Source organism: Mytilus edulis, chromosome 2 (genome assembly GCF_963676685.1).
Source record: "Mytilus edulis chromosome 2, xbMytEdul2.2, whole genome shotgun sequence".
NCBI lineage: Eukaryota > Metazoa > Mollusca > Bivalvia > Mytilida > Mytilidae > Mytilus > Mytilus edulis.
In genome coordinates this window covers 12,827,316-12,884,837 of record NC_092345.1, presented here as the reverse complement: position 1 = coordinate 12,884,837, position 57,522 = coordinate 12,827,316, and the positions used below count along the sequence as shown (strand labels likewise).

Genomic DNA, 57,522 nt, shown 5'->3' with positions numbered 1-57,522 from the left:
TGGTGTAGACTTATAAACAAGGTGGGGTTCGTGTTGCTAAGGCCATGTTTACATTTGGTCTAATGTTATAGTTTCACATTAAATTTGTTCACATCTATACACCTTGTTTAGCTACCTGTACATAAGATATGTTCACACTTGTAAACTATATGTCATTTAAATGTTTATTACGTAGAACCGAATTCAAATTTTCGAACAACTTTTCTAGCAGTATGGAACGACCATTTGACTTTATAAAAAAGGGGGATGGATTTTTCCATAATTTGATTTTTAAAAATCGGGTCATTCAGTTGATTAGAATGAATAAATATTCTGAATCTAAAGTTTCCCCATTCATTATAGTGTTAAAAATTAAATTGGTACCATCGAACAAAAAACCTAATTATAAACTTTCCCCGTTTTTTAAGTAAAGTGGTTGCTCCTTTAAGAAAATCATTTTGGATGATTTGCAGTAGTAATTGTATTTTAACGGATCAGAGATACTACACAAACATACAATCAACCTCACCCTTTGCATTTATGAGTGAATCGTTGTTTGAGTATAAAGGCCAGTGGCAAATATTTCTGTCAGTGTGTACGTCCAATCGATCCGGGAAGACCTTTTCAAATGAATTATATGTTCGGTAATGATGATGGATGAGTCTTGATTAGAGGGATGAGTATTGATTAGGGGTAAATAAAGCTACGTACAGTGTTTTATAACAAATAAATATATCAAGTTTAGACAAATATTTTTGTAAAGAACTTTATTAATAAGTGTTATAATTATCAATTTTATATAAAAATTGTTTCTTTTTTTAAATATACATGGGAAAATTAAAGTTCTGAATGCCTTTATAAAAAAGAAGATGTGGTATGATTGCCAATGAGACAACTATCCACAAAAGACCAAAATGACACAGACATTAACAACTATAGGTCACCGTACGGCCTTCAACAATGAGCATAGCCCATACCGCATAGTCAGCTATAAAAGGCCCCGATAAGACAATGTAAAGCAATTCAAACGAGAAAATTAACGGCCTTTACCTACACAAGGCCTACATCGACTGTTGACTGCATGTAGACAAAACATGATTTAAACTAATGTAAACATTGAGTGTTATCAATGGGAACGTAATTATGTTTAGTTTATGTGTGAGTAACACTAACACAACACCGAGTTTAGGTCAATGTATACACGGCCTTAGTCTTTAGTTTTCTATGTTGTGCGTTGTGTACTATTGTTTTTCTATTTTACTATTTTTGACTTTTTGATCTTGGGTTGAACCTGATGATAATAACGTTTCATGTGTTATGTAAGACCGTGTTCACGTTTACCTAAACTCGGTGCTGCGTTAGTGTAATTCACACGTAAGCTAAACAAAATTACTTTCCCATTGATAAACTCAATATGTTCATGTAGTTTAAATCATGTTTTGTCAACATGAAGTCGATAGTCAATGTAGGCCTTATGTGGGTTAAATGTACACAAATCAAGGTATTTAAAACATGAAATTTAGCATATATTTAATAAAGCAATTGTCTTTTGAATGAAAATAATATTTATCAAAATTATCGAATTATTGGTTCCAACTATATATATATCTGTGTTGAAAAAAACAATTTTAGGTAGCTTGATAAACATAGGAAAGAAAACTTTGGGTACTACATTCAAATTATTATACATTACATTATATAGTTTAATTTAAATGTTTTTTTTTGTCTAAAAAATGAAAGAGATGAATAACCCCGACAAATTTTAGCCTCCATCGGACAACCTTGGCATTCCCCGGTTGATAACCCTTGTCGTACTTCAATGATCACAAGTTAACTCCCTTTACAGTATGAATTCACTTAACCATAAACAAAAACAAATATGGCTACGACCAAGTAAAAGTCTATCAAGTGACGCAGATACCAGACCAAACAAAACTTGGAAAGTCATCTATTGTCAACGATATCTCTTGTAAAAGGCCCCTTTCAAGGCAATTTATATTTTAAAGAAAGCGTCTACCTTTGTTATACATACGTGAAAAGTCAATAGACACAAAATGGTTTTCTAACGTAAGTGTTTAGACAATCTATTACAATATTTTACTTTTCTTCGTAATTTATATGTTCGGTATTTTAAAACAATTATGGCCCATTAAGTCGGTGAATATCCAAAATTGTCAACCCGATTAGGGGTTATAACCCTCGGACTAAAGCCCTAATGGAATAATCTTTACTTGGGTTGCCAATTTTTTGGATCCTCAATGCTCTTCAACTTTGTACTTGTTTGGCTTTATAAATATTTTGAATTGAGCGTCACTGATGAGTCTTATATAGACGAGAAGCGCGACTGGCGTACTAAATTATAATCCTGGTACCTTTGATAACTATTGGATAAACACCTCCTCAGCAGGTCATAAATGTATAATACTACCTTTTACATATATTATAAGAACATCGTTTGCAATATGCATAATCTATTTGTCACCGGTCTTTACTCAATCAACGATTCCCTCATAAATGCATTTCTTGAAAGATTGTGCTGTTTTTTTTAGGTTTTTTTTTGCCTTTTATCTCGGATCCGGTAAAGTGCACTTATAAATGCTAAAAAAGCGTTATATAACTAATGTAAGAACTGTTATTTTCAGGCCGAAGTCGTACGTAGATGGTAAGAGGCAAATGAATGCGACTGATGGGAAATTTGATTATATATTTGTATGCTGTGCATATGGTATAATCCAATGTTTCCCTTTTCATTCTTAAGTACTGCAAATCATCAAAAATGGCTTTCATAACTGTTGGCAGAGAAATTTTAATTCGATTCTTTGAAATGAGCATTTAAATTACATATGGTTTACAAATGTGAACAAATCTCATGTACAGGCAGTTACACATGGTGTATAGATGTGAACAAATTTAATATGAAACCAGTGTACATTACATTAAACTTATTGTAAAAATATGTACTATGAATGACGTTTGGTGTGAACACGGCCTTATACTTGAATGTAATGCTATATAGTTTATCATGAATATCTTCGATTATCCTTCAAGAAATTCCGAACGCGAAACTTATACCATAGTTCAACGTCTAAATTACGGTTTTGAAAGACATAGCAATGTAGCAATACACTGTTAGGAAAAGAAAAGAAAAAATGACACTCATAATTTTTAACCAACTTCTTTCCCTTCCATTCTGACAAGAAATGCTTTACATTTGGGTTTTTCATGTAAACATCTTCCATAGATTTGATTTCCAATAGTGATAATGATGAAAAATATTCTCTTTTTGGTGTAACCATGTCAGCAATCTGCCTTTATTTGATACAAAATACTGAAATTGTCACAAAAGTCCCCAAAACTTGGTCCAAAGGAAAATTCAAATCCATCAGAGTGATACCTTTCCTTAAACCATAGACATTGATCTATCAAGTGGTCCAAACAAATCATATATATATCAGAAGAAGTGATATGAGTGCAAATGAGACAACTCTTCAATCAAGTTACAATTTGTAAAATTAAACCATTACAGATTGCGTTCTACAACACGGAGCCTTAGCTACCACCGAACACCAAATGTACATTTCTGCTTATTTTTCTGTAAAATTGAAAAGATCGAGCATCAAACCTTGTTGAAAACTACTTCAATAATTTCAGGAATTATGGGCGGTATGGATGTGACAAAACAGATTGTCAAACAAAAAATGGCCGTAAACACATGCTAAAAACAATCGTGATGTTCATATACACCAACTTGGAAGGCTACACGTATATTATTCTTCATCTATCTAAGAATCAATTTTATTGTTCAATAATTTTCATATTTAACAAATTCACATGGCCAAAATGCAAAAATAAACTTCTAACTGTCTTTTGTTATCATTTGAAAAAACCATGTATTAAATGTTATATTGACGTAAAAAATTCAACGTTCTATAACTTACCTTGCTAATACTGGAATTTTACGTTAATTAAGACTAAAACAATGCATAGTACAAGGAGTATAAAATTGACAACTTTTTGTTTATATCTAAACCACTCTTGATTTTCAAAAACAAAAATAAAATTATAAGTAATGAAGCTAATTCATTCTTTTTTTTTGGTACAAAATCATACGACATGTATTAACATTGCTTCAAAAACGTCAATGCATAACTGCATTACACGATGAAAGGCCATGTTCTTTTAAACATACGGCCGTGTCGGTTTTATCTGACACAAAACAGTTTTGCGCGTAAAATCATACTTTTACCACTCTTGGGCTATACCGTTCCTCAAGAGGATCACATAATACATTAGAAAAAAACGTTTTACGTTCAGGTATTTCACATCCAATTTTTTATGGAAATATTCTTTATAAAGCACAAAAGTGTCAGTATTCACCTCAGAAACTTACAAAACCTTTGAATAGACTTATTAAGAAGGGATATAATTACGATACTGTTGTCAAGTCATTAAAGATTGCATATTTTGGCGTTAATATTGAGTCACTGATAAGGTCTTTGCATCGGAGCTAAACACGTTTATTCTAAAAACAGTTATTGGCATGACACGGGTTATGTTTTTCTCATATATGTTATGATGGTATGATACTAAACCCCTAACGGGAAGGATTGTGCCTGATGTTCATATGATGAAATCATAATCTTTCAGTCAGTTTAATTGAAGTCTGGAGCTGGCATGTCAGTTAACTGCTAGTAGTGTGTTGTTATTTATGTATTATTGTCATTTTGTTTATTTTCTTTGGTTACATCTTCTAACATCAGACTCGGACTTCTCTTGAACTGAATTTTAATGTGCGTATTGTTATGCGTTTACTTTTCTACATTGGTTAGAGGTATAAGGGGAGGGTTGAGATCTCACAAACATGTTTAACCCCGCCGCATTTTTGCGCCTGTTCCAAGTCAGGAGCCTCTGGCCTTTGTTAGTCTTGTATTATTTTAATTTTAGTTTCTTGTGTACAATTTGGAAATTAGTATGACGTTCATTATCACTGGACTAGTATATATTTGTTTAGAGGCCAGCTGAGGGACGCCCCCGGGTGCGGGAATTGCTCGCTACATTGAAGACATGTTGGTGACCCTCTGCTGTTGTTTTTTTTTTGGTCGGGTTGTTGTCTCTTTGGCACATTCCCCTTTTCCATTCTCAATTTTATTATGTTATAATGTTTTAAAAAAAGTAGCTTTTCCTATTATGTCTCATTTGCAATGTTAAACTTACGTGACTGTTGAAAACCTTATATATTTTTCATGCAGTTAATGTTAAAAAAATAGATGTTGTTTGTGTTTTATCTACGGGGAAGGACAGCTATTTTGGAAAAATTTGATCTCTAAAGATTGATGTACCATCATATCTTAATATCAAAATCCTGTTACATTGCAATTGGTTTAATATATGTATAAGAACTGATTGGTACCTTTGTACCAACTGATCTTTAAAATACTAAGGTATGTTTGATTAATTGATTTATAATGACGGTTACTGCACACAAGTGTATGGCGTCGATACCTTTGGTGGTAAGCACATGTTTTCCTTTTCATCTTTTCCAAATCAATCTTGGTTTTTCAAGTCCAATCGAGATAATAGCTGTAGTTGTATTGAATGATGGCTTGTAAATAAAGGCAACAGTAGTATACCGCTGTTCGAAAGTCCTAAATCGACTGAGAGAATACAAATCCGGGCCACAAACCAAAACCGAGGGAAACACATCAAACATAAGAGGAAAACAACGAAACAACAGAAAAACTAAAGTGCAACAAAAATTCAAACGACAATGCAACACAGTTGTTATAATAGTGGTTCCCTAACATAAGGTATTGAGAGAATGAAGTTTTGAAAGGGGCAATGATTAAATCTTCGTGCGAATATGATGAATAATGAATTGATTTTGTACAGATGGCAGTAAGTCATTTAAAAATATGACATATACAAAAGGTGATGTATAATGACGATTATCGCTATTTTGTGCATTTTTCTTTTGATCTTTTTTGTGATAATTTTCATATCATGCTTCTCGCTTGAGATGAAAAAATTATCGCTAGAAACTAAGAAGGCCACGTGGCGTTGCTAACGAAATTGACGTGAAATTGACAACGTCGTCATAGGTAAAATAGCGATAAACAGATTATCATTGGTCATCTCAACTCGATTGCTTTTCTCACTTTCGCTGTACCAGCTCAAGCAAGAAAATCAATCTCGTTGAGATGATCAACGATAATCTATAATTATCATGATTGCGTCTACGTCGAGGAGTTGAAAATGTTCATCGCTTACAACGAGCTACAGAAAGGACTACTTGTATATGCACGTATAACAAAAATATACTTTTCCTCAACTTTACTAATTATCATGATTGTTACGTAAAAGTGAACGACTAAATAATATTTTTTTCAAATGCAGAATGTGTATATACATTTGTTTAACGTTAAAAACATATTAATTTTACCTGTATAAGAAATAAAAATTAAACATGATGTAACATACTAAAATGCCTGTACCAAGTCCGGAATATGACAGTTGTTATCCGTATGTTTCATGTATTAAAGCTTTTTCATTCGCTATTTAACTATGGACTTTCAGTTTTGACCAATCCTCAGAGTATGGATTTTTTTTTAACTTTGTTTTAAAAATGCTATATAATAAAGGAAACAGTTCAACATTCATAAATCGATAGAGAAAACAAAAATCCGGGTAACAAACTTAAACTGAGGGAAACGTATCAAATATAAGAGAACTACGACACAACAGAAACACAACACAGACATGTAACACACACAGAAACGAACTATAATATTCAATATTTAAAGATCCCTCATACCATGTTTATCGACTTTTATGCATCATAATTCAGATTTCAAATTATAAAAAGAAGTGCTTTTGGTATAGCAGTTTCTTACAATTCCTTGATATTTTCATGGAATTACTTGTTATTTGTACAATAGTTGGCAAATATAGGGTATATTATGACACAAGTCATTAATGAAAAATGTTCCGGACATTATACCATGAGAATGAGTTGCTTAGAGTTTTATCGATTATAATAGTTAAAATAAATATTGCACATTTTACTCATTTGAACATTATATCTTCACATAAAGAGAATGAATATAAATATAAATTCGTTACTCTAGGGTATTCAAGTACAATATTGATTGAAATTTGCTAGATATTTTAAATTTTCAATCAATCTGCATATGTCAATTTTAGTTGAAGGACATTTTAAAATATAATTCATTCAAAATTATGTTGAATTGTACCTATATGTACAAAATGTGAATATCATTAATTTGATGCCATGTATTTGAAAATGTGTGCGAAGTGAAGCCATGTGACCATCACATTTAAAAAGTTAAATCACAAAAATACTGAACTCAGAGGAAAGTCAATAATCACAGGGCAAAATCAAATAACAAAACACATAAAAAACAAATGGACAAGAACTGTCATATTCCTGACTTGGTACAGGCATTTTCAAATGTAAAAAATGGTAGATTAAATATAAAAAAGAAGATGTGGTATGATTGCCAATGAGACAACCTGGTTTTGTAGCAGATGCACTTCATGCAACATATGATAGTCTACATGGATATCCATCTTTCGTATAAAAGAAATAGACTTGAATTGTATATATGTTGAGAGCAACTCTGTAACATTTTATTTTACCAATGGTACAAATTCCATTACAATGTATGCACATAACAAACATAACTTCTCGTATGTACTGATCGTGGCAATGAAAATACAAAAACAAACGTGATAAGCCGATAAAACAAATAAAATTTACACAACTAATATTTTACTTGGACAAGATATTAGAGTGACACAAATAAAATACATTTTTTGTTCAAAATTATTTTAAGCAATTTTCAATAAAACACTATTAACATCAAGTTATTTTTGTATTGCCTTAACGTATCTTCCTATGTATTGAAATGAAAATTGTGAATTTTAAACTTAAACCACTATTTAATAAAAAAAAAAAAAAAAACCATTGTAACGAAAAAAACCAACATCTTGTCAAATACAACGGTATTCATTTATTCAAACATTATATTAAGGTGACAATTGGGAGGAATGTTTAAAAAGCTTATTCCTTCACCGTCCTCCACTGACGTTTCAATTGTGAATGCATCATATATCTGTTCTTCAACTTCCTTTTTTGTTATTCTTCCCTGTAAAATAATAATACACTTTTTTTTTAAGATTTATTGTGTCTTACAATTGTCTGAGCAGACAATTTACGAAACTGGGATATGTCAAAGTGCATCTCGTCCTTTTTTTAAATTTCATCGGAAGATACCAGGACATTGTTATTGAATATTCCGGTTAAACATTACAAATAAAAACTGATGGTCTTGAAGTATATATTATATGTGGTGATGTTGTTTATCATCTATATAACGTGTTATAGTTTCCCTTTTTGTGTCTTTGAAAATCATTACTTTTAATGTTTAGCTTAATTTTGGCAGTATTCATTTGACGTGGCTCGGTACCTGTAAATTCCGTCACTATGTTGTGCTTTGGTAACTTTTAATATTCTTGTCTTCCGTTTTTTGTTAATGTGTTTTTTCTACATGCCTTAATTGAAGGTATACCCCATACTCCACTGTTGGTGGTTGTATATATATATATCTATATCAATCATATTTAAAGCTATGACCAAACAGAGGATTGTACTGGTTTATTATTAAAATTGAGAATGGAAATGGGGAATGTGTCAAAGAGACAACAACCTGACTATAGAGAAGACAACAGCAGAAGGGCACCAACATGTCTTCAATGCAGCGAGAAATTTCCGCACCCGGAGCGTCCTTCAGCTGGCCCCTAAACAAATATACATACTAGTTCAGTGATAATGAACGCCATACTAAACTCCAAATTGTACACAAGAAACTAAAATTAAAAATAATACAAGACTAACAAAGGCCAGAGGCTCCCGACTTGGGACAGGCGAAAAATGCGGCGGGGTTAAACATGTTTATGAGATCTCAACCCTCCCCCAATACCTTTAGCCAATGCAGAAAAGTAAACGCATAACAATACGCACATTAAAATTCAGTTAAGTCCGAGTCTGATGTCAGAAGATGTAACCAAATAGAATAAACAAAATGACAATAATACATAAATAACACCAGACTACTAGCAGTTAACTAACATGCCAGCTCCAGACTTCAATTAAACTGATTGAAAGAGTATGTCTTCATCATATGAATATCAGGCACAATCCTTCACGTGAGGGGTTTAGTATCATACCATGATAACATATATGAGAAGAACATTACCTGTGTCATGCCAACAACTGGTTTTTGAATAAATGTGTTTAGGTCCGATGCAAAGACCTTATAAGTGAATCAATATTAACGCCAAAATATGCAATCTTTAATGACCTGACAACAGTATAGTTACTATATCCCTTCTTAATAAGTCTATGTAAAGGTTTTGTTAGCTTCTGAGGTGAATACTGACATTTTTGTGCTTTATAAAGAATATTATCATAAAATATCGGATGTGAAATACCTGAACGTATCAGAAGTCTGCATTTTGTAGTGCGGTGACAGAAGTGTAAAAAGTCGTCTAGATCGCGAGTTTAATCTCCCCAAATAACACACGGCTAAAAATGATCTTAACTTAAAGACAAATATGTCTTCTTTAGTTTTTGCCCTGTCGTCAGAATTTCGTACGGTCACTTTTTTCTAAAAAGTCGTTTTAATGACTGATAGTATATTGGAGAGTTTCAACCCCCCTTTTCAAAATGAAAAAAATGGGTATGTTTGCTTACATTTAATTAAAATAGTTTTTCCTGAAGCTATTTTTACATGTCAAAATATGCTATTCAGTATTTTATTTTCTTCTAATCTATAAAATTTGTGAAGTTCACACTATTTAAAATTGAGGTAATTTTAATTGCAAATTCAAACTCAAACTTTAGTTTCTTCTTCATAGTAGTAATAAAAATTATCCCATAATATTTTAAGCATATAGTATTTAATAAAACTAATAAGTGATAAAAATTTCGGAACCAAAATATGAAAAAAACTTAAGAAATCAATGGAAAAAGAATGAAGTAAAAATCTTCAATTTCAACACGGAACTCAATCACTTGCCTTCCGTCCCATTTTGTGTATTAGTCAATAATTTGCTCTCATATGATATATGAAATTACTACCTTTTTCGCTATTATATACACATATTTTCAATTAAAGTGCACTGATATATGACATATACAAATGTACTTTGTTTGTATATGTTTATATTCTATGTTTTTTCCGTTATAAAACATCAAATATACTTTGTCAGAAAAGTCTTATTGTAAAATCAAAATAATGACGGATAGTTTCAGTAAATATTCCGTGATATGTCAAGTCCTTTGCAACTTGCTCGATTAAGTCCAAAGAACAGACAAAAGTCGTTAAATTTTATGCAGTGAATAAAAAGATGTTTCATACGATAGCTGTTAATTTGAAGAACTCCATGCAGGAAGTTTGACGACATACAATTATCTAACAAACCATTTTAGAAAGATAAAAAAAGTTTGAATCGGTTGAGCGCATTAAAAATGTTTTATCCGTGTCAGATAAAGTTAAAGTTGAAATAGTTTCTCCGTCCATCTTTTAAACTTCAAGCACTCTGTCATTTTGGTTGCATTACAAAATATTTGCTAAAAACGAAAAAAAAATCCAAACCCGTGGAAGCAGATATTTCAGAACACGATACTGCTTTTACTAATTCTATTTTGGCTATTGGCAACGATTTAATGGTCATTCCTCATGGCACCGTTACTTGATAAATATAGATCATTTCTTTAGGCTGATTCTAATTTAAAATATTCTACATGAAAAATGCAGTCTAAACTCATTTATTTCTATAGAAATTCAGTTGTCAAACAACTTCAACAAGTTCAAGGCAAATATAACATATTATTTAGTAGCAAATTAACTATTTTAGATGCCATATAAGCTTTTAGTCAATTGAAAACTGGCCTCAAAATCTCAATGTCAACTGTAATAGACACAAATAACGGACAGATATTTAATTCCGCTGCAAGTTTACTTAGAAAAGACATCGAAACTCTAAAGAAGACTACCCAACTTTGAATGAATCAATTATTGTTTCTTCCTTCTTAATTCAGTCAATGCCTTACGGTGTTTATATATCTCAACTTGTACGATTCGCTCGTGTATGTAACAATGTTTTAGATTTTAACGAGAGAAATTTATGTATTACTGAAAAATTATTACACCAGGGTTTTCGATATCACAAACTAGTCAAAACATTTACTAAATTTTATCATCGGTATAAAGACATTATTCGTAAATATAGCTCAACATGCAGACTTTTAATACGTTCAGGTATTTCACATCCAATTTTTTATGGTAATATTCTTTATAAAGCACAAAGGTGTCAGTATTCACCTCAGAAACTTACAAAACCTTTGAATCTGGTCTATTTCTGTAATTTATTCTTACATACTTTTGATTTTTTAACCCTGTATGCGTACATTGCCTATGTAAATTTTAAAATTGTTTATAATCCTGGTACTTTTGATAACTATTGTATGCACATTGAACGACAAATTTATGTGACGTATATAATTTTTCTGACGTCAGACACTCAAATCAATCCATGTGTTCGTAGATAGTAGATGTTTTTGTGTCCTGTTAAGTTGTTATACGATGATGACTGATGTACCCATATTTTGACTATTTTATTAATTGTGACTGTTTATTTAACGCATCATGTAAATGTAGCGGAATTTGATGAGACTGTTATTAAAGTGAGAGGGTTAGCGCTATAGAACCAGGTTTAATCCACCATTTTCTACATTTGAAAATGCCTGTACCAAGTCAGGAATATGACAGTTCTTGTCCATTCGTTTTTGATGCGTTTTGTTTTTTGATTTTGCCATGTGATTATGGACTTTTCAAATTGATTTTCCTCTGAGTTCAGTATTTTTGTGATTTTACTTTGAATAGACTTATTAAGAAGGGATATAATTACGATACTGTTGTCAAGTCATTAAAGATTGCATATTTTGGCGTTAATATTGAGTCATTGATAAGGTCTTTGCATCGGAACTAAACACATTTATTCTAAAAACAGTTGTTGGCATGACACGGGTTATGTTCTTCTCATATATGTTATGATGGTATGATACTAAACCCCTACCGGGAAGGATTGTGCCTGATGTTCATATGATGAAATCATAATCTTTCAGTCAGTTTAGTTGAAGTCTGGAGCTGGCATGTCAGTTAACTGCTAGTAGTCTGTTGTTATTTATGTATTATTGTCATTTTGTTTATTTTCGTTGGTTACATCTTCTGACATCAGACTCGGATTTCTGAAAACTGAATTTTAATGTGCGTATTGTTATGCGTTTACTTTACTACATTGGTTAGAGGTATAGGGGGAGGGTTGAGATCTCACAAACATGTTTAACCCCGCCGCATTTTTGCGCCTGTCCCAAGTCAGGAGCCTCTGGCCTTTGTTAGTCTTGTATTATTTTAATTTTAGTTTCTTGTGTACAATTTGGAAATTAGTATGGCGTTCATTATCACTGGACTAGTATATATTTGTTTAGGGGCCAGCTGAAGGACACCTCCGGGTGCGGGAATTTCTCGCTACATTGAAGACCTGTTGGTGACCCTCTGCTGTTGTTTTTTATTTGGGCGGGTTGTTGTCTCTTTGACACATTCCCCATTTCCATTCTCAATTTTACTTCGTATTTATTGCAATTCATTCTATGGTTACTCAATGAAACTGCATACAGCCAAGACTATTCTCATGAAATGGCACCAGAGAAATTGTGGAAATGCTAAGCAATTGTTGAGGCAATCTTTTTTATTTTACTCCTTTTCATTTAGGATTGGCTTTACAAATGTACCGTGAGTTTGGTTCAAAACACCTTGTTGAAACATTGAATGCCAATGGATTGTATGGTTCTTAAAATAAAGTGCGACGCTATCTAATGTGTTGCCAACCATGAAATTGAGCGAATTCAAGATAGTGTGTACTTCTCGTATGATGTTTCCCCGGCATCTTTGCAGACAAGCATATGGATGTCATCACACCTTCCTAAACTCCCTTATAGATCTCTGTTAAATCTTGGATGAATTGATAGGGATGGTTTGAAGCTGGTAATTTTTAGGAACAAATGTCTTCGGACTTCCTACAATACCTTGTCTGTACTTGTAAAGAAAAACTCAATATAACGTGTTTGCTTTGAGCAGAACCTTTCATGTGCAGACCTGTGGCCATGAGTGAAATGTGTAGAAATATTAAAACATGTCAAAATGTTAGAAATTATTATAAATTAAGGAATGTATCTCCCTCATGCAAAGCTCTGATTCATTTCACGGATTTGGCTATACTTTTTGGAACTTTTGGATTATAGCTCTTCATCTTTAATATAAGCCTTGGATTTCACATATTTTGGCCACGAGCATCACTGAAGAGACATGTATTGTCGAAATGCGCATCTGGTGCAGAAAAAATGGTACCGTTATTGTTATTGTGACAGTTGATGAAAATGAACATGATGGAGATAAGGGTTGATTTGGTATAAAGCTTGTTGCACTGGTACACACGAATCCAGTCCCGAGGTTAGAGGATTGTTGGCGTGCCCTTTAAAAAGTTAAACCCCGCCACTATCTATATGTGTCAGTTTTAAGTTACGAGACGGTAATGCAGTGTTTGTCGTTTGTTTCTATATACTATATTGGTTTCTTTATTATTTATTTTGTACATTAATCAGGCCGTTAGATTTTTTGTTTGTTTTACATTATTCGTTTCGGGAATTGAAGACTTTGCAGTATGACTTTTACTCATTGTTGAAACCCGTACGGGACCTATAATTGTTTTATGTCTCATTTGGTCTCATTTGGAGAGTTGTCTCATTTGCAATCATATCAAATCTTCTTTTTTCATATGGAATACTTTTGAAGTCTGTGGTACGTTGCAAGGGAAAAAAAGGGATATATAGTTACAAAACCTATAATGTAATAGATATTAACCAGAGTTAAATACACAACAAAAGATAATGCTATGGTAGCAGTAATAATTGTGAAAAAAAACCCAAAAAGCAACGAGTAGTCTATAAAAAACCTGAAGTATCCGCAAATTCAATTTGAGGTCATATTTGACTGTAGTGTTCTATGGCTTTGGTTTGATACATCACCCAATATGATAGTTTAAAAAATAATTTTAAAGTATTGTCCTGCATGACACTTGATTTTTACCTGAAATTGATATTTTTCTAAGGTTTAGGTGCTCTTAACATTTTATATGTTGAAAACTTGATTTTTGAAGTTTTGTTTATATAACGTCGTTTTAGGATTTTTTTTGATAAAAAAATCTCAATGATTAAGGTTTATGTATAATAACAAACATTTACTAAAGCCAAAACAGTATCATTTGTATTTAGGTAGAGTTTAGAAATAGAAAAAAATGTCAAAATTGAAACCTACCCAAATTTTCACAAATTTTTACATATGACCTTTGACCTCAATTTAAAAAAAATGTGACCATATTAAGTCCTGACGACAGGCATATTATTATAGTACATGATTTCCTCTTTCTAATGATATATTATGTAGGTGTGTGTTCGGTGGGGAGATTAAATTCAAAAAAATCTGCCTTCAGTCACCGCACTATTGAGCTATATTTACGAATGATGTCCTTATACTGATGATAAAATTTAGTAAATGTTTTGACTAGTTTGTAATATCGAAAACCGTGGTGTAATAATTTTTCAGTTATACATAAATTTCTCTCGTTAAAATCTAAAACATTGTTACATACACGAGCGAATCGTACAAGTTGAGATATATAAACACCCTAAGATGGTGACAAGGGAACGTCACCATCTAAAAATGGATAATTAACGATGGGAAATGAGAAATCATCTTTTTTATCATAAATTTTAGTATAAAGCTTTCCGTTAATGATATAGATATCAAGATCGAGCTAAGCGCAGTGGTCATTGTTAGTATAAGCTTTATTTAATGTAAGTTCAACAGGATAAATTTCTTTAGTATACATACTGAAGTCGTCATTATTGAGAGCCAAAATATCATCCAAATATCTAAAAGTATTATTAAATTTTTGTATCAGATGTTGTTTCGATGGGTCTTTGCTGAATTTTGTTATAAATTGTAACTCATAGCAATACAAAAACAGGTCCGCAATTAGTGATGCACAGTTAGTCCTCATTGCAATTCCGATAACCTGGCGATATACGGAATCTCCAAAGCGAACAAAAATGTTATCTAGTAAAAATTCAAGGGCAGATATAGTATCAAAGCATGTCCAATTGACATAGTTTTTTGTTTATTGCTACTAAAAAATGACCTAAAAGAGTTTAAACATATATATTCACATTCTGACTTTTTAAATGCCCATCTAATTAGGTGTGTGAATTTTTTCTTATTGAGAACGTGAGGCAATGTGGTATATAGGGTAGAAAAATCAAAACTTTGAACAGATTCAAAATCACCAATATAAGCATGTAATTTATCAAGTACTTCCAACGAGTTTTTGACACTCCAAAAGAAATTGATTCCACTGTTTTCGAAGGCCTTAATTGAACAATTTATTATCATGTTTTGATCGTACCAAGTGTACTGGTAAGAAGAATAGATAATTTAGTAGTGGAACAATTGCTTGAAGACGAAATAAATCTATTTTGTAAGGTGTTTTGTGTAGCTTCGGAAGCCAATATATAGTTGGGACTTTCATTGTTTTTGGTTCTGATTGTAAAGCGGTAGCTAAAAGTTTACGTTTGTTACAGATGTCGTTTTCTGAAAATGGAGTCAGTTGGAATGTTGGTGAATTGGTGATTTCTGTTTGTAGAACCTCAATGTAAAATTTACGTCAAACAATTATAATATTATTAGCAGCTTTATCGGCCGGGGCAAAAACAAATTTCTTGGCTAGTTCTTTTAGTTTATGTTTGATACGCGAAATAGGTTTATTGTGGTTATCGTTAAGAGTAAAATGTTCTTTAAAATGTTGAATACGTATATCAACTATGTTCATTACTGAATTAAAAAAAGAGTCCAAAGATTTTTTGTCAGCTTTTTCCTGTTTTATCCATTTCAAACAGTAAGTACTGAGTGAGTCGTGGATGATATTACGACACTCATTCCAATTAATAATTGACGGGGGACGGTATTTAGGTCCTTTACTGAGGAATGATTTCAACTCTCGGTCTTGAATTATGTTTATGTTTAGATCTCCTGTTATAACATGGGAAATGGGTCCATAAATGTATTCGGAATTACTGCAATTACATGAAGTAGGTGTATTTTCACTGATATTAACATCTTTACACAATTGGTTATAATTAAATACAAATTTCCGGGTAGATTTCTTGTAAATATAACAAATAAGAGGGAGCTCAGTATTATCAAAATATCTAAGAATGTGTTCTTTCATCGAAAGCTTGTTTCAATAATATGTAATTCTGATATTAAATTTTATAGTTTCAGATAGACATTTATAAAAAAGTAATACACTGATTTTTTATCTTATTTTCCATGACCGTGATAAATGCTTTGTATATATATAATAGTATTATACCTACATGTACATAAAAGGACCGCGGTAATAATCAATGCACTCGCACCAGCAAAGTGGAAATGGATTAATATAAGTTGTTATAACTTGTTTCCCAATACATTATAAATAAATATGGTAAAACTTACAAATGCTATCAAAAATGGAACTCCTGTTAAAATGGGATTATGGACATGTGTTCTTTACTCTCGATATAATCACTTTCTTAACTTTTTTATCAGTCTAATATTATTTTCCATTTGAAACGATATTCCAGTCTTTTATTATTTTCATCGTAGAAGTTTGTTTTTTTGGATGAAACTATTGCACCACAAGTTCTAGTAGGTAATGTTGAATTAAATCATTAGTATTTCACGAAGTTCGCACTGATTTTATTTGGTAAATTTTTTAGTTATTCATATTTTTAACCAAAAGTGAAACCTATGAATTTGTTCACAAATAACCATAACCGTTTTGGGTTTTTTTGTAGCCTCAATCTTTGCTCTGTTTTTCATTCAGTATTTTTACCTGATTTTTCAATATCAGGAACGATAGGGTTTTTACAGTGTGGACAGAACGACTTACCTACAAATCTTAAAGATGCCATCACTAGTAGGTTGACCTTCACGGAATATCTGTTTCGTAGAATACAACAAATATTTTCTTATTGTCGTTACCAACATAAAGCCTTTATCTTCGAATATGACCTATGTCTTTACGAGACAATATTTAATCATGTGCATGTATGAACATTATACTATTTGAAGCAATTGTGTGAAATATTTGAACAAGAACTTTTATTGTTTCAAACACTATTTCTTACAATTCAAAATTTTTGCCCGGATATTTCTGTGCTAGTTTTGTTTCTTTCTATAGAGTGTTTTGTTAACTCTTAGCTTGTCATATCATATAAACACATGTCTACTGCCGAATATAGTGTGTTGTGTTAGAAATGTCTTATAATGTTTTGTAACTGTATTGATGTCTCTTTCTTCTATATTGTACATGTAATTAAATTCATTTTTGTTTGTCTTTGAAGGAGGGACGAAAGATACCAGAGGGACAGTCAAAATCATAAATCGAAAATAAACTTACAACGTCATGGCTAAAAATGAAAAAGACAAACAGACAAACAACAGCACACACGACACAACATAGTAAACTAAAAAATAAACAACACGAACCCCACCAAAAACTAGAAGTGATCTCAAGTGTTCCGGAAGGGTAAGCAGATCCTGCTACACATGTGGCACCCGTCGTGTTGCTTATGAGATAACAAATCCGGTAAATAGTCTTATTCGGTAGGTCACATTTATGGAAGGGAAGGGGATTGTAAATACGACGTACGGAACATATCCGATATCATTTGTGAAACGGTTATTTCATAACGGTCAACCAACTCGTGATGGCGTCCGTAAAATTTACAAAGAGATGATTTCAACTTCACCATTTGGACCTTTATTACCATTATTTTGTTAGTTCTCCTCTGACTTTTAGGTTTGATTTACGTTTAAGCAGCTTTTCACCTTTTATTGAAGCACAATAATTTGGCTTCAAATTTAAAAAAAAAAATAAACAGTCAATACCAATGAAGGTGTCGAATAAAACAAGAGGCACGGAAAGATTTTTATTAATGAATGAATTAGACTAAAATATAATAGCCAAATATATACATTACTTGTCTAATGGAAAGATGTAAATGAAAGGATGTGGAATTAAGCATCGTGTACTAATTATGTACATTTTTAACCCATAGATTGACAAACTGACATTTATAGATTATAATATATATCAACCATGAACTATTATATTCAATATATCTTGTCATGTATACATTTACTTACGTCAGTAAGTATTAATTTCATATTTTCTACTTGGTGTAACATTGGTGGGGCTTTGTAAATCAGAATACCACATGCGACTGCGCCAATCAACCCCATGGTAATGGTCAATACTCGTCCTATATGATACAAAGTAGGGTATTATTTAAGTTTTGATTGCTGGTAAAATAAATGTTTGGTGTATCAATCTTGACCTGAGACATGCTAGATAGATTTATATATTTATCTAAGATCATTTTTGATAATACAGCTTTCCAAATTAGTAGGTCCTCATACATTATTGGCTTTTACATATTCGGCTTAAAGAGTTCCTAATGAAATTATATCCAGAAATTTGCTTCCGACGCATGGCATTAATATATTTTTTTCGTGGAAATAATTTGGATAATGCAGAAGACATTATTTGACAGATTCAGCCAAATAACATAATAGGCAAAGAATGTTATAGAATTTGAGTATCAAGTAAAAATGAAGGAGAATTCAAATCTTTTTTGTGATTGGAGTTCCAATGAACCACCCAATCTTCTTTCTATTGTCACTGGTGGTAAGCAGATGGTCGTGACTGAAAATTACGACCATCCGGAGATGGGAGACAACTCTAGGGATAAGTTTTTAATTTTCGTGCAGTAAAAGGTTCATTTGAGCCAAACCGCATGTCTCATACATACTATTCGGCAGTTTGGTGATATTGAAACCAAATTTGATGCATTAAAACATTCCAATTTTCGTAAAATAGTCATTCAAAAATTCGTGCATGATGTTCGTTTCTAAAAACAAAAAAAAATGTCGAGGATGGTCGTAACGTAAATTTGTGGTGGTCGTAACTCTGTTTTAAATGAGACCGAATAAGGCAAGTCAAGAGTTTTAAACGTGTCTTTTATTATATGCAGATATAATATGATGTATTTCTGAAGATTTTATTTTGAATTTTTACATACAATGTAAAATAAAGCAATTTGAATCCGTGTAACACTTTTTTTTTTTTTTTTTAAAGTTTTTAAATATTAGTTTTGGGGGAATTTTGGTTAAAGTTTGATTTAATATTCAAAATTTTTTAAATGTTTTGGACCGAACAAAGCAAGTCAAGAGTTTTAAACGTGTCTCTGATATATGAATATATTATATTATATATTTGTGAAGTTGAATGTTTTCACCAAATTATAAAAAACTAAAAGGGATGAAGAGAGGAGTACCTGTAAAGTGCGAAACGGAAGAAAGTTGGAACGTATCGACAAAAACGATACAAAATGAAATGAACAGTCATATATACTGAAAATATAATGTGTAAAATTAACCAAATTTAAAGGCAAATAATTGAATTAATGTAAGCGGTTAAATTCATTAACAATGTTAATTTCTCAAAAGTGGAGAATTCATTTTAAAACAAGAAACACAGCTATGGTTATGATAATTCTTAGTTAGAAATAAAAAGCACGAAATGTATCAAATCATTTTTAATTACAAAAAAAAAATGATTTTAAGGAAAGGCATTTTTAATAAATTGAACATCACATGAAATAACAGTATCCTGGTTTTTTTCTTCTTTAGATGTTGCATATTTTGAAAAGATAAACTTTTTAAAAAACTTTTTGATGATGTACCTACTAGTTGATTTTATTTAAATATACAATTTAAGATTAATTAAGATTCATTAAGTCGAAAGAGCATTAGTATGGAGTCAAAATAAGCTAAAAATATTGATAGGTTATGAAGGTCGTTATCGAGACTAGACCATACCCACGCAGGTCCGTACCCGAGTTAAAGAACATTCACTTTATTTTTTAGACTGGATGTTTCGAAGTCATATTGTTGTTTAGTGAAATCAAGCTGATAATAAGGTTCACAGTTATGTCCAATGTCCATGAGTAGATTGTAGCAATTCATACAATATAAACATATAACCTACACATAATTTTCAACCTGCATATATACCGGGGTTTGTATGTGATAGTTGCAGCAGTACATTTAGTTCTACCTTATTCCTTGTAATATTATCCTGGCTACAAGCTTAAGCCTGGCTACAAACTAGTATTTTGTTTTACTCTTAAATTCAGCGCGTGTGTGTGACCTTAATGTGGTGACACGCATTGTTGACTCTTTAGGTAAATTAAAAACCGAACTAAAAAATGTTAAGTTGAATTCAAAAGCCCAAGTACCAAAACATTATGACTTTGGCAAAAACTCAACATCATTTTGACACAACTTAGGTGCTCAGCTATTTTTTTGAATTATGATCTTAACAGAGTCAACATTATTTCAGATCCGTCTTGTAGTTATGGTGCTAAGTGCGAAGATTCACGTCACTTTTTTTTATTGTCCTAATTATGCGAATATAAGAACCAAATTATTTAATAATCTACATTGGTTACCAGATAACTCTCTACTAAATTTGAACATCTTAACCTCCGGCGATACGTCTTTAACTAATGTTGAAAATGGAAGAATTGTAAAGAATGTATATGAATGTATTAAAGAGTCTAAGAGGTTTCTAATTGTGTAAAAGTGCAAGTACATACATTTTGTGTATAACCATTCACATCATCACACACCATCTCTATAGGTTACAATACACCATTAGATTTTATGGGCGCAGCCATTTTATGAGCATAACATGGTATTCAGAATTAAGAGTATGACTTATCCTGATTGGTCGATATGTGCGCCCGTTGTTTTTTATTATTAGAGACTTCGTGCACTCTGCTTTATACAAAAGGCAAAATAAAAATTATTCCGTAGCCCTAAAGGCACTGAGATGACTTTTCAACGCTAGGACAAGACACGTATTTTTAAGGGCAAAATTGATAGGCATGGGAGATAAGTACAAAATACGCTAAGAAAAGCAACGCGAACCTATATTTTTTGGACCAAAAAATACTGTCATAATAACTTTTCTTTGATTCTAGCAAGGTTTCGTTAAGAAAATCAACTTTCTAAAGTCTGTATCTCGAAAAAGGCTACCATTGTCGCCTATGGGGAAATTAATTGTTTATTTCAATCTTCACAGTTCCAATATTTTTTGTATATATATAATGTATTGTTTGTATGCATGTTTTGTAAATATTCTATTGTTATAAATTGTTATGGGAGAATACTATATAAGTTTGATTAACTTGTGTCTCATCCCTATTATATGTGTAACTATAAGGCGTGTGTAGCAGTGTAAAATATATATATCAACAATATAAGGCACCAGTAGTATACCGCTGTTCAAAACTCATAAATTCATGGACAAAAAACAAAATCGGGGTAACAAACCAAAGCCGAGGAAAACACCAAACACAAGAGGAGAACAACGACATAACACTAAAATGTAACACACACAGAAACGGACCAATATCAATATTTATGTAGCAACAATAGTCTATAGCTACACATCCAATAGTCAAAATATACGTAGCACTACGTAGCTGCTACGATATTGAACTCAACCTAGGACTCCGAAGTGCATTTGTGGATTTAATTTCCTCATGAACGACAAAAAGCCGAATATTTGAAAACCAATAGTTTATAAGAACTGCAATAGCTGATTAAAAGTTAAAGATTATGGTTCAGAATTGTACGTTTAATAATTTCATCTGCCGACATGATTGCAGATTAAAAAAAAGTCGTAAATATAAAAAAAAAATTAAAAAAAATATGAGGGCATACACGTTCATTTAATAATTTTATTCATTAACGTACAATAAAAAATATATATTAATACTCGACCCTAACATACTTTTTGGCTAAACGCGAGTTGATAAGTTTTCACTGTACTCCTATATGATGAGCGTTTGGAATACATCAGAACTGTGTAGTTTAATAATTCTCTAGCTTAGTTTCTGCATACCATTATCAGAGTAACAAATAACATTGTTTGTAGTGTTATGATATTGTAATTATTATATTCATTTATGTTGGCCTAATTTGTGTTGTATGGCCTGATAGTTGTTTACAAAATAATCTTATAACTGTGCAGTTTAGAAATCACTGGAACAATCACAGATACTTACAGAATGATTGGAACTTTCCAGAATGATCCTTATAAAAGATGCGTAATTTAAACTTCTACGTTATTCCAGAAACTTCCGTTATAGTTCTCTAGAACTTTCCATTTATAGAATGTTCTAGAGATTTCCGTGACAACTATATATATAATTATTTTCTGTGACTGTATCTTACATTAATTTGTAGGATCCTTTACTATAGATAATTTAGCTGATCTGTAACAATAACATCTTCATGCCTTATATATCATGTACTGTAGTACGCCGCTAGATTAAAACTGACGTGGAAAGGTAACACATGCCCACCGAAAGCTCTGTTTTTGAGAGCCCAGGTGGTCGTGTGGTCTAGCGGAACGGCTGCAGTGCAGGCGATTTGGTGTCACGATATCACAGTAGCATGGGTTCGAATCCCGGCAAGGGAAGAACAAAAAAATTTGCGAAAGCAAATTTACAGATCTAACATTGTTGGGTTGATGTTTAGACGAGTTGTATATACATTATGTACACAGCCATGTATCACCATCATTGATGGCGATCCGATGGATACATCTGTAGTAGGGTTGTCACTGACTCAGACGTACTTATAAATATAGTTATTTTCTGTGACTGTATCTTACATTAATTTGTAGGATCCTTTACTATAGATAATTTAGCTGATCTGTAACAATAACATCTTCATGCCTTATATATCATGTACTGTAGTACGCCGCTAGATTAAAACTGACGTGGAAAGGTAACACATGCCTACCGAAAGCTCTTATTTTGAGAGCCCAGGTGGTCGTGTGGTCTAGCGGGACGGCTGCAGTGCAGGCGATTTGGTGTCACGATATCACAGTAGCATGGGTTCGAATCTCGGCAAGGGAAGAACAAAAAAATTTGCGAAAGCAAATTTACAGATCTAACATTGTTGGGTTGATGTTTAGACGAGTTGTATATATATACAGACACTAAAGTAAAAGACTAACTCTTACTCTTGGACTTAGACTTAGACATCGATAGACATTAATATTCATAGCATTTGGATTGACACTTTTATTCTAAAAACAACATCATACTGGATTGTGACCGTAATATTCAGTTTGGATTCCGAAAGATATCCGGATACAGATAAAGATAAAAGATTGGACTCATATTTTGACAGTTAAGTTGACAGTAATATTTGTGTAATACTTCTTGTAAACTTTTGTATAATAAATATTGTTAAATTTTCTTATTGATTTGTGTCTTTTGTTGGCTACAATTTAAAGGTAATTTCTGGCCGTAACAGAAATTGGGGGCTCGTCCGGGAGACTGAAAATATCTTATTCAAAATTTATTCAGTATTTTTATTATAACTAGCCAACAAAATTCTACAAAATGGCATTTGATGCCGGTAATTTTTTGAAAACGCCTGACCTGGAGGGGTTTGATAATTTAAAGAAAGAGGAATTAGTGTTGCTTGCTAAACATCTGAAATTATATTTTAAAGTATCCATGAGAAAACAAATTATAAAAAATTTGGTAATAGACTAATAAGTTGACGCAGAAATTTAAGAAGAGGCTCTTGAATTTAAGGTCGAAACTGTTGACGCTTTTAAATTAAAACAGCTTGAATTAGAACATAAACTTAAAATAAAAGAACTTGAAATGAAGGAAAGATTGGAAAAGGATAAAAAAGAAAAAGAAGATGAATTTAAATTAAAAGAACTGGAAATGAAGGAGAAGGAGAAATTAAAAGAACTTGAAATGAGGGAAAGGCTAGAAATGGAGAAAATGAAAATTGAAATGGTCAAAGAAGAAAACAACACTAAAGTCCACCAGAAATCAGAATATTCTGATGCAGCAAAAAATATACGTTTGGTTCCCAGATGTTGTGAAAAAACAGTCGATAAATAATTTCCACAGTTTGAGAAAATTGCTCATAATTTGAATTGGCCAAAGCCATATTGGACTACAATGCTACAAAGTGTTTTTGAGGGAAAGGCCGCTGAAATATACTCCGCACTTCCATCAGAAAAAAGTTACGATTATGACACTCACCCTGTATAACCCCGATACAGATGAAACCGGACGTTGACGCGTTCGAATCGAACACATCGTGTAACACTGAGTTCAGACAGTAAGAAATTAATACTTTTAAAGAAAATTCCATATCTATTCTTCGGATATTTTGCTCCAATATATTCTTTGCCATAATACTTATTAGTTACTAAAAGGCTTTTCAAATATGTTGAATTTTTATATACAAACATCAAATAACGCACGACGATATCAATGATAAAACGTGCTTGGTATTTTTAAATATTCAAAACTTAATGTTTCTTGTACCTCATAGTTTTTATAACATACATTTTTGAAAATTTCGTAGTTAAAATTAACAAACTTATAAAGGTCGTATGTTTGTGTTGTGTCTAGAAACAAAAAAATACACGTTTTTAAGTGTCTTTATTTTCATGTTGTGTACGCTTCGTTGTCATTACACCTTTTTATACTGTACGCTTCGTTGACACAATATTGCGTTTTTCAATGAATTTTGCGTGTATGAAATAATGCTTTGATATGATTATAACCAATATGCATGTTTAAAAAATAAATAATTTACCACCATAACATGGAGACAGCAACCCATAATATCCGTTGTATTGTCGAAACACTCTTGGGGGTATTTTGTACATGTAAAAAAAATCCTTATGAAAGTTAAATTGGTAGAAATACATTAACTCGACAGATGCAAATATGACTAAGCATACAGATACACACGTCCGAATATCTAATTTGATAGCATTTTAGAAAATGTTTACCATACGACAGTCATTGTACGGTTATGGGTGGGTTAGGTCCCCGCTAACATGTTTAATTCCGCCATATTCTGTATGCGCCTGTCTAAAGCCAGGAGCTTGTAGTCAGTGGTTATATATATTTTTGTGTTCACTATTTTTAGACTGTTAGTTTTCTCTTATGAATTGTTTTACATTTGTCATTTCTGTGTGATTTTTTAGCTGACTATGCGGTATGGGCTTTGTTCATTGTTGAAGGCCGTACGGGGACCTATAGTTGTTCATTTTTGTGTCGTCTGGTCTCTTGCGAAGAGTTGTTTCAATACCACATCTTCTTTTTGATGTAGACGGCAATCAAAAACAATTAATGGATTATAGGCTTTTGGCCTGAATCTCAGAGGCGGGTCCAATGGTCCTAATCCATAGAGTACAATAAAGTTACATTAAGGCTAGAGAATATGTGTATACAATGAACATGTAACTTATAACCGTCAATAGTAATACAGTTTCTTTTATGTAAAGATATAAAGATGAAGAGATACTTCTTAATATTAACTGAATTGCTTTCTTCGATTATGTTTTTTTTGTTTGTTTAATTTTTAAGGTATAAAGATTATGTTTAGTTTCCTCGAACATTACAGTCTTTCTACTGTGATGCCAAAATCTACATGATTGGTAATTCTGGTACTTTAAGCACCTTGAAGTCTATACCCACCCATATAAAATTGAGAAAGGAAATGGTGAATATGTCAAAGCGACAACCACCCGACCATAGAGCAAACAACAGCCGAAGGCAACCAATGGGTCTTCAATGTAGCGAGGATTCCCGCACCCGTAGGTGTCCTTCAGCTGGCCCCTAAAATATGCATAATAGTACAGTGATAATGGACGTCATACTAAACTCCGAATTATACACAAGAAACTAAAATTTAAAATCATACAAGACTAACAAAGGCCAGAGGCTCCTGACTTGGGACAGGCGCAAAATTGCGGCGGGGTTAAACATGTTTATGAGATCTCAACCCTCCCCCTATACCTCTAGCCAATGTAGAAAAGTAAAAGAATAACAATACGCACATTAAAATTCAGTTCAAGAGAAGTCCGAGTCTGATGTCAAAAGATGTAACAAAAGAAAATAAATAAAATGACAATAATACATAAATAACAACAGACTACTAGCAGTTAACTGACATGCCAGCTCCAGACCTCAATTAAACTGATTGAAAGATTATGTCTTCATCATATGCATTTCATTCAAATTTTGACTTATTTCGGAGAAGACCAAAGGGACCTTATTTATATTCCCCAGTTACCTTTGGCGTCATCGGTAAATTATGCAATTGAGCAAAGCGTCAATCATCAACCATCAACCTAACCATAGACATTTGCTTTATTTCTTTTATCATGTCTTAATAGTTATCAATAAAAAATTGAAACGTTTCACAGTTGATACTTAACAATTTCTGGACCCCTTTATTTGTTAATGACACGTGTACGTAATAGCTGATTGTTGGCTGCTTAACGTTCAAGATAAGCACAAAGTAGCAACACATACTACATGTAGGTCCTGGAAGGAGGCCCTCCGGAATTACTGCCACTGGATAAAATGAGGTATATTGAATAAGGACACAAATGTTGCCTTTCAACAGGCCATTTATGGACCTCTCAAAAAGTTTTTCAAGGGTTCGTTAAGTACACGAGACATTGGATCGTATATTCCCATTCGTCCTTTGTCGATATTTTATGTATACTTCTTAATATAAGTCAGACCGTACGCGTACGGTCCGACCGTATGAGTATTTTGAAAAAAGTACGCATACGGCCTAGACCGTACACGTACGGTCCAAATACTCATACGGTCTGGAACATAATCACTGACTAATACTTTAGATACACATGATTTACCTCTTAGTTTTAATTCGCTTTGAAATAACTATCAGTTACTTCAATTACTCCTTTGTCGATATTTTATGTATATGGTTTTTGTGCCTTGTACCGACATTTTGAGTTGAGCCAATTGCAACTGTACAGTTTTTTTTTATGTTTTTTTTATAAGTTGTGCTGTTACACCAGTGTCCCAGGTTAAGGAGAGGATTGGGGGCTCACATGTTTAATCCCGCCGCATTGTTTTCGTGTCGATCCTACGTCATGGGCCTGTATAACATAGGTTATATAGATCTGTCATATTTTTTTTTCTTTGATAATTAATCCATAAGTTATAAATAAATAACCGTTAGTTTTCTCGTTTTTATTTTTTCCCACTTTTTTATATTGGTGTCTTTTATAGCCGACTATATGGTATAGGTTTTCCTCACTGTTAAATGTTGTACATTGGACTATAATAATTGCTTTATTCACCCACTTCATTTAAACTTTGGTGGAAAGTTGTATCACTGGCCATCACACCACATCTAAAAAGCTTTATATGTAAAAAAAAAAAAAAAAAAAAGTAAAAAAAAACCACCCATAGATAAAGCAGTTGGAATGCCATCTAAGGCATTCGGCAAACTAAGTTCAACGAGCTCCTATGTCTGCTTTCGTCTATGCGAATTTGGACCAACATCAGCATTTTGAAGAGCCTCAAATTGTGAAAAGGAAGTCATTAATGTTTTAATGACTGTTCTATACTTTTTGAAACTTTATTTCCTCTGGAATATATTTATTAACTGTTCATTTCATCTGGAATAACGTTGAAAGTCCCAATTTTCAATAGAAACATTCCTATCAGATATACGCTGGTTAAACACTGCAGTTTTGGCTTTGGGTGACTGGTGATTTAAGTTCAACTATTTTGACTAATTTAACGGATAAACATTTACAATAAAATATAGAAAAAGGGTCCCCGACATCATCTCGAATACCTTGACAAGAAAGTGATTTGTGACGGTTTTTGTCAACGAACTGTACAGTGATTTTTTTAAAACGCACAACGAACGTGACACATTTAGTGGAACGAACAATACAGTAAGAGAAAACTTATTTACTGTGATATTGCGTTTATTCTTAGTTCTAGGGAACATTTGAAGGCACGTAGTAATTCAAAGTATAGTTATTTGTTACTGCTTAAGGTATTAATACGCAAAGGTGTCTGCACGAAAAGATATTCAGCATTGTTTATCTCATAAAACGTATGAAATTGCACCATGTCTGTGCGTTTTGCATCTAGCAGTTTTATCAATCGTTCTATGCAATATCTAAAACTAGCAACAATTGTATAATTGAATAAATAAACTATCATGCACATTGACATATTTATATATACTCAAATAAATTCTAGAGAGGCATTCCAAATTGTTGTCATCCTAAATATTGTCCTGATTATCGCTTTGAACGCGTCAACGTCCGGTGTCATTTGTATCGGGGTTATACGGGGTGACACTGTGAAACAAGAAGTTTTGAAAGCTTATGAGCTAGTACCAGAAGCATATAGACAGAAATTTAGATCTGATAATAAGTTTGATTCGCAAACCAATGTGGAATTTGTTCGGGAAATAGAGGATCTATTTGATAAATGGCTTACTTCAAAGAAAACAGATAACAATTTTGATAACCTAAGACAATTGATGTTATTAGAAGAGTTCAAACAATGTGTTAATTTAGACTTAAAAACACATTTAGACGACAAAACTGTTGGGACAAAACAGCTGTTATTTCAGATGATTATACCCTTTCACATAAAAGAAGTTTTAAGGGTTGAAATGTTAATACTTCAAGCGGAAATTACAAAAATCAAAGCACTGAGCGTACTGATAGTAAGCCTGTTGCACAGAATAAGAGTCAGTCCAGTTATAATATGTCTTGTCCAAAATTTGATACTTTTGAGAAGAAGTCACTAATTTGTGCTTATTGTGAGGAAAATGGTCACCTGATGGCTGATTGTTTTTAGACTCCAGAAGAAGAATGAACGAGATAACAAGCTGAAGTCCAGTGCTTGTACGACACCTTATAGTACCAGTACGTTGGACTGTCCTGCGAGTCAGGCTTTTAAGTCCAGTTTTTGTGATTACATGGAGGAATATAAACCCCTTATGTCTGATGGGTTCATTTCTATTTTAGATGATACCACTCTTCAGCCTATTAAGATTTTACGGGACACTGGAGCTTCTCAGTCTTTATTGTTAGAAGGTGTGTTACCATTGTCCGTTGGTGCCTCCGTTTTGTTACAAGGTGTAGAGTTAGGTTGTTTAGATGTTCCTCTCCATCGTATTTATCTGAAGTCAGATTTGATAATTGGACCAGTTATTGTGGGTGTTCGTCCTAATCTCCCCATTGAGGGTGTTACGTTATTGCTAGGAAATGATCTAGCTAGGAACAAAGTGGTTGCTGAACCAATTGTTACCAGTGAACCGGTTGTGGATGTTAAATTACCTGAAGATGATGCTGAATTGTATCCAGCTTGTGCTGTCACTAGGGCGATGGCTAGAAAACAACAAGATGAAGATTTGCAAGAAAACCAGTTTGATTATATGGACCTCTCTGACACCTTCCTAGCCGACATTGAAGGTCCTGGTAGCTCAGAAAAGGCCATAATAAGACCACCCAGTGTTAACAAGAATGTTATTATGCCATGGCCAGACGTAAACAGCCATTCATTAGACCGAAAGAATTTAGTCAAAGAACAACATAAAGACCTTGAGGTTCTTCAGCTCAGCCAGAGGGCTCAACCACAGGAGGAAGCAGACAAAGTGGCCGAATGCTATTACCATCAAGACGGCATTTTAATGAGGAAGTGGAGGCCTCCTGATGTTACCCCAGAGGAGGAATGGAGAGTGGTATACCAAGTGGTGGTGCCTAAAGTTTATAGACAAGAAATTATTGGTCTTGCCCATGACTGCCCCTTGGCTGGACACTTAGGTATAAGAAAGACTTGCCTTAAGACATTGCAGCATTTCTACTGGCCCAGACTTTGAAATGATGTCGCAGAATACTGAAAATCATGCCATATATGCCAGGTTGTTGGTAAGCCTAAATAGACAATACCACCAGCACCACTTCTGCCTATTCCAGCTTTTTACGAACCTTTTAGCAGAGTTCTAATTGACTGCGTTGGACTTTTACCAAAGACCAAGACTGGAAATGCGTATTTATTGACAATCATGTGTACATCTACTCGCTTTCCTGAGGCTATTCTGCTCAGAAATATCAAGACACCTACTATCGTCAAAGCTCTGATAAAATTTTTCACATTATTAGGACTTCCTAAGTCTATACAGTCCGACCAGGAATCAAATTTCATGTCAGGTTTATTTCAGCAAGTCGTGTACCAGTTAGGGATTGCTCAGTATAGATCAAGTGCGTACCATCCAGAATCTCAAGGTGTCTTAGAACGTTTTCATCAAACATTTAAGAACATGATTAGAACTTTTTGTCTTCAATTTGACAGAGACTGGGATGATGGAGTTCACTTTCTACTTTTTGCAGTCCGAGAGGCTGTTCAAGATTCCCTTGGATTAAGTCCTTTTGAGTTGGTATTTGGCCATACTGTAAGGGGACCGTTAAAATTGATTAAGGAAAAGTGGCTTACTGAACATACTGACTTGAATCTTTTAGACTATGTATCTAGATGTAAAGAAAAATTGTATACTGCTTGTCAAATTGCTCAGAAAAACTTTAAAAATGTACAGAACAAGATGAAAATATGGTATGATAAAGATGCCAGGGATAGAGTTTTTGAGCCTGGTGATAAGGTACTTGTATGTTTGCCAGTCCCTGGACATCATTTACAGGCTAAATATTGTGGTCCTTATACAATAGAGAGTAAAATTAATGATTTAAATTATATTGTAAAAACTCCAGGTCGGCGCAAACAAAATAGAGTGTGTCATATTAATATGTTAAAACCATATTTTGAGCGTACTAATGAATGTGAGAGTAAACCAGTTGCCACTTTAGGCATGGTTAAATTTAAGAACAATCATGACATTTCTAGTAACCCGAATGTAACTTAATCGGACAAAAACGCATTAACGCTGTTTAAATGAGATTAATCGTCATTTGATAAAGATTGACAAAAATTAAAAATCATTTTTAATTTATTTCGATGCATATCAAATCATTTTAATGCCAGTCAAATAGATTCGCTTGCAGTCGTTCACTTTAATTCAAGTTGGCGGTAAGTTACGTCAAACAAATAGGCCACGCCCCCGATAAACTATTTCAAACTGGTATTAATTCGTTTTAAACCGTTTTGAGACCCGAGCTTTTAACAGGTAAATCACTCAAGCAAAACAACATCGAGGTATCTTAATGCATACCAGATGTAATTGAACCACCTTTTAGTTATAAAACTATGGAAGAGACAGTTAGATTGAAAAATTCAGAAATTTGTCAAATTTAGATTCAAAACTTGCACATCTGTCTTTTGATCGTAGAGAAGAAATAAAAGCTTTGGTATTTTCTTTTAAAAATCTTTTTCCAGATGTGCCAAACAAAATAATTACTGTTTGTCATGATGTTGATGTAGGAGATGCTTCTCCAATTAAGCAACATCCTTACCGGCTCAATCCACTCAAACTTGAAGCTATGAGAAAAGAAATTAAATATATGCTTGACAATGATATTATTGAGCCGAGTAACAGTGAATGGAGCTCTCCTTGTCTCCTTGTGCCAAAACCAGATAAAACATTTCGTTTCGTGACTGATTTCAGAAAAGTAAATTCAGTCTCAAAATCTGATTCCTATCCGATTCCAAGGATAGAAGATTGTATTGACAACATTGGTCAAGCAAAATTTGTGAGCAAATTTTATTTGTTGAAAGGTTATTGGCAAGTTCCACTGACACAGAGAGCTCGTATAATATCAGCTATTGTTAAACCAGATGGCTTATTTCAATATACTGTAATGCCGTTTGGCATGAAAAGTGCTACATTTCAAAGAATGATCAATAATGTTATAAAAGATTTAAACTGTTGTTATGCTTATATTGATGATCTAATTGTATGTAGTAATAGCTGGGAATAGCATTTAACACATTTGTATGATACTTTTGATAGATTGTCACAATCAAATTTGACTGTTAATCTTGGTAAAAGTGAATTTTGTCAGGCCACTGTTGATTATTTAGAGCATACAGTTGACCAAGGTCAAGTGAAACCTATTATGGTTAAAGTGGAAGCTATTTCCAAATTTCCTCCTCCTACAAATAGAAAACAACTTATGAGATATTTAGGCATGATTGGATTTTACAGGAAATTCTGTTCAAATTTTGCAACTGTTGTTCAACCATTGACTCATTTTTTACGGAAAGATTCTAAATTTATCTGGAGTGAATATTGTCAAAATGCTTTTGAAAATAGCAAATCACTTCTAATTAATAGCCCAGTTCTGATTACTCCAGAAATTGAAAAACAATTTAAACTTGCCGTTGATGCAAGTGATGTAAGAATTGGAGCTGTTTTATATCAAGGGACAGACGATAATGTTGAGAAACCTATATCATATTTTTCTAAGAAATTAGATAAACATCAGAAAAATTATTCAACTATTGAAAAAGAGTGTTTTGCAATGTTGTCAGCACTTCAACATTTTGGTGTATATTTGAATCCCACTGTATATCCTATTCTTGTTTATAATGATCATAATCCTCTCACCTTCATACATAAAATGAGAAACAAAAATCAGAGGTTGACAAGATGGAGTTTATTGTTACAAGAATATGATGTAATTGTAAAACATATTAAGGGTAAAGATAATGTAATAGCAGATGCTTTATCTAGAGCTTATTAAATCATTTTGTATATATTATGTATTTTTGTTCATATTATTCATGATAAGTTTTAGTAACACTTAAATTTCTTTTAAGGGGGAGGTGTTATGATATTGTAATTATTATATTTATTCATGTTGGCCTAATTTGTGTTGTATGGCCTGATAGTTGTTTACAAAATAATCTTATAACTGTGCAGTTTAGAAATCACTGGAACAATCACAGATACTTACAGAATGATTGGAACTTTGCAGAATGATCCTTATAAAAGATGCGTAATTTAAACTTCTACGTTATTCCAGAAACTTCCGTTATAGTTCTCTAGAACTTTCCATTTATAGAATGTTCTAGAGATTTCCGTGACAAATATATATATATATATACAGACACTAAAGTAAAAGACTCACTCTTACTCTTGGACTTAGACTTAGACATCGATAGACATTAATATTCATAGCATTTGGATTGACACTTTTATTCTACAAACAACACCATACTGGATTGTGACCGTCATATTCAGTTTGGATTCCGAAAGATATCCGGATACAGATAAAGATAAAAGATTGGACTCATATTTTGACAGTTAAGTTGACAGTAATATTTGTGTAATACTTCTTGTAAACTTTTGTATAATAAATATTGTTAAATTTTCTTATTGATTTGTGTCTTTTGTTGGCTACAATTTAAAGGTAATTTCTGGCCGTAACAGTAGCAAATCATATATGACATCTAAGTTTATTACTTTTACTTACATTAATAAAAGTTTGTCTAAATACTTGAGTTACAGTCATCTTTCAAAGTAACGACCATCTCGTGTCGGTTACGACCATCATTCAAAATATTATAGTTGAATTTACGACCATCACACATTTAAAGTTACGACCATCATGCTCGAATTTTTGAATGACTATTTTACGAAAATTGGAATGATTTTATCTATCAAATTTGGTTTCAATATCAACGCACGCACGATACGTGTATACGAGACAAGCGGTTTGGCTCAAATGAACCTTTTACTGCACGAAAAGCGGAAAAGAAAAACTTATCCCTAGAGTTGTCTCCCATCTCCGGATGGTCGTAACTTTTAGTTACGACCATCCGCTTACCACCAGTGATTGTTCAATTTTATTACTTATTAATATATAATTGAAAAGACTGATGGTATCAAGTTCTTTCCAAAGAAAACTTTCAAAATGGTCCATGACATCGTTTTTAATGTGTACCTGTCTTAAACACTGTAAAGTACAAATACAGTATTGTTAGCTGTGTATTGATTTCCTGTACAGTGGACATTTATGAAAAGCGTTTCAAAGCATGAGTGATACAAAAACAAAACGTTAGAAAAGAAGAGACGATAAAAATAGTTACCCGAAAATAATAACTAATGAACAGATTTTGAATAAATAGCAGACAGTCATTTGAGGATATTTCAAGAATAAAAAGAATTCTATGCCAACATAAAGCAAGAAATACTTTACGTTCTTGTGTGTTCATAATATACGGATTAAGACACAAAGCTGCACTCATTACATAACAACTGCTCCAACTGATAAAGAACGAATTAAATAATGATGCATAAGCTTATGGTCATCATAAATTGATTGACCGATACGAGTGACCGGTGTCTCAAATCACGACAAGTTTCGTTGTCTCAGATTTTAAGATACAAGTTAAGTCCTCCGATCTGCCATTTTCCTTTTTTACGATTCTTTTTCTAAGAATTTCAACATCGGTAAAAGATGTGGAACTGTTTAACAAATAGAAATGTTTGTACTAGATACATGTCACTCGGTTTGTATATAAGATACACGAGAGCAAATTCATACCTGCATCATTCTCTCCAAACGTACTAGTTGATTTAGTTGTTGTAGCTGTATTTACCAGTGTTGAAGCTTTAAATGTAAAAAGTATGTGATTTGCAATACATATGACTATGAATAAAGCTGTAATATAAGAATTAAGTTAAAACAAATGTAATTTTATAACTATCAGACATTATCCCAGTTATTTTATGACGGATGTTTATTAATGAAACTAACTAGGTAGAGAAAATTAACATGGAAAATCAAACACAGGGTCATGTTTTTCCCTGACTGTTTATGACGTCTTTGTACTAAATCCACTGGATGTTGGATGTGTACGGATTGATAATATTTAGTCTTAGATGCATGATTTTTTTATTAGTTGTTAGAGGTTTGAACTAGATGGCAGTTAACTGCGAGTACTCTCAGATCTGTACCAAGTGTCTTTTTGTTGTTGGGATATACAAGTACCCGGCCATGTGCACTTGTATTTTTGACCATCTGATAAGTAAAGACTGTTTCAACTGATTTTAATAGTGCATTCTTATGTTGTACTATAATACCACTAACCCATGTTAGGGGAAGGTTTGGGATCCCACTAACATGTTCCGCCCCGCATCATTATGTATGTGCCTGTCCCAAGTCAGGTTTTTGTAATTCAGTGGTTGTCGATTGTTTATGAGTTACATATTTGTTGTTCGTTTATTATTTTATACATAAATAAAGCCGTTATAGTGGAAGATATTAGCAAGCAAAATCGAGAGAGTAGTGCAAATGATGATACAAGCATGAAAATTAGCACAAAGCATCATCATTATATACTTTTTTAGAAAAAAAACTGCTGGCCATTAAGAAAATCATTTTTTTCAAAATGGCCACGACCTTTTTCAAAAATGGCTGTTTTTTCAGTTTGAAAATACTTATTTTTCTGGAAATTTTATCTTTGACTTTCTTTCAGTAAAACAAATATTATCAGGTTTGGTGGTTACATTCCTTACATGTGACGTATATACTAGGAATAAATATTTGACTCTTTAGTGCTTGCGCATGCGCAAAAACGTAACAAAATTCGCACATAAACATTTGAACTATTGACTATATACTTTGTGTTTTTGGAAGTTGAATGATGGTTTGATAACTTTGTTTAAGGTTATTAAACACATGCGTTGACCAATTAATTTTGTCCATGCGCAAACTATTTATAGACATAAAGAGCGATTTTCACGCACTAACAGGCCACACTAATGTAAATCGTAGTTAATGTAACACTGAGATGATGATTTGGATTTCCTTTAAAAATTTAGGCTCTTTTGTTCATATAAGTGTAACTTCTATGACGCCACTGATTGAAAACAAGTCCATTCAGTTGCAATGATCAAGCATCCGATGGATAAGGTGAACAAAGTGATAAATTTTCTTAATCCTGAGCAAACAGCAATCATAGTTGCAGATCAACCATTTTTAATATTGGCTAAGCAAAATCAGTGGGAATGGCCGGTTTGTACGGAGAAGAAAAGTTTATCGTCATGTTTGGTGGATTGTACATTGAAATGGCTTGTCTTAAAATTTGGTATAATATATTGCGCGATCGTTGATGAACATGTGGTCTCACTGAAGCCAATATTGCAACATATAGAACAGCATTTTTTTTCATGTATGTTCAAATGAACCTAGGACTAGACACGTGCATCAGTGTAAGGAAAGAGAGTCATATCGACCACAGTTTAATTTCTTACGTTTAATTATGAATTAAGAACGTCGACCTTGTTATGTAGGTAGTACGCTCATTTTATAAGTCAGATATCGTACTTTACAAAGACACGAAAGAGTCCATAACAAGCATGATACCGTATATTTTGGTCTTGAAAGTATTCACACCCAATACTTTATGGAAATATTCTTTATGAAGCACAAAAATGTCAGTATTCACCTCAGAAGCTAACAAAACCTTTAAATAGACTTATAAAGAAGGGATATAGTTACGATACTGTTGTCAGGTCATTAAAGATTGCATATTTTGGCGTTTATATTGGTTTACTTATAGGGTCTTTGCATCGGAACTAAACACATTTATTTAAAAAACAGTTGTTGGCATGACACGGGTTATATTCTTCTCATATATGTTATGATGGTATGATACTAAACCCCTAACGGGAAGTATTGTGCCTGATATTCATATGATGAAGACATTATCTTACAATCATTTTAATTGAAGTCTAGAGCTGGGATGTCAGTTACCTGCTAGTAGTCTGTTGTTATTTATGTATTATTGTCATTTTCTTTGGTAACATCTTCTGACATCAGACTCGGACTTCTCTTGAACTGAATTTCAATGTGCGTATTGTTATGCGTTTACTTTTCTGCATCGGCTAGAGGTACAGGGGGAGGGTTCAGATATCATAAACACGTTTAACCCCGCCGCATTTTTGCGCCTGTCCCAAGTCAGGAGCATCTGGTCTTTGCTAGTCTTGTATTAATTTTTAATTTTAGTATGGCGTTCATTATCACTGAACTTGTATATATATTTGTTTAGGAGCCAGTTGAAGGACGCCTCCGTGTGCGCGAATTTCTTGCTGCATTGAAGACCTGTTGACGACCTTCTGCTGGTGTCTGCTCTATTGTCGGGTTGTTGCCTCTTTGACACATTCCCCATTTCCATTCTCAATTTTATTGAAAGTGTATATTATGCTCGATGGTTACTGATCCATCTCCGAGATATGCCTCCCCTAAACGAACATCACCCACAGGAGGCAATGGAATTTGTAAAGAATAATTTCACTGAACGTAAGACCAGCAAGTTGTTTTCTAATATTTCAGTTGATCAGGACAAAATAAGAATAAAGCATTTGTGAAAGGCGATGTTGGTGCCATAGGTTGAATCGAAGATCCCCTTGAGACGATGGATGGTATCTGAACCAGAAGTCAGTAGACTGGTAGCTGAATTTGAAAAAGAATGATGGTTTGAGTCATTCTACAACAGATGCACGACATCATGAGGACTCTACGAAAACATAAAAGAATTTCTTCGAAAAGTGTCAAAGGCTTTCTAAAGTGGGTCGTCAGATTTGTACAAAATTGACTTTTTTAATGAAATTGTTGACTCGGAACAAATAAGATATGTATGTAAACATGGTATATAAATTCCAAGATATTGGGTCCAAACAATACGAAGATCTGTTAAAGCAAAAGCAAAACAAAGAAGAATCTGCTTTTTATTACCAGATAACAAAGAACATTTCCAAGTTATAGCCGTACCATGAAACTCAAAATGTCTTTGACAAAGCTGGAGAACACACAAAGTGATTGCGATCCATTTTCTAGACTGATCATTTCTTGTCAAAGAAGACAGTTTTAAGATTTCTTTATCCATGAAAACCAAATTGCCCCTCTGACTTTGTTTAAGTAGTCACTTTAAACAGTGGTACTAAATCGCACACAAATGGGTATACTTGAAACATTTTGCGACTTGCCACAAAATGAATCAAATTTTGACGCATCTATCATTGATAGGGCAGCAATCTTGCACCGATAAGTATTGTATTTGATGTTTACTAAATGAATTATTTAAGTACTTGATCGAGAAAAATGCAACGTGCTGGTGCTTGATGGAAAATTTTTGGTTCTGTTAGAATGTCAGGTGTTTGGAGTAGTTTTTTTCTAAGATGACAACAAAACGGAGTAGTTCAAGTTTCTTGCTGACAGAATTGAATCTTTAGAGACTAAAACAAATGCTTATGTTACTCAAGATGAAAATAAAAAAAAAGATGAAAATATTCTTTTGCAATTTCAATATGGATACTTCCCAGCTATCCCCTTGTAACCATGAAAAAGCAGATACTAGTACACGAATGTTTGTCCACGTTAAGCCTGCTGGTAAATATGGTTGAAAAAAGTAATTTTAAGTAGTAATGATACAGATGTAGCAGAACTCGCAAAGTTAGGTGTGGAAAAATTGTGGATAGGTTTTTGAAGGAATAAAGACTTTCGATGGCTTCCTGTACATGGCATATCAAATGGTTTGGTCCTCGTGTAGTTACTATTCCTTCATTCCATGCGTTCTGTGATGTGAAACTGTGTGTGAGAGTGAAGGTCACCGACTTGCATGGGAAGTATTTCCAGATGTAACGGACGTTTATGACCGCTTTAAATTAGTATGAAGACACAGACATGGACATCATATAAGCACCTGTTTGCATAATGTTTGACAACATCAACATTTGATGTTTACGAGGCACGATTTGAATCATTTGCCAGGAAGCAGCGGTCTTATGATGCTATTCCGCCTACCAGTGGTTTTCTTTTGGAGCACATAAAAAGAGAAGCATATCAAGGTGGGCTCATCAGGATTTATGCATTCGACAGGTACACGTACCAAGTAATGAATACTGGGTTGGGATGAAAGAAAAGAAAATCAATTATATTTGGAAACCAAAATTGGCTTCTGTTGTCGCGTTACATCCTTGTGTCACGAACTTTTGAAATACGGATGCAAAACATCAAACTGTGTTCAATTGGTGACTTTAAAAGCTATCGTTATGGCCATCCTTGTACGGGTTTGTGTATTGGCAACGTTCAGATAATTATAAGATACGCAACTTGTCTTTTTAACCAAACAAGGTATTTGAATTTAACAAAGTAAGTGATATCGCTTGTTGATCAGGAAATTGCCGCCATTTTTGAACAGGAAGTCACCTTTTCGTCATTTATATATTGTTTCATCGTACTTTAGGAACTCTAATTTAAGTTTTATCAAACATTACATTGGATAATACCTATAACAAAACTTTCAAAGGATTTACGAAATGTAGCCAATTGAATATGACGCCATTTGCAAAATGAGCGGAGGCCATCTTGAAAAATTCGACCTTCATACCAAATTTCATGCTTGTATCACAATTTGCACAATTATTCCATAATATCTCCCACTATTAGTTTTCTCGTTTGCATTGTTTTACATTGTCATTTTGGAGCCTTTTATAGCTTACTATGCGGTACGGGCTTTTCTTATTGTTGAGGGCCGTACGGTGACCTATAGTTGTTAATTTCTGTGTCATTTTGGTGTCTTGTGGAGAAATGTCTCATTGGCAATCATACCTGATCATTTTTTATATTATAGTTAAAATAAGGTAACAGTAAATATCCGATGTTCAAATCTTATAAATCGATAAGACAAACAAATCTATGTAACACACAAATTGGAGGCAATCAAATAATGAAGCGGAACTTGATGTATCGAAAATCGAACTGACAAGGCCATGACAACATAAATGGAACAATTACCAACACCTCAACCGCTAGCATTCAATTTAGATACAAGTTAATTCAATTAATAGTGATACTTTATGTATTTTTGTTTTTCAATCTCAATTCAAATATTTAATGAGATCCCCAGCTTTTATGAAATAAAGATTAGTGTAGCGGTTATGAATTTGCATGATGAATGAAACATTCTTGGCAAGAGTAGCTTACCCTTATGACGTTTTCGGATCTTTTTCTGTTGCAGTACGTGTTGCTCTGTCCGTTTTTAACCTTTAGTTATCTTTTCAATTGATGTATGATATTAGAGATTTGATAGCCTGATGTTGCCATTTAATAAACGTCAAACTATACAGAAAGTAAAAGAAATGCCAAAGAAAAACTGAAACATACGTTGTTGATCGGTGACCATTGGATCTGTGTTGTCATTATCCTCAATTCCGAGTTCTGTTGATCCAGGTTTATTTATAGTTTTGTAACCTCCTGTTATTGCTGAAAATTTTAAATTATTGATGTATAACGACGACGAACTTGGTTGTGTCAATGCCGCCATCAACAACTTACAGAAAAACATTAAAATTTTATTTTTAATACTGTTTTACAAAATGTATTTTTGTTTTTTAATTTCAATTCAAATATTTTATGAGACTCCCAGCTTTTTTAAAAAAAAAAGGTGTGAAGGTAAGGAGTTTGCATGATAAATGAAACATTCTTAGTAGGAATAGCTCTCCCTGATAACGCTACTGGTCTCTTTCTGTTGCAGAACGTGTTGCTAGCTCTCCCTGACGACGCTACTGGTCTCTTTCTGTTGCACAACGCGTTTTTTTCTCCGTTTTTTAAATTTAATTATCTATTCAATTGATATTTGAGATTAGAGATTTGATAGCCTGATGTTGCCTTTTTTTAAATGTCGTACTATCAATAAAGTTTACGAGATGCTAACACACAAATCTGCAACTATGAACCAATTCATACGAGAAGTTGTGTAAGATTGTGTGAAATGTTAGCTTACAAAGGTAAAACATGAATAAACAGCAGTATTGAGACATTGTTATTGATAATTTAAAAGAAAAACTGAAACATACATTGTTGACTAGTGACCATCAGATCTTTGTTGTCATTATCCTGAATTCGGATTTCTGTTGACCCATGTTTATGAATAGGTTTGAAACTTCCTGTTGTTGCTGCAAATTAACAATTCTAGATGTATAACAATGCTGAAATTGGTTAAGTCTATGCCGATAATAACAACTTACAAAGAAACACTAAAACTCTTTTTTAGTTTTAAAACAGCAACAAACCTCCTGTTTTATCTTCAATCACACAATACAGACTTTATGAATCGTTGTACTCTCATTACAGAAAACAAATGCTCCAACAGAGTAAGAACGACTAAATTTGTCACTTCATATGTAAGAGGTCAAGACAAATTTGCACATCTACACGAACAGCCTGTGTCTCTAATCACAAAACAAAATTCTTACCTGCAGCACTGTCTCCAACCGTACTAGAGGGTTTAGTTGTAGCTCTTTCTGCAAGTGTTGAAGCTAAAAATGTTAAAAGTATTAAATTCTGAAATTATTTCCATATTAGGAAATATGTTTGGTCGAGAGGGAATCTTGTATTGGCTCGTGGCGTTATTTGTTGTTCGCTAGACGAATCTTGTTGGTAATCAATTTAAACAAGATGGAGGCGAAAACTGCACAATTTTTTATTGTAACGGTAACGAATTTGCATGATGATTGAAACAGTCTTCACAGAAGTAGCTTACCTTGACGACGCTTCCGGTCTCTTTATTTTGCAGTACGTGATGCTTTTTCCTTTTCTAACCTTTAATCATCTTCTAAATTGAGATATGAGATATGAGATTTGATAGCCTGATGTTGCTATTTAATAAAGTCGAATTATAAAGAAAGTAAACGAAATACCAGCACACAATGAACCCAGAAGTGATATAAGATTGTGTGAAATGTAAGCTTACAAAGGTAAAACATGAATAAACATCAATATTGAGACATTGGTATTAATAGTTTAAAGAAAAACTAAAACTTACGTTGTTGATTAGTGACCATTGGATCTGTGTTGTCCTTATCCTGAATTCGGATTTCTGTTGACCCAGATTGGTGAATAGGTTTGAAAGTTCCTGTTTTTTCTGCAAATTAAATTTTTTTGATGTACAACGACGATGAAATCGGTTGAGTCTATACCGACAATAACAACTAACAAAGAAATACTAAAACTTTATTTTAATACTATTTTACAACAACAACAAACCACCTGTTTTATCTTTTATCACACAATACAAGACTTTAAAAATAGGTGTACGCCCATTACACAAAAACTGCTCAAAGAGAGTAAGAACGACTTAAATCGCCAGTAGATAAGTACAAGGTCAAGACAAATTGGTACATCGACACGAACTGCCGGTGTCTGAAATCACAAACAAAACAATTTCGTACCTGCAGCATTGTCTCCAGTTGTACTAGAGGGTTTGGTTGTTGTAGCTCTTTCTACAAGTGTTGAAGCTAAAAATGTTTTAAAAAAGAATATAATTCTGAAATTATTTGCATATTAGGAAATACGTTTATTAGATTGGTCGAGAGGGAATCTTGTAGGGGCTCGTGACGTTATTTATTGTTAGCTAGACGAATCATTGTTGTTACCAATGTAAACAAGATGGCGGCGATAACTACACAATCCTGCTCGATGTATAAAAGATATCCATGTAATATATACAGTGTATTGTTTTCAAGTGAAATACATGTTCTTTAAATTACAATTTAATGCAATTAACAGTGATAATAAAAGAAAAATTATTTTTGTATTTTTATTCAAACATTTTATGAGATCCCAAGATTTTAAAAATAAAAATTTTGTAAAGATAATGAATTTGCATGATGATTGAAACAGCCTTGGTAGGAGTAGCTTACTCTGGCGACGCTTCCAGTCTCTTTCTATTGCAGTACGTGATGCTCTCTCCCTTTTTAACCTTTAATTATCTGTTCAATTGATATATGAGATTAGAGATTTGATAGCCTGATGTTGCCATTTAATAAACGTCAAATTATAAAGAAAGTAAACGAAATACCAACACACAATTCTGCAACTATGAACTCAGTCATACAAGAAGTGTTTTAAGATTGTGTGTGAAATGTAAGCTTACAAAGGTAAAACATGAATAAACATCAAAATTGAGACATTGTTATTAATAGTTTCAAAGAAAAACTGAAACTTACGTTGTTTATTAATGACCATTTGATATGTATTGTCATTATCCTGAATTCGGATTTCTGTTGACCCAGATTTATTAGTAGGCTTGAAAATGTCTGTATTTGTTGAAAATAAAACATTTGTTATGGAAAACAAAGACGATGAAATGGGCTGAGTCTCTGCCACCAACAATAACTTACAAAGAAACACTAAAACTTTATGTTTAATACTGTTTTACAACAGCAACAAACCTCCTGTTTTATCTTCAATCACACAATACAGATTTTATAAATAGGTGTACGCCCATTACACAAAAAAAATGCCCCAACAGAGTAAGAACGACTAAAATCGTCACTTCATAAGTAAGAGGTCAAGACAAATTGATACATCGACACGAAATGCCGGTGTCTCAAATAACAAAACAAATTCGTACATAACAGCAACAAACCACCTGTTTTATCTTTAATCACACAATACAGACTTTATAAATAGATGTACGTCCATTACACAAAAAAAATGCCCCAACAGAGTAAGAACGACTAAAATTGTTACTTCATAAGTAAGAGGACAAGACAAATTGGTACATCGACACGAACTGCCGGTGTCTCAAATAACAAAACAAATTCGTACCTGCAACATTGTCTCCAACTGTACTAGAGGGTTTGGTTGTTGTAGCTGTTTCTACAAGTGTTGAAGCTATAAATGTTTTAAAAAAGAATATAATTCTGAAATTATTTGCATATTAGGAAATATGTTTATATGACTGGTCGAGAGGGAATCTTGTAGTTGCTCGTGACGTTATTTATTGTTCGCTAGACGATATTAACAAATTTATTTTTGTTACCAATGTAAACAAGATGGCGACGATAATAACACAATCCTGTTCAATATTTAAAAGATTTATAATTCGCGTTAATCATTAAATAGGATAATACGCACATTTGAATGATAATAAGATGTAATTGTTTTTATCAGATAGCAAAATTAATGGAGAGCATTTTTTTTTAATTTGCGTTAACCAAAATTATATTTATGCGCAAAGCCAAGTCATTAACACAAATAAAAAAATGCCCGACAGAGGTTAAAATACGATTGGCGACATTACATTCCAATTTTAAGAATTATCAGTTACAAACATATTATAAAAGTTTTCTTGGACTTTTTATCTTTGGAAGTGAATTGGTCTAGTGTATACACCAATAAATTTCTTAAAAAGGGATACAATCCTTTAATATTTTTCATTACACATGATTATGAATAAATGTTTGAGATATAAAGAGATTTGGAGAAAATTAAATCCCATGTGGTTTTATAACTATCAGACATTACCTCTCTTGTTGCAGATGAAACTAACAGGTAAAGAAGATACAGATGGGCATGTCTTTTTTTTTCACGTTTCAACAAGTAAAGTGAACATTTTTTTTAAAGCATTGGTGTATTACGCAGACGTGAATTTAGTTTTTTTTTATCAATCAACATCTAAAATACCACATTTCCAATACTTAATCAACAACCATATGAACTAATATTACATTAAATTAGGATAAAGCGAAGCAGTCCACAGCTTTTTAGAAAGCTAACATTTATTTTCCTATTATCTTCATCCACATTTTTTTAGGCAAATTTAGCTGATTCACAACCCAAATTGACAACCGTAAAATGAACTAAAATGAAAAGTGAAGTTTTTGTCTGATTTTTGAATCATTGCTGAAGGCATATGACAAGATTTCCATGAAAACCTATAGTTTTACATTGTCGATTGTATGATTGTATAGAAATATTTAGCCAACCCAGTAAATACACGTTTGATACTAACCAGTCTAAGATAAGAATGGATACGTGATGAACATACAAACGTTAATCAATTGATAATTATAATTTATTTTTGAACACCGTTACTACTGTACAGAAAACAACAGTCACATACCTTGTGAATCAGTGACCGTAGAATCATTGTCGTCATTATCCTGAATTCGAAGCTCTGGTGAGACCCTAGGTATATCTATAGTTATAGGATTGGACTCTCTTACTGTAACTAAAAATGGAAAACGCTTGACTGGTTGCTTGTATAAGATGTATGTGTACAGACAATAAGATTTCCAAAATAACACCGTTGGGTAAAGTATGATACTGACACCGTTATCTTAAAATATTATCTATTTGATGCTAATTATTCTTAATTGTATTATCATTTACATAATGATCAATCTCGATCCTTTTTTTCGGATTTGAATGGCATATCATCACTATTCAATTTAGAAATCGATAATAAAACAATTTTTGAAGAAATTATCAGTAGTCGATAGTTGTTATGAATCTGCTTACTTTCGCTTTCATTGTCGGGGTTCATTTAGCTCGGTTTTTATATTTCTTTCGCCATTCGTTTTGCACTTCAAATGTGCTTTATATTCCGTATAAACTTCACTACACGATAGTCTTGGAATATAGATTCTGAGTACTGACGTTGTTTATCATCTTATCACGTGTTGTAATATTCTTTTGTTTGTCTTTGAATATTACTTTCATTGTGAAGTCTGTGTTTGGTGATATATAATTGACGTGACTCTGTACCTCCCGTCATTGTGTTTAATGTTCTTTGATAGTGTTTGTATTATTGTCTTCCATTCTTGCCAATATGCTTTGTCTATATGCCTTTTTGTCCTTCTTTAATAAATATTTGTTTTTTGTGATAGTAATTAAGGTTACAAAACAATATTGACAGCTGTGAAAGGTTAAGGTTAATGTTAAGCTAGATATAAAACCAGGTTTTATCCACCATTTTCTACATAAGAAAATGACTGTACTAAGTCAGGAATATCACACTCGTTATCCATTCTTTAAATGAGTTTTTGAAGTTGCCATTTGTCGTATTTCTCATGTTAGTACAAACCCAGTGATAAGAATAATTCGCTAAGTCAAAATCGGGAAAAGGGTGCCAATAGAAAGCATTACTTGATTAAAGTAGGAAGCTCTCTTGTATCGTTTATCATAAAATTAAGCTTGTTTGTATATCCTTGTATCTTTGATAACTATTTTTATACATAGTTGTAGGAGAAAAGTTTATATTATCCGACGATTGAAAAGAAAAAATATATTGCGTTATTTTGACCATATCATATAAACATACAATTGTAACATACTTGAGTACGGTTGCACTAAGAAGGCTGACATTCCTTCAGTCTCAAACAATATAAAACTAGAACATTTACAATCCTCTAGATATGCAAGAAGTGAACACTCTTGGAGTTTCCAATTGTAGTTGAATCCAGCACAGTTTATGCCATAAGTTGTTAGGGCAATACATTGTTCCTCACATTCGACTGTACTGCTTACTGAGATGTTTTTCAGCGATACTTTGTTTACAATTATAACACTACTCATTTCAACAAAGAGTTTCAAATCTGGAAAAACATACAAAAATGTTCAATTAAAGTTGCAAAGGCATGATGAACCCCACTGATTAGGGTCCGATATCATTTTCAACATTTGGAAAATATTCAAGAAAGGGGAGGTGGTTTCTTTTGTGAGTTTTAGAGTTTATTTTTGTGGTGTGCTATTCAAGATTAGGGTAGGGTTGAGAGATCACAAAAATGTTAACTTCACTTTTTTTTAAGAACAAAATAAAGAGAGCGAAGTCCACTGGGACTAAAAAAATAAACGTAAGACTCAAAATGTCAACTTGTTTCTTCAAAACAAGTTAATGTTGCTGTTCGGTGTTCTGTTCAGTGTTTATCATGTTTATGTTGTTCCTCTCTTAAAGTTGATATGTTCCCTCGATTTTACTTTGTAACCCGGATTTTTTTAAATAAATTTGTTGTACATTTTGGTACACCTTTGCGGAATGTTTAATTTTTAATGCTTAATACATTCATAATGTATTAAATAAGGAATACGGCAGTTGTTGTCAGATAGTCTGTTTCTATGTATTTTGGCGTTTGTTTTGTTGTAGATCAGTGTTTCTGTTGTTCCGTTGTTTTTCTCTTATAATTGAAGAATTTTGCTCTGTTTTAGTTTGTAATCGGGTTTTGACGTAATCGATTGACGTCTTTTAATAGCGGTAAACTACGTCTGACTTTATCTATGTAGAAGAGAGTATGCACTTGACAAAGGTGGCACCAATACATTTTCTTTAATATACAGACTAGTCAGCATTATTTGTGATGTAGCTCTTTTCCGTCTTTTCAAACCAGTAAGATCGGAACCTTTACATAAGGAAAAGAGAAAATTTCTTCCTGTTGACTTTGTCAAGAGAGGAATTGATGCAATCAACATCTGCAACGTTCTGCATCACAAGGAGGTACCATCTAAAATTCCTACTTATTTTCAAAATCAGTCTGTTCCTATTGTATCCTACAGGTACACGAAAAACCATTGCATATAAAATATTTAGCTATAAACAAGCATTGCAGGACCTTGACTTAAAACAATACCTACAAAACCCTCCGACATGTGACTGTTCCCACTCGCCTTATAATTACAGCCCCTCTGGGCATGTTATAACTGAGGATCTAAACATAATTCAACAGGAAAATCTCCGAAAGGCAAATTTCTCATGGTCCTAAGTTTCGAGAACCTCAAGACATCAATTGGAACCATAACTTCAAAATAATTATGGATTCCATTGAGGACTACGCCAGAGCATGGACTAAGCGAGAAGAAATTGAACTGGACACTTTGTCAGAATGGTTTAAAACTATCAGGTCTCTGATAAAATGTCTCATTCACAAGTTGAAAAACTGTGTGGACGATCGACCAAAGTCAGTTTTCAGCGACAAAGAGGCCATGAAATGTCTATAATATCTTCATGATAAGCATGTTGTTGTTCCTGCGGACAAAGCTTCAACTTCAAATAATATTGTCTTTGTATGTAAATCGTTTTACTACAAATGTCATGTAAAATAATTAGGTATAAATGATGACTCAGGTAATCCCACATACAAACACATATCATTTGACAAGGATGAGATTTTAGCAAGCCATAAGTCCTTCATGGCTTCAATAAACATTACATTAAACACCAAATCGGAGGACTTACCTTGTTTGTCTTCATGTTCCACTTAAGAATTGTCCATTAAAATGACTAAAATTCTGTCTGCAGTGAAAGAGGGTCTTCAGAAATACTGAAACTAATTACTCGCGAAATGGTATTAACCATATGAGGATTTTTAAAAACTCTAAAGAACTTCTAGAAGATTTTGAATCTCGGCCTTCTTCTGAAATTAGTTCTATCAAAACTTTTGATTTCTTCAACCATGTGAAATTGAAAAATCGCCTAAAAGAAATAATCCACCATGCCTTTCAACATAAAATGGTAGCATACGCTATAAATTTATTACTTTGGGATATCATAAGGCATATTTCGTTAATAGTGATAAACAAAAAGGTAAAACATGCTACACAGAAGAACAAGTGTTCAGTATGCTGGAGTTATTTTTCGACAACAAATTTGTTGAGTTTGGAGGTAGACTTTTCCAACAAATTGTCGGCATTCCTATGGGAGCAAACTGTGCGCCTCTTGTGTTGTCGACCTCTTCTTATTTTCATATGGATCGGAGTTCCTTCAGACACGTGTCAAAAACAAAAGGATCAAAGAAGCCAGATTATATATTTCACTTTCAGATATATTGATGATGTTCTTTCCATAAACAATCCGAAATTTTCTGATCCAGAACTAGAAATTAAAGAAACAACAGACACGACTCTCTCCGCCTCATTTTTAGACTTATATCTCGAATTTGACTTACACAGTCATCTCAGTACCAGAATCTATGACAAACGAGACAATTTTAATTTTGAAATTATCAATTTCCCCCACCTAAGTAGCAAGAAACCAACTTCACCTGCATATGGATATATATTTCCCAACTTAGTCGATATACAAGAGCTTCACCGGAAGTTACCAATACCTTGTTGATAAATATTCCGTATCAACTTCACAAATATTACATGATGGTCTTGATGTATAGATTCTGGGTACTGATGTTGTTTATCATCTTAACAACGTGTTATATTGTTCTTTTATTTGTCTTTGTTCTATTATTAATATTACTTTTACTGTCGGATTGCTTTATGTGAAATCCATTTGACGTGGCTCAGTTCTTAAACATCTCGTCAATGTGTTTGTATTATCTTTCATATTTTTGCTGTTATGTTTTGTATATGCTACTGTTTGTGTTTCTTTGGTTCTTATAATGTGACTCTGTACTTTAAAAGATCCTGTCAATATGTTATTGTTCTATTGTATTTCTATTATGAATTAGAAAATACATTAAACCACAAACGTCAAAATTATTCAATCGGGTAGTGGAACGAACTATTTGTGGATTCTTATAAATTCTATATAACTTTTGGAATATTTTAAATATCGGTTTATTTCTGAAATTAATTCTTACATAGTTTTGATTTTAAAACCCTGTAGGCTAAGATTGCCCATGTAAAATTTTTAAATTGTTTGTATATTTATTGAACGACAAATATATGTGACGGATAAATTTGCTGATGTCAAACACACGAATCAACTAATGTGTTTGTAGATAGATGATTTTGTGTTCTGTTAAATTGTCCTTTTAAAAATTGTACACGATGATGACTGCTGTACCCATATTTTGACTATTTTATTTATTATTTCTGTTTAGTTCACGCATCATTGTAAATATAACGGAATTTGACGAGACTGTCATCAAGATGAGAGGTTTAACGCTTTAAAACCAGGTTTAATCCACAATTTTCTACATTTGAAAATGCCTGTACCAACTCAGGAATATGACAGTTCTTGTCCATTCGTTTTTGATGTGTTTTGTCATTTGATTTTGCCATGTGATTATGGACTTTTCGATTAGATTTTCCTCTGAGTTCAGTATTTTTGTGATTTTACTTTTTTTTAGTAAACGAGCATTCGTTAAGTCTATCAATACTATTTCAATTATATAACGAAAAGCGAAATCTTATTCCTACAAATTGTTCAATTTAATTCTCTTCTGGTCAACACTCTCATTGTGATAAATTAAAAATCCAGTATGATTTCATATGTCGTTTTCCGGTATCAATCTTTAACATCAGACATTTAAAGACTTTTTGTACGCTTCAGAATGTAATAAAAGTCTACAAAACGAAGATTGTCTGGTAGATAGCATGAGTTGTATGTATGATATTATGGAAATCACATACGTCCAATGCCATGGAAGAAATGTACATTGTCATACACTAATGAATTCTTACGAGAAATGATGTAATATCGTCATATGATGCTGGATAAGCCAATCAGATTAACGCACATTTTTGTTTCAAATGTTCGTATGATACTCCCGGCAGTGTGATACGAGGAATATCTAGTAATGCAATAAATAGATAACAGACCATAACCATAAGAGTAACTTACGGCATAGATTACCTTAGCAGGCATAGAATACCTTAGCTGTATTTGGCAAATTTTTTAGGAATTTTGGTCTTCAATACTCTTCAACTTCGTTCTTTATTTGGCCTTTTTAACTTTTTTGGATTCGAGCGTCACTCGTGAGTCTTTTGTAGAGGAAACGCGCGTCTGGTGTATATATTAAATGTAGTCCTGGTATCTATGATGAGTCTATTTACAACCACTGGGTCGATGCCACTGCTGGTGGAGATTTATTTCCCCGAGGGTATCACAAGCCCAGTGGTCAGCACTTTTAGTAATGACATGAATTGTCATTGATATGGTTATATTTATAGATTTACTGTTTACAGAATATTGAATTTTTTGAAATACTAAGGCTTTTCTACTTCAGGCATAGATTACCTTAGCTGTATTTGGCAAACTGTTTAGAAATTTTGGTCCTCAATGCTCTTCAACTTCGTGCTTTATTTGGCCTTTTTTTATTTATTTTTTGGATTCGAGCGTCATTGATGAGTCTTTTGTAGACGAAACGAGCGTCTGGCGTATTAAATTATAATCCTGGTACCTAAATAACTATTTTACTGGGTCGATGCCACTGCTTGACTGTGGACTTTTCGTCCTCGAGGGTATCACCAGCCCAGTAGTCAGCACTTCGGTGTTAACATGAATATCAATTATATGGTCATTTTCATAATTTTCTTGTTTACAAAACTTTGATTTTTCGAAAACCTAAGGATTTTTTCATCACAGGAGTATATTACCTTAGCCGTATGTGGCACAACTGTTTGGAATTTTGCGTACTCAATGCTCTTCAACTTTGTACTTGTTTGTCTATTTAATTATTTTGATATCAACGTCACTGATGAGTCTTATGTAGACGAAACGCGCGGCTAGTGTATTACATACTAATCCTGGTACCTTTGATAACTATTGTTCGTCAAAGGTCGTGCCGGTTGAAGCTAATAAAAAGGCAACTTCAAATATAACATTTTCCAAATCACAACATCTTTTCATCTGTTTTATTGGATATGAAATTAAATATCTATCTTATCTTTTTACTTATTAATCACGATTATTAGCTTTTATTGTGGAATATATACATTCAATTCAGGGAGAACAAAGATCATATACACAATGCCAAAGAACAATGATTGCCAGTATTTGGCAAAGATAAAATTTTCATTTATTTATTTTTAGATTCGAGTGCGACTAATGAGTTTTGTGTGAACTAAATGTGAATCTGTCTTGCATATTGTGAAGTTTGGTTTCCATGATGAATTTAATTTGTTTTTAGTATTTATAGTATGGACACCAATCAAAAGACACTATCTTAAAGGGAAACTTTATTAAAAAGTCTATTGGATGTGATTGCTTATTTGAAATTATAACAATTAACACATGATTGAAAAATATGTAAAGGAGGCAATGGAAATCTGCTATCATTTCCTCTTTTTTCACCATATGACAAAGTTCAAGTGCAAAAATATATTCATAAAGAGATTTTCAGTAAATCAAATAACTAGATATAGGAAGATGTGGTATGAGTGACAATGAGACACCTCTCCATTCAAATAGCAATTCATTAAAGTAAACCATTAAAGGTCAAGGTACTACCTGTTTGATGTTCACACATCATGGCATCGATAATTTTAGTACAGTCTATGAACAACAATCCATCCGGTAGTAGGAATTCAGAGCTAGGGAGAAAATAAGATATTTCTCCATGGCAAGATTGACACACTGATTCATCAAATACCACAACAGATGTATATTTTCTATACTCTTCGCTGTTTGGCTCACTCCAAAACGAGATATCGCTATAAAAATGGAATTTCCATTGATCAGAATAATGAAAACAACATGTTATAAATGTCATTCGTCAAAAGCGCTTTTGATTCACTACATAAACACATATTTGTTACGAATACGTTGGGTTTTACATATGTAAAAACCTTTTCGCACGGGGCAAAAAGATGTTATTTTAAAATTAGTGTGCCCTGATTCCAAATGACGTGACGTCACTACGTCCTTAACGACATGTGAGGAAAAAAATTAAAATACCCGTTATGTTTCATTAAATTGTTATAATTAAACTTTTTTTCTCTTTTCTGCAGAACTTAAATATGTGATAAATAGATTATAAAATGTCTTTTTCATGTTGACCCTGGTATCATCCCTCGGCCCATATCGGTCCTCGGCTAAATCCTCGGGCCTATACTGGAATCTCTGGATGAGATAAGACAATATGGAAAAGGGCATGTTATAATCTATTCTTCTATATAAAAATAAATGTTGCGCCATTTGGGTTACTATTTTACTATAAATTCTATTTTAGAATGCATCAAAAATATATATGGTTTTATGCTCATTGGTTAACATTTACTTTCGGAACACGTTTAATATCTGTATTAAAATTCGCTAAGACGTTAAGCACAATATTGCGTCTCAAATGGTAACGTCAAATTTGTACGTTTTACGACGATTACCGATTATTTGGGATAAGTTTTGTATTTCGCTTGCAATATTTGTTTTGCACTTTAATATGGATACTTCTTATAATGTTTTGTTGTACTGAATATGCATGGAATATTTCCCAATGAAAGTAACGTAAGCAACAAACAACAAAATATATCGTATTTGGGTAATGCATAAGCTATATGAAATGAGAAGATATATACGGTATGATGAGTGCCAATGAGATAACTCTCTACCAGAGATCAATTGACATAACACGTAATAAAGTGCAATGTTTTCCTATTTAGATCCGAAAAGGAAGAGGATACATATTTTGCTTTAATATAAAAAGTTTGTCGGGAATTACAAGTTAGACGGGTCTTGCTTACAAAATTCACTTTACTTTCTTTAATAGCGGTACAATTAGATTAAGAAATGAAACGATTGACAGTAAAAAAAAGGTTAATCATAATTCATCTCATATGTTTACAAGCTTTGTATGATGTGGAGAGGTATATATAGCCACGCTTTAGGCCCAATTTTATTTTCACTTTCAATTCTATACACATGATTCTTTTTGCAGAGAAATAAAAAAAGACATCGCAGTCAGTTTACGCTTCCCAATTTTGAAAATTTGATCAAGAAAATTTGTTATCCTCTTGTGATACAACACTTTTTTCACAACTTAAGAACCTCATCTAAACGAACAAACCCAGTCAACGGATTTTTTTTAATACTTTGTGGTCTTGTTGATAGTATCTGACTATCAAGAAAATTCTATCTGAGGAACTTTATACAGATGATCCACCATAAATAGCGTACCGCGAATCGACAACGTTGAAAACGTACGAAAATCGTTCAGTGGACAAACTTGCAAGACATTTCATTTCTTTGAAAACGAAGTCGTTTTGACTACGCAAGTTATCAAAAAGTATGTAGATGTTTTGTAAAGTTAAAGCACAATTACGAAAAGCATGCAACTAATCTAAATTTTCAATAAATAACGTCGCAAATGACAATTTATTTGTAAAAAACGGCGAAATCCGACATTGGACATCTTGCAAGACATTTGCCAGAAGCCGTTGCATTTTTATATGTAGTGTGAGTGCTGCAAAAATTCAATTTTGATATGGTCTATGTATGTACTTATGTTAGCCGAATTTACACAAACGAAATATCATATAATCTTATATTTCAAAACCTATAAATTTGATAACTGAACACCTTCCAAAATCTGACCATAATGAACACTATTTGTTTTTGCCAAAAAATAGCGTTGGTCGTATCAGAAACACATACCCAGTAATATTGTTATACTTTATATATAAAGCATATCATTCATTCGAATTTTCGTGGATATAACACTATTTTGAAGAACACAAACACCCCGTAAAGTGATTATGCGCATAGTCTGTTACGTCTGACACGCATATTTTTGACGTTTTGTCAATATGTTGTCCTTATTTTAGACTAAAGTAAAATATGATAAAACAATTTGTACTTTTTTCGGAATAGTATTTACCTGTCTAGTCTATGGATATAAGTTTTATGTAACTTAACTGTTATGATTTTATAGAAAAGCTGTTTGTTTATAAGTGTGGACTGGTTGAGTACATGGTATTGACGCAATAACGTGCGTAACGTCTAAATGGTTGGAATTATCTCTGAGAAGTATTATGTGACGTTAAAGGTCTTCGAAGTCACATCCACCTACACAATCACGTTCACGGCAATTTTGCTATCGTCACTAAGGTAAATCGAACCAACTTTAATACACGTTTTGTTTTAGATAATTTTTTCAATGCCGTAATGAGTAGGAAATGGAATGCATAAATATATCCATATCTAGCTTGAATGTTGATTGAATAAACAAAAAATCTAGTGAGTCAACACTTTTCTTTCTTGAAAGCATACGCCTTTTTTTCTTTTTAAAATGAACGAATGGACAATAACTGTTTTATGAAAGATATCACCGTATTAGACTTACAAGTTCAACAAGACATATATCACATCCCGATTTAACTACCTCTTCCGGAGCACCAGATAGCAAACCTGTCTTTAACTTCTAAGTTTGAGTGTTCCTTTTGTATCGTCAATCTTTCTTGTGAAAAGTGTTAATACTATTATGTGTACCTAGTTATCGTCAGTTTCCGCGAATCTTGGAAAAGGGTGACAAAGTATACTTGTTCGAACAGCTCAATCAGGTCACTATAGTATGTATAATCACAATACTTCTCCGAATATGTCCAATCCACTTCCTCGTTAAGGAAAGTCAGTTTTGGAAAAGCTTCAATAAAGAAAAAGCTGTTAGTGTAATGCATTTTGAAAATATATAAATTTATCATTTAGAGATTTATTTACAGATTATGTATATATATAATTCATTTTTTCGATTGAACGCGTCTTCTGATTTGCTGGATTTTGTGTATCAGCTCATGTGACCGTGACATCATCAACGTTTTTTTTATGATTTACGCCGGCTTAAAAGGAAGATAGGATTAAATTATCAGAAAAGACTGTCAATTCGAAATAACATCAAAAATGTGAAGCACACTTTAAAATAACACGCTACGCGTGTTATTCAGTGTGCATGACATTTTTTAAGGTATTACTACATAGACAGAAAAAATATTACAGTCATTCCTTAAGAGGAAAAAATTGAAGACATGTATATATTTTTATCATTCTTGAAATTTTATTTCCAATTATTAATGAATATCATTAACGAATACCTTGCATTTCTTATATATAAATACTCTACGATACTTTAAATATTATTCATTTATTGATTTTTGTTTAGGTTGCTGCTAATAGGTGTCTTGTCCCATACGCCAAATCTCATTTTCAAATATTTCTTTTTCATTTGTGAATCATTCCTGGCTATTTGGTAACTTTGATAACTATTTACACTACTGGGTCGATGCCAGTGTTGGTGGACGTTTCGTCCCCGAGGCTATCACCAGCCCAGTAGTCAGCACTTCGGTGTTGACATGAATATAAATTTTATGATCCTTTTTATAAATTTCCTCTTTCAAAACTTTGAATTTTTCGTAAATCTAAGGATTTTCTTATCCCAGGAATAGAATTAAAATTAGCCGTATTTGGCACAACTTTTTGGAATGTTGGGTCTTTAATGCTCTTAAACTCTGAACTTGTTTGGCTTTATAACTATATTGACCTGAGCGTCACTGATGAGTCTTAGCTAGCACTCCACTGTTAGAAAAAAAAATTGAAAATGAAGCACAAAATGTTTTATCATCTCCTATTCCTGGATTTCTCATACATTAACCAAACTGTTTGTGCTGTACATGTGCATATGTTTGTAATCAGTATGTTCCATACATTTGATTTTCAAAAGTTAAAAAGGTGAAATATAATTCCTTTGATGTGTATTCATGGCAACATTCTGCATTTATTTACATCAAAAAGGGGTGTGAAACTGTCACATATCCCCCAAAATTTTGATCAAACTAGAATTTCAATGCCTATAAGTGATACCTTTTTAGAAACTGTTGACATTAATCTTCCTAATGATAAAATAAAAAATGGGTGTTTTTCGCCTCAATTTTTCGTAAAATTTAATCACAAAGTTCGTTCGACAAAATATTGGAAAAAAACATAACAATAATTGCCGGACCAATGTATGGTATGGATATTAAAATAGGGACTTTTATACAGAAAACAGCCTATATTACATACATAACATAATATTCATGGTCATATAAACCAACAGGAAGGCTATTTTTATTTTCAGCTATCCAAAAATAAATTTCATTGCACACAAGCTCTCATATTTGAAAAATCCACAGGGGCCAAAATGCGAACTACACACATAACTCTGGAGTGCAACCTTCTGAAGACGAAACGCGCGTCTGGCGTATTAAATTATAATCCTGTTACTTTTGATACTATTAAACAATAGCAGTAAACAGTAACTATTTGTATAATGCACTTATAAAAATAAAATTGATTACTTGTAATATTACCTGTAATACCATATGATTTGTCCGTACACAGTACAAGATGTACCACTGTTTCGTTTTTGCAATCGTCTGCTACCCACCCACTAAACTTTAGTCCCTCATAGACAAAGTAAACACACAATACGGATTCATGATCATCAAGGTTGTATTCAATTGTATACGGAAGATTTTCATAAGATCTGGTACCTTTGGGTGTTTCATTGTTAACTTTATGTATCGTCCATACAGTCATTAAACTGGGAAATACATATAGAAAAACATATAAAAGGCAAATATTTGCAGTTCCAAAACGTCACCAAATTAAACTGAACAAACTATTAAATAGAATAATTCATTGAAAGCTACGTGTAAAGAACGTGTAAAGAATGTAAAAAGTAATCAATAGTGTTAAACCAATGTCATGTTTTGTGGCTGGTTTATATGAATAACCCAACAAAACCATGGAGTTCACGACAAATCTGGAATGTGTTTTAGTTATGTAGCCATAAAAAGATAAAATTATAGAAAATCACAAATCTACCCTTCGGTATTTACATGAACAAAAAAGATGTTAATCTCACTCAGGGTTAAGTTAGGTGGAATATAAAAAATCTAGAATTAGGAACTCATACTATATATAATATATATATAGAT

General features: G+C 32.8%; 1 protein-coding gene across 1 annotated transcript; it reads right to left on the bottom strand.

Moving 5' to 3' along the window:
- Positions 1-7,470: 7,470 nt before the first annotated feature.
- Positions 7,471-48,086, bottom strand: LOC139510442 (uncharacterized). The gene is made up of 13 exons (XM_071297025.1): positions 48,023-48,086; positions 46,221-46,481; positions 45,008-45,115; positions 43,711-43,776; positions 43,034-43,196; positions 42,330-42,424; positions 41,924-42,022; positions 41,355-41,417; positions 40,956-41,054; positions 40,264-40,362; positions 34,639-34,704; positions 18,369-18,484; positions 7,471-8,144 (listed from the first exon to the last, which is right to left on the bottom strand). Exons 1-13 carry the CDS (start codon positions 48,084-48,086, stop codon positions 8,010-8,012), a joined length of 1,434 nt encoding a protein of 477 aa, XP_071153126.1. The 3' UTR covers positions 7,471-8,009.
- Between the last annotated feature and the right edge of the window lie 9,436 nt (positions 48,087-57,522).

Bases quoted from the DNA above. Each gene is read 5' to 3' on its own strand.
- LOC139510442 (XM_071297025.1), bottom strand. From the start codon at position 48,086: ATGTTTATTGAAGCCATGAAGGACTTATGGCTTGCTAAAATCTCATCC. The intron at 45,116-46,220 runs GTATGTTACAAT...TTCCATTTTTAG, and splicing joins CTTAGTGCAACCGTACTCAA to TTACAGTAAGAGAGTCCAAT. The intron at 40,363-40,955 runs GTATGTTTCAGT...TAAAATTTTCAG, and splicing joins GATGGTCACTAGTCAACAAT to CAATAACAGGAGGTTACAAA.